Below are 72,089 nucleotides of genomic sequence, written 5' to 3' on the forward strand. Positions count from 1 at the left end.
AAGTCATTTCTGGTCGCACATCAGCGTTTTTTTTAGAAAAATTTACATTTCTAAAAAAAATTTTCAATTATAATGGGGGTTTTTTCTTTGTATTTTGAATCTTGAGATCGTATTAAGGATCAAAAACTCAATTTGATAAATTTGGCCTGTTTTGACAAAATCAATCTCTAGGGAGCAAATGAAGAGATTTTTTAAAATTTCTTGCATTTTTGGAAATCTCTCTGATTTTTAACAGAGGTCTTTTCTTTTCATTTTCATTTTTGGATACGAAATCATAGCAAAAAAGTCCAATCTTGTTGACTAGGTCAAAACCAAAGAGTAAAAATGAAAGCATTTGTGATTAACTTGCACTTTCTTTGCATGTACTTGGTTGGAAGATAAATTAGATTTTTGAAGCAGCTCACCACTTTTTATTGCAGATTTTTATGTTATTTCACACTAACTTTTGTTGCTAACAAGTTGTGATTTCAGGTTGTCATCCTTGTGAAAAAAATTGAAACATTGCATAAAAAGAATGCATGTCAAAGCTTCAAATGCACAAGGGCTACTAATGATTGTTTGCAGGGCTGCCCAAAGCATAAAAACTCAAAATTTCTTTCTTTTTTGTTTTCATGTGTGGCATTGAATAATTGTTCATTTTTCATAGGCACATATAACTTGTGATTGGAGTCTTTTGGTAATAGGAGAGTATGCTCTTCACCCTTGTGGTGAATCAAAAATCTTGACTTGCCATTTGGTTTCAAAAGCAAGGGGTAACTGAATCTTCTTGGCGTGTTTGGGAGAAAATGATTGGAATAGGAGAGTATGCTCTTCACCCTTGTGGTGAACCAGAAATCTTGACTTCCAAAATTTGATCCACTTTGTGTAGTTAGAATCCTTTAGAGGGCCTGCTCTCGGACAACCTGAGAGGAACGACCCAAGTGGGAACAAGTCGATTACCTAGCTCTTCCAACCCACTATAAACTCAAGGCTATCAAGGACACAAAACCTTGGTAGATATAGTGTTTATCTTCACTTAGTGTGATCGCTTATGGGATTTCGACCATAGGGAGATCACTAGGTAAGAATGCTTAAGGTACTCTTGTGATCGCGAGATCGGTTACTCATCGCAAGGTGAGGTGTCCCATAATTGGGAGCAAGAGGAACACTATGAACGGAAGCCCTATCTAAACACCCTAAGTTAGTAACTACCCTTTTTAGCTGCTCAACTTCTTGGTGCAAGGATTGATCCTAGTGGACTACTCGGATCACCCCAAGATTTACACTCACCATATGTGTTCCCTTAGTTATGCTTATGGCATTTTCATGACAAAGCCAATATCTCTTGTGGGAAACCACTTGGTGTGAGGCGAAGGAGCATCAAGTGTGGGCCAAGTTGTTCAGTAATGAACCATGCCCTTTAGGTAGATATCGCTTTATGTGTTCTCGAATGTGCTATACCTGTGAAAATCTTTTGAACATAAACATAACGATAATTCTAGAGAATTCTTTTGAGACATCACATATGCTTGTATCATGCAAGGTTGCTTTGTCCCTTGCTTGATTGTTTGAAGAATACTCCATGTGTCACTATCTTGCTTGGAAAGAAATTGCTTTTGAACATCAAACTTGCTATGCTATCAACTATTGTCAAACTTTATCAACCAAGTCAAAACATCAAATGCAAACATTTTCTTGTGTTTCTTGCTAAGGGGAGTCTCATCATTTGATTTTTATTTTCTATGTGTCTAGTTCTTGAACATGCTTAAAGTGACTCTTTGGTCTTGGTGCTCTTGGTCTTTTTGTCTTCATGGTCTATGCATGCTTGCTAGTTATCCTTTTTCTAAAATGGTTGCTTTGATTTCTTGACTACACTCTTGGGTTAGAGAGTTGTTCACTTGTCACCCTGCTTGCTCTATCTATTTGGCTATTTGGGCATCTTGCCTAGCTATTGACTTGAGTCATTCATGTCGTAAGTTTCTTGGACATATTGTTTGACAAGTCATTTTAATCTCTCTCTACTATCTTGGCAAGTGAACACTCTACCTCCTATAGTTTCAACATCAAGTTATCTTCTAGGCTCTTTTATGCTTGGCTTTGCATCTAAAACTATGGGATCTAAACCTTGTGCTACCAAAATTCAACCAAATCTAGATGATCATGTTATCCTCCATGTCACTAAAGAGTTTCAAGATCTATATGCACAATACAAAGAACTAGAAGAGACAAATGATCTTTCTTACCTTCATCTCTCTAAGCGCATGATAGAAATGAAGTCTAAACTTGAGAAAAGGTTAGAGGATAAGATTGCATCATTACATGAATATTCCTTAAGGTCTTTACATGCATGTGAGTCACCTTCTTTAAGGTCATCCTCTTCTTCTAGGTCTACATGCTCTACTTCAAGACATCAAATGTCTTCATCTTCTAGAGCTAAAGACCTTTGTAGAGAACAAGCAAGTGATACCTACTTCGAACCTATTCCAAGATATCATGATGGGCCTATCTTTGACCAAGACAATGACGAAGACATGGATGCATTCTATTCACTTGAGAAACAACCAAAGGACTCTAGACATACTTTTGAGCAAAATTTTACTCCCTTGGAGAATTCTTATGATGACACTTTCCAAAAACTTCTTGGCAATAAGATCATCATGTTACCTAAGTTTAGCTCATATGAAAACCCATTCTTGGATATCTATTGTGCTTATCATCAACATAATGAGCATAGTACTTCAGATTTCATTGAGCTAAAACATAAAATCCAAGATCTTATTGATAATGGAATTATTGGAACGTCTAGTGACTCATATTTTGAGGATACTTCTCTTGAGCAAGATTACATTAATGAACCTATGTCTAGTAGTGGCTCCATTACATCTTCCACTTCTTCCAACACTCATGCGTCTCCCAACACTTCAAATCTTTCCAACATGCCTCTATCAAATAAAGAACCTAATGCTTTCCACATTGACTACATGTTTCCTCAAGGGCTACCTCTAAAAGAAACTCAAACTAACCTTCACTTGGCTGCAAACCTTTTCCATGCTACTAATCCTAAACATTCTCAACCTTCATACACTACTATGCCTAATCCAAGCACTACTTCATTCACTCTTCATTCTCCCTTGTCCTTAGAAGTGGCTCCATGTCAAGAGGACTCCCAAAAAGAAAAATCTATAAATGTCAAGAAAGATCAAGATCAAGCACCCTTTCATCTCTTTCAAGATTTTTCCCCTCCATATTCTATATCTTTTCCACCTCCTAAGTATGATGAAGATACCACTTCCATTATCTCCCTTGAGCTTACTAAAAATTATGAGAAAAGTTCTCTTCATATGCTATCCAAAGCTGCTTGTCAAGATCAAGGCATCCCCTCATGTTCTACTTCTCCATATCCAGTTCAAAATTTTGTTCAAGCTTCAAGTGCTCCTATTAAAAATGTTGCTCCTGTCAAAGCTACTCATGAGTCTATTGATGGATTTGACCACGTTGCTCACTCTAAAGATGTTGATGTCCCTTTTAACCATCCATTTGCATCTCCTAAGTCTATCCTTGGTCCTTATCCATCAAAGCTAAAGCCTTCAAACCTTCCATCCATATTGGGGCCCTATGTTCCTCCATCTCCTACATTTACTCATAGCTCATTCCCTAGCTCTTCTATATTACCTCAAGATCAACAAAGACAATCATCCTTGATGACTTTTCACCCATCTATACATCTAAACCAGTCATATCATCCTTATTCATCCACAAATCCCAAGTCCTTTGGAAGTGAGATTAAACATAAGAATCCATTGAAAAAGAAAGATCACTATGTCCCATCTAATCGACATGTGAATGCTAAGAAGGAGAATGCACAAAAGAGACCGCAAAGGTCCCCTATTAAGAGAGGTAAATCAAAGAAAATGTGGGTTCCTAAACCCATTATTGAAGAAATGTGTTTTGAATTATCTAAAAGAAAATCTAAAGCTATATGGATTCCCAAGTCTCTTTTAAAAGAATTGAATATTGAAAATACTTCAAAGTTGACATTCAAGCTTCCAAAGGCTTCTATTCCATCTTCTTCCAAAAATATTCCTAAAAATATTCCAAAGCCTTCCACTACACTTTTTTCCAAATATTTTCTACCACCTCATACATCTAAATCTCAAGCTATTTCATCCATGATTCCTCCATTATTCCAATACCCTTCAAGGTATGTGTCAATGTTGATCTTGTCCAATATTTTAGCTACCCACGTGAAATCCTCTAAAGCTTACACTTACTTTCTATACATGAACTCTTATCCTCCATATATTCTTCCTACTACCATTTCTCTTTGATCACCCTATCAACATCTTTGAGCATACAAGTCTATGGTCTCAGCTTATAATGACTTATCTTTTCTATAGGAGCACTATCTACAAACAGCTTGAGCTCTTTCTAAAAATCCAAAAAAAAATTCAAAAAAAAATAAAAAGAAAAAAGAAAAAGAAAAAATGAAAATGTGCCTTAGTGAAAACCACATCTTGTGGCACCTTGGTAGCAAAAGTAAAGAGAAATAAATTTATCCTATGGTGAAAACTACTTCTTGTGGCACCTTAGATAAGTACCATGATGAAAACCTGGCAAATAGGCATCATGTGTAATTCTTTCATCATCCATCTATCCCCTCTTCTCTCTTTGATCTTGACAATGTTGAGCTATCTTTGCATATTGGCTATCTTATCCATGAGATTCTATATTTGTGCTTTCTCATTCCCTCATAGCCTCCATCTTGAGCTTTATTTTTATTGCTCTATCCCATTACTATCCTATCTAGTTGACCCCTTGGTCTTGATCATAATAAATGAAAATGGTTCTCATAGGTCTCTTGACATGTCTACTCTTTTGGACTACATGCTTCATGCTATCTCACTTGTTGGCTTCACTTCTTATCCTACATTCTATCTTGCTCATTTCTTCCATTGCTTATCCAAAACATGCTTCATATGAATATTTCACCTCTTTCCCTAGCTTGGGTACTCTTGACGAGTCAGTCCTTGAGGATCACTTTCACTTGCTTCATACTCCTTTCTTATCCATCTTTGTCTATCCACCAACTTTCTGCTCCATCATGTCCTACACCTTGCTAGACATTGGGAGAAAATGATGCGATCTTGCTTGAGAACTAGTAATCTCTAAATTATTCAAAAAAATCAAAAAAATCATATATGATCCTAAAAAAAATCCTAAAAATTAGAAAATGTCCTAAAAAAATGATCATCTTAGTGAAAACCTAGCAATAGGCACTTTGATGTATCACCAAAAAAATTCAAAATTCAAAAAATACAAAAAAATTGAAAAAAGTCCTGAAAAAATCTGTCAAGTGGTGAAAACCTAGAAACAGGCACTACTTGAAACCCTCGCACCTATGTCTATCAGTCTCAATCACCTACTTTGCTACACATTTCCTGGCTTGGAATTGTTTCTTGTCCTCATCTTGGGGGCATAGCTACTTAGCCTATTGAGGTATTCTTGTGCGTTAGGTTTTCTTTGACAACTCACAAAATAGTGTTTCTCAACACTTCCCCCACCTTGACATCAAGTGTTTTTCAACACTTTTCAGATAGTTTACCTACAGTCTCCGATGTTGCAATATTTCTCACTATCAGAATCAAGTCTTGAAGAAATGGCCAAGTAACTTGCACACATGCACTTTAACACTTAAACAACTGAGCTATGCTGATATTTATCTACTTTGTGTGTTGTCTATGATTATTTCTTTGCCATGTGTTCCCTCCCTAATAGTCTTTCGAGGATGTCATTGACTAGAAGACTGGGGGCATGGGACATATTTTTTAGATTTCTTCTTGTGGGTATACTTTTGTTTGTCTATAGTTTTGTAAGCATTCATGCTTGTCCTATTCAACACTTTGACTTATAAATGTATCATCCTTGATTATTTTGCAAGATCGAACTTAGGGTTTATCCTAGCACTTATGCCTTGATACAGGTGTAATCTTGCTAAATTAAACTTACAGAAACTAATCGCGTAGTTATCTTGACTTACATGTCTCTGATGCTTAGATTGGATTTCCACATACCTATCTAATATCGATCATATTCATATCCTCATAGTTATACTAGTGATGGTTGTATGATCTCATGATGTCCCTAATAAATGCTCAATGATGAAATTAAGAGTCTAAATGTTATGCGCTTCTTGCTGGTAAACCACTTTGCATATTAGCTTGCATTTTAGGTTCATTTTCTAGCTTAGTCTTGCATTCTTGCATATGGGGAGAGCTCTCTTTCTTCATCTTTTTGTGGACATATCGGCTAACTCCTTTCATATATTTCTTTACTTTCTTCTTGTTCATGTCTTTTCACCTTCTTAATCTTTCGCTTCATCTCTTTTCCATCTTGTCATCACATTATATAAAGTTTTGACCTCTTAAATAATTTTGACGTCCTAGATTCATTTTCGAGATCGAAATCCAAATTCGAGTTCATCTTGATGGTCAAAATTGTCTTTTAAAATTCTACTTTCTTCTGAGCAGTTAGCTGACCTTTTGAGGTCTAATCTCTAAATCATCACTGGGGCATCTTCATTTCTTCATGTCTTCATCATTTCCATACTTCATATCTACTTAAATTCACTATTTCATGTCTAAAATCACCTTTCTGCTCATTTTGACCTAATTTTTTATGATATATCCTTCAAGGTCAACTCTAGTCAAACTGAGGGATTTTATCAATTTCTTATAGTCATTCTTGGGTTCTAATCATTTATCTGTCATTTTGGACATTGCTATATTCTAATTTTTTCATGTCTAGCCAGTTTCTGCATTCCCTTACCTCATTTCAATTTCGATCCCGAGGGGGCGAAAATACTCTATCACTTGTTTGGAGCATTTGTTTGATCTTCTCACTTGCTCTCACTCTATCTGCTTTTCTAAGTGTTAGTATTCTTCTTGAATTCTGACATCATCTCTTCCTAGTGTTTAGTACTACTGCTATCAGGCTGTGCATTCAGGACTTGCTATCTTTTTCTACATTTCGTTCTTCAAAATTAGATATCTATATCTATCACCACCTACTTGGCTTTCTATTTTCTTTGACATAATGTGTTCCCAGATCAATCACACATTAGTCAAAGAGGGGCAAATGTAATCACCTAAAAATGGTCATCTAGACTATTAGCCCCCTTTTCAACATTTTGGCTAAATTAATTTAATCACTTACCTAAGCCAAATTGCTAATAATCAATTTATTTGATTATAACCTATAGTTTGACTATGCTATCCTAAGTTCATTATTTGATTAAAAGAACATGTCCCCTTTTAATTAAATAAAAGACCCCATTCTTCTAACCCACTTAAAGTGCACACATAAAGTCTTTTTTCTATTTTGAAATTAAAAGAAAAGGCTTTGTGACTTTTGTCTTATATGACAAGTCAACTTATATTCTATTGGTTGATTTGTGTGTGCACATGGATCACTGCTCTTTTCAAATTCCACCGTTGATCATCCACCATCTTCATCTTGATCTCTACCGTCCATACATCTTTAAAAGGGAGAGAGCTTTCCCCCTCAATCCATCCTCATATTTTGAATATTGTTATGCTACAGTTTTTCTAACAGATTTCTTTGGAGCTTTGTGGAGAACTTCTATTTCTTGTCTACATTCTCTCATACCATAGCATCTTAGCTTAGCTTTCATTTTTACATGTAGCTTAATCTCACATATCTTAATAATGGTATTGTAACACTCTCATACATGTTTTAGCATAGCTACATTTTGCATTATCATCCTAGTTTAATTTTCATTTGCATTGCATTCTTGAGGAACTCCTTGGGACATTTGCATTCTTGCATCTTGTCTTTGGAATCTCCCATTGCATGGTTTACTAGCAAGAAGAGTATCTCTAAGGCTCATCTAAGAGTCCTTGAACTTGAAATACACTCTCTTGCACTCCGTGGATAGGGAGCTCTAAGCTGGCATTCAAACATTCCAACTCATGGAATCGTTTGGATAGAATGGTTTAGAGTGGGACACTTTTGAGTGTACACTCAGTATCAAGCTTAAATGGATTAGGGTTAGACAGGCTAATTAGTGCTCAACACTTCCACTTGAATTCAAATAGACTATGTAGTTTCATTCCTGTAGATATTTTCCACTCAGATATGCAACCGATCCATGTACTATTTAATAGTAATACTTGTGTGGGAGAGATTCCATCAAATTTTTGGCATCTACAAACTTTAGAAGTTATGTGGGTTTTCAATCCCCTCTAATTTTGGTCAATACGGTGTAGATTTTGGCTTTCTTGAAGAGCAAATAATACTATCCTTCTAAAAGATTTGAAAATAATACTTTTTCTTAGATTTGTTCAATAATTGTTGCTCTCCCTATTGTGGAATAAAGAGTTTGATGGGAACTTTTTAGAAGGTCCTATACCATCGAACATTTTCCAAATGAAAAATGTTAATGAAATGCATCTATCGAATAATAACCTGAGTGGTACAATAGTTGATTTGTCAAGAATGAATAGACTATAGTACATAGACTTGAGTAATAATTCATTTGAGGCTTTTGAAGCTTTAAAATGGTTTGGATGCTTGGAACAATTGATAACTCTAGTATTAGAAAATGAATGCTTGTTCAAGGAAGAAAAGAGGTTGCATCTCTTATAGGTATCGATGAGAAAGAGGTCACGAAGAAGCTTGTACCCTCTTCCTCCTTCTCAATAATGGAGAGGCAACAACATAGGTTTTCTAAGTGAAAACCAAGCCTTGAGCTTATTTTTGAAGACCTTAGCTCTGTTTAGCATAAATCTGAATCATATAAATTTGTGAAAAGGACATTGGTTTGGATTCCTTCCATGGTGTGTATAAAGCAATATCTATGCCAAGCTTTCTATGATGAAAAAGGGAGATGTTGTTAGAAGGAAGGTAGCAGTAGGAGGGACTATGCTTTTTTTAGGAAATGAATTCAAGTGAGGAGATGCCATCAGATATGGGTAGAGTAGCTAGAATGTGGAGAGTCTTGAACAAGCCTACAAGAGTTGCTAATTGAAATAATGCAAGGAAGTTGTAGTTGTGAATTATTTAGTTGAGAAGATGATAGGGATTAGTTAATGTAATTTCAATTGAGTGAGAGAGGACCTCCATGATGGATATAATGATGGCATACTATCCCCATGAAAACTATAAGAGCATCATCATGACTTCCCCAACTCCAATGCTCAAAGCAATCCAATGCAGTGCAAAGCAAAGGGAACACAATGAAAAATCTTTATCCCATATGCATGCCACAGAGAGAAATTTAGTTGTTTGAATATTATTCAACTCAATAGACTAGATGTCTAAAAAGACACCACCTTTTGAAGGCAGCTCACATGGTGGGGCCCATCATGGCCAGTGGAAACAAAGTCAAATGATTTTGACTCACTGGAAAAGGATGATGAATTCTGGTGGTCACTATGTCACCACTAGAAAATGGGAGGATTTTTCCAATGGCAACATGGCGACTGCCCAAAAAGTTGAAAAATAGTAAAAATTATGGGACCCGCCAGTGGTCAAGACGACCAATCATGTTTCAACTCGTGGCTTCACTTGAATGGTCAAGGGAGGTATAAGGAGATACATTTAAATAATGAATATTTTAATTCTAGCTTTTTGAGCGTTCAATCTCCATTTTTTTAAAAAAAAATTAATGATGAATTTCCTATAGTTTGGACTATCAAGATATAATAAATTTTTCAAATTCATTCATTTAAACTATCCAATTTATAGCCCTAGGCTAGTTTTTCAAATGGCTGCCAGAGGGGTGAGACTCAACCAAAATATGGACTCCAATATACCATTGCAATCAACAAGAGATGAGCTATCCATTTTTTGATATAGTTTTTACATAGGTATTAAAGGATAGCTTTGTAGGGGCTTTTTAATTTTCAATGGGATGCTCAGTTGTAGACAATGATTTTATCAATGAAGTTATAGAATTTAATTACGATACACTTGATATGTTTGGATGGCTCAGTATCTTTGAAATTTGACATATAATGATGTATTTTGCCTCTAGTATTTCACAATTTGCATGCTTTTTGATGGAACCTTTTAGAGATTTTTATCTTTTGCAATCAGTTATGTTTTCCATCAAGTGTTGAAGATATTTTCAACTTTGGAGGCAAAATGAGTGGGGATTTGATTTACAAATTATTGGGAGAGATTAGAGAGATGTTTACACTTCTTGGGAAAGTTTTTCAAGTGTATACATGGTGGTTGCAGATTAGATTCAAGAATCCTTTCCTTGTCTATATCTTCTTTTTTCTCTTCCATTGTAGTTTTTGGCAATTTTCTCTATGAGACCAGTAGGGTTCTAGTTTTTACTATGAGTCAAGGGTGTTTTTGGTTTTATTTTCTATCTATTGAGTAGATCCCTAGCTATGAAGACCACACATCCACTCTTGTGTAGGTTTCTAGGTCCATTTCATGTCTTGTTTTCTTTGAGATAATGAAAATTGATGATAGATCATGTGAAATATCTTGAGTTTCATTTAGTGTTACCAGTTAATGTATTTAGTATTTCTAAGGATAAATAAAAAAGGGGATTTACAATGAATTATTTTCTGTCTCTTATTTTGTCTCCTATTTCTTCATATTTTGTTAACTTTGTGATTGAATGAATAAGGTTCATTTAATTTAAGATAGCTTGGATGATTTGTGTGCCAAATCTATTGTTGCTTTTAATTCAAAGAGTTAAGTAAATGCTTCAACAATTTGATAGGGTTTCTAGGTGTATGGAGGGGGTGCTAGTAAGAATGGAGTTTGGAGATTTCAGTTGATAAACTTAATTGTAAGGCAATCAAGTTAGGTCATTATGTTGTTAATGACTCTATGTTGCAATGGATAAGGCACTAATCACTAAATTAGATGCAATATGAGATGAAGGTCATTTGCACAAATCAATTTAATTAAATGAATTCAGTTTTTCATTTTTTGTAGTGGGCTTAAAGAAATTAACCCTCACTTAGCTTATGGGTTCATAGGTTATGATTTGTAGCTATCTCATTCCTATGTTATTGCATGAGCATCACAAGATATAAGGGCTTCATCTGTTGTTAATACGTTTAGATTATATGTTTATATGCACTGGTACCATATACTAGAACCTCAAGGTTCACCTGTGTAGGTTTTGTAGAGCCTGAAGTGAAGGAGTTATGCCTTATAGTTGGCCCAAGATTAGAAGTCAAGTGCATCCATCATAGGAATTTGCTAGCCTTAGATGTATTGGTCTGGATTCTTGCTTATTTTTAAATCTATTAAATTAGGAGCCAACATAAGGAAGCCTCCTCCTCTCATTTTATTTAACCTATGAAGGAAATAACAAGGCATAATGACATGAGATGAAGTTATACTCTTTCATGATCAAGAATTCAAGAATTATCAAATTCAATCAAGCATTCATCTTCAAGCATTAATTCATCAAGGAGATCCATTAGTAAGCCATTAAAGATTCGAGCTCTATGGAGCCCTCTTGTTGAAGATTCATCTATTTCCATTCAAGTCTCTTCCTAATTCAAGATCCATTCAAGATTGGTGTTGAAGATATAAGACAATTAATTTGAGACATCTTATATCCTATTCTACACTCATTTGGAGCATCCATACTTGTGGATTCATGGATTTGAATCCTCCCTAAGGATTTCAACATAAGCAAGATGAATAGTTCCATTTACTTTGTTTATACAAATTTCAATTTTAATTACATTTCAAGGTTGATTCCAAATTGGGGTTTGACCAAGGCAAACCCCCCATCCAAATAACAAACCCCTTTTCTTGTAGATACAGGTGTAGAACAATGAATGTCAATGCAAATTTGAGTACCCTTTTTGGCAAACTTTTAGGATCCGAACAAAAATTTTGTCAAAGCAGTGTAGGTCAAGGTCAACTTTTTGGGGTCAAGATCAACCTTCTTCTCCAATTTCATAACCATATGTGCACATTTAGAAGGAAGATGTCCCAATAGGCTAGAAAGGTCTAAAGATATAAGTGAGTCAATGATCCTTCACAAAATATGTTAAATTGAAATTGGAAATAGTAATGAGACAAAAAAGGTAGATTAGGGAATATTTCTATGCATCTAGAAACAAAATAGAAATATGTTGCTTCATATCTTAAATATAGATAGTTAGAATTCCAAAAATACATCCAACAATTGTTCTAAGATCCAAAGTTGTTACCTATCAGCTTGTCAAATTTCAATTGGATCTAGAGGGTATACAGTGACTAGTCCATTTTGTACCCAAACATACAATAGTTGAGTCATTGTGTACCCTATGCTTCTACACAAAACTTATAGGGATGGTCCAACAATTATTGATCTATCAAGAAAATTTCTAGTAGCTTTGTAACATGTTATTGCACTAATAAAGATGGATAAGAACATTGTATAAAAGACATTTTCCTTAAGAAAACTCCTATTTAGGAATCAAACTCAAAATGAAACAGAATAAAGGAAAGCATATTGTCACATAGTAGAGGCTAGATCTAGGAGATAAAGTATATTAATATACCTTAGAAATGCAAATGCTTCTTTGAATGTGATCAACTATGTTGCTGAAATAGCTTTGATTTAACACAAAAACCCAAAAGAAAATCATGAAATACAAAACCTCATGGAATTTATGTTGTTATTCTCCACAATGTTTTATTTAGTAAGAGAGAAGAAAATGTGAAATATGGGTATACCTCCTTCCTTGATGCAAAACTCCTTTAGCTTGGCCTCCAATGGGAAAATAAGATAGCTATATAGGGAGAAACAACTTGAATTATTGATAGGAATTCTTGATTTTTTAATGGATTTTAAAACTTTATTGCTTCCTTGTGCTTGATATTTTGATCGTGAGGAGAGATATGGTGTTTATTTACCTCTCACAATACTTTGCCAGGTTAGTACTTAGCCAGGTCAAGCATAAATCATAATCCTTTATTAAGTTATTGAGATGAGGACCCAAATCAAATTTAGACTTAATATTTGAAGTATATGGTAGATAAAATTCCCTATAGAAAGGTATATAATGATGACACCATTTTATACACATGAATCAGGGGCCAACTTGAGATCATGAGTCTTAAGCAATGTAAAGATGTGGGAAAACATGTTGTAGCCAATTTTGAGGTGAGGGGAGGATGAAAATATCACAAATGGTGATATAGAGATTAAATTATAAAAATAATTATGCATTTGGATAAAAAATGGAGGATTACTCTTATAAATTAGGGTTTACATCAATTTTGAACAATATTGAAATGAAAGAAGATATATATTTGAATTTAGGTATAGATTAAGTATCATTTGAGATACTTATATAGAAAACTTGCTAAGGTGGTTTTTAAATAGTCCTTAAATTTTAAATTAACTAGGTAGTTACAATTTAGGATGGTAAATTTATCCCCCACATTAGTGAGAGTATGAGGCAACATCATACTTACAGTAAAGGAAGATGCATATGGAACCCCTATGTGAAATTTTTATGCATACATGCCTGAGTTGTGTTTTGATCCTACCATGAGTTTCAAGTGCTCCACACCTTTCACTTTATATTTACATATGTCTTAGGTTTTTAGGTTACAATTTTGAGTCAGTTGTCAGATTCTATTTTGTGCACTAGTGGAATTTGCACATTTGTCTGTGTCAATTTGTTGTAATAGGTCTAGTTTGCATTTGACTATCTTTTCTCTTGTTATGTGTCATGGCTTTCTAATTTGGAGATGTTTGGTATGAATATTATACAACCTACATTTCAGATTTCAAGTCATTACATTGATTTTTGATAAGTTCTTAAGTCCCCCAAAGTTAGGTCTTCATATTTGTCTTGTTGTCCTACTTTGTCCATGACTCCAAGCAACCCTATTTGACTTTGAATATTTTTTTACCTGTTGCTCAGAATGAGAAAATTCTTTCACCATTTCCTTCTAGGGGTATGATACATTCTATGTTGAAAGTTTCATCTAATGAAAAATATATTTGATTAGTTTTCCAACAAGATTCCAAATGTAGTTTCTTATATTTTGACACTGATTAAATTTGCACAATTGTTGGAAGCCTTGTTTGTGAAGTCATATCTTGTGACCAGTGATTCATGGGATTGAAAATTTTATTTTCCTACATTCTAAACATAAAATACTTACCTCACACTAGTTTTAAAATCCTAATGAGTTCATTTGTGTGCTTTTCCAGCCCCATTTGATTTCAAGACTATGTGTTTTGCAAGAGTATGACGTTCTGCGAATTTAAGTTACCAAATTCCATAACTTTCTAAATTCATCTAGTAATCTTGAAAGAGCCCAGATCATACCCACATAATCTTTATATCTAAGTGAGTAAATCCCCTAGGTTTCATGTCATTATGAGCTTATTTGATAATTTTGCAATGCCTATTCAAGGTGGAGTTTATTGTTTTACAACATGTTCAGTTGCAAGGTAAGTTCAAAAAGAGAGATGCAAAGATTAAGATATCTAAGCATGATGACTTTCATGAGATGAAATTTTTTAGGGTGAGAGTATGTGAACCATAAATTTTCTATGCCAAATGATGAAGCCTTGTTACTTGATTGTGTTAATTTATGAGGCTTCCAAAGAGGACAATTTTCATTATTATGTAAAATTGGAAAATTGGTCAAATCGGGGATTTGATTGAACAAATGATCACTGAATATTTGAAAATTGACAAGGGTAAATTTCCTAGTGGTTTTTAGAGGGTTAGTTGTTTGATTTTAAATTTTTTTTTTAGCTAAGTCCACCTAGGACTCGACTCACCTCAGTGATTCTTTATCCTTCCAATCTAAGCATGGGTGTTTAAGTGTTTTAAATAATTATTGAACTAACATTGAATTGATGAGTAAAGTGGACTTTTAACTTATATTTTGAAATGTAAGTAAAGTAGAAGGAAAATATTTTATATATTTTAAATATAACGAAGTCTTTTTTCTCAAAGTATGAAAGCGACGAGGTATGTGTTCTAATTTGCAGATGGGCATGGTGTTGAGGTAGTTTAAAAAATTGGCACACACTGGGTGACCACAAAGACTCTAGATTGCATAAAATGATAGTAATTACTATTTAATGTGGATCAAGGTTGAATATTAAGGACCTTATTCAATTAAAATTATGATGAATCTTAGAGGATCTAATGGGTGCTTATTTGTGAAGGTAAGAGGAGCTCAATTTGGATGACTCCCTCTTTGGATTTGAAGTCAACACTAGTTAAGTGAGTGTCACTCAAATGTGAGTGTGCATTTTAAAATAATCTTGTTATGAGAGTCTATGCACATAGAGGGGAGCTATGTTTTTACAATCATTGAAGTGTTTTCATATACATCTTGATAAAGCATATCCATGTTTACAATTGATGAACAAGTGTATAGAAAGGGGCATCTAAAGCAAGTATGCAATGGATTAAAATGCCAAGGTAGAAAAGTTAAATAAAATTAAGTGGTCTCACTGACAATGTTTATAATGGATGTCATCAACTTGAAAAGGGGCTTCATCACCATTTGAACTTGCCAACAATGTGAGGCATGACAATCAAAGCTACATGAGATCACTAGTTGTAGATTGAGTGGATGGTATTTGAAATTGAGATAAAGTATAGGATATTGATTAAGGAATAGATTTGAGCCTTATATTCACAAAATCGTAGATAGACCTACTTGAATGATGGTGGACCAAGTTTAATGTTGAGAGGGCAATGTCAAGTTGTTGGGAGGATCACCAAGGCACTGATGTTTGTGCATATAGGTATGCACAAATTTGGAGACAATCAGATCAAATGTAGGAGGGTTTATTTTGAATTGTAGGGATCAATTTATCCCAAGAAATTTACCACAAAATTGTACTAAAAATAAATTGGGAGCCTAAATCATTACTAGAGGCGTCACTCTAAAATTAAAATTATTGTCTATTGTAAATAGTGGAGGACAAAGTAGGTTGAGAAATTTTCATCTCCTTCTTCAATGATATGGGTCACCATGTTAAGGTGAGACAAATTAAAATCATGGCCATGATTGAATGCTAAACTAGCTAGCATGACAAAGGACAATTTGGGTACATAAATGACAATGCTTATTGGGTAGTTTAGTGACCCATTTTCTCCAAGTGAAGGGCATCCAAGATTCAAGAAAGATCTATGCTTTCTGAGGGTGTTGGTCATGCAAAGCAGTATATGTGGTAGAAAACCCAAATTTTTATAATGATACATGAAACCCATACCTTGGCATAAATATGGGGAGGCATTGTGAGGAAAGGGTAAAAGGATTATCCCACATGCATAGTGGAAGTGTATTTCTCGCTATTTTTTTTAACAAGCACATAATGATGAGTCATCTAAGCACTTAAGCCTTATGACAAAACTTTAATCTCACATAGGGCCTATGTTTATGACATGTGAAAATGAGTTTGACCTCACATAGATAATATTTTGACAAAAGTGTTAGACAACTCAGTAAGTGACTCAGATTGGTGGGCAACTGGGGATGCAATATGTGGCACATAGAACAAAGTAGTTAGGGAAAAGAAGTTTCCACATAGTGGACAAGTGTATCTTCACAATGAGAAGGTGGATTCACTAAATAAATGCCAAAATGCATGAGTGTGCCATGTGGCAAAAGTAGGGCCAAGTTGAGCAAGTGACAAGGTGGCTTGGGTGGCAAGTCCAACCAAAAAAATGATCCCCACATGGATTAAACAACAAACATGTTGTAGTACTTTTATTAAATATCTAGAAAAAATGGACAATTGTTGCATGTTCACATGCAAAGTTGCTCAAAGCATAAGGTATGTAACAATGCATGATCTTGACAAGTGGAAAACTAGCCAAAAAAGAGATGGTGATGGGGTGCATGATGTCACAACTAGATGAATCACCATGCACCATGTGTCACTGCTAAAGATGTTGACTAGTTGACCAAGACATGGGAGAAAATGTAACCAAGGGAAATAAAAAGTAATAAATCCACCACATGAATTGACTGTGCAATAGAAAATAGGCCAAAATCAATATGCACCAACTAAATAAAGGGGAAGTGAATAAGTAACAAATAAAAAAGAAAAATGGGGCCGTCGTGGAGAAGGTGACTCATGGATTAAATGGGTACATATTTTAATATGTCTTCCCATAGAGTGATATGCACCTTAGAGGAAATCAATTGATAGAACATAATAGTGTGGGGTAGGATAAAATAAAACTAAAGAGATTGATATTAATATGTGGGGTCCACTTATAAGAAAGATAGACCAATCAAAGTTGTGGATTTATTAGTAGTCATAAGCCAATAAAATAAGACATGCACATGATTGGTAGTCATAGGCCAATGAAATAGTACCTATACATGAAAAATTAAGTGGAAGCCTATATATAAAATGTTAATAGACATGTGTATAAGTATTTTAGAGGCATGCACATTTTGGTAATGCTACATATTGTAAAGTAAGGACTTTATAATATAATGTAGAAATACTTTAAAGGAAGGGTCTTGGTCAATAAAGCAAAAATTTAAAATAGAAGGGTCTATATTATTTTAACTATGTAGTATTTTGTGAGAAATATATTTTAAAGAAAAGGAATATTGTTGCAATAAGAAATATTTTTATCATATTTTTAATGGAACTTGAGGGTGGTTTGTGACAAAATGATAACCTAGTTTGTCAAGGAGTTTATCAATAGTATGAGTTTTGTTTTTCAACACTTTGGAGGGATTTTTACCAAAGGTTTTTGCAATTGTTAGATATTATTCTGGAGTTAATTTCTTCATCGTGTGGAGAATATTTTTTCAAATGTATTGAGGAAAATGATGGGAATTTGGTTTTCAATTGAAGAGGGATGACAAATGGAATTTTTAAATTGCTACAAGTGGAGGAGGATTCAAGTGGACAAATGGCATACACCAATTAGATCTAGGATTTCCCTTCTATTGTTTCTTCTATTCTTTTCTCATTCTTATGGTTCATTTGAGATCTTGGAAGTTTTCCACTTCTATGATTCAATTCTAGCAAGTTTCTTCTTGTATAAGTTGCAATTCACATAGTTTTCTAAGAGTATTTTTAATGGATTGTTGTTGAGTCCATGTTTGTCATTGAATAGTTTTGAGTCATATACATTGTATAACAAAGATACAATGAGCATTGATGAAAAGGGAGTTATATTTCAAATATCTCCTATGTATAATTGTTCAAGTCTCAAGTAAATAAATCAAGTGTTTATGTTACTTATTATCCTATTGTGAGATATGGAGTTGTATATTTAGCTTTGATTCAATGAGTTATATAAATACTTAGTGGAGATTGCAGATTGATCAAGTTAATGAGAAGATTTTATAAGAAGGTTGATTTAAATTCATTGATATGGGAAAAATGAAAAGAATTGTTTCTTAAATATAAGACATTTGATGAAATCTATGATGCCATGTGATATGTTTCATGAATCAAGTTCCCAAATATTGATAAGGCACTTATCTCAGTTGTGAAAACTTTACATATTATTTTTTTTTCATCCATGGTACTTATTGCAACTTAAATCAAATATCGTATCCATTTCCCTTTCCTATTTGTAGTGTTAGGAGGTTCTACATATCATGCTTCTTGAAGATGTGAGTTTAATGGGTGATTAGCCATCATATATAGAAAGTATCTTCATAGTTGATGCCATTGATATGAGATTATCTATTTATGAATTGAAGAATACTTTAATGTACTAGGTGTATTTAGTGACCAAGTTCCACCTACCTACATCTTGGACAACCTAAAGTGTAGAAGGATTTATCCTTGTTAGTTGGTTCAACACTTCCTAGAATTCGAGCATTGGAGGTTGCCTGATCCTTTGAATTTAGTTTGATAAGTTTTGGTAATAAACCTTCCATTTTGGAAACCAACAAAATTATGACTCTACTATGGAATAAATGAGAAAATACATGTTTAGAGATACTAAAAGTTGTATTGAAAACCAGTACAACATCCATATGTGTTTCAGCTTTGTTGCAGTCCAATAAGTTATCCATTGAAGTACATAGAGTGTTATTTGAGTCTTCCATTTTGAGTGAAATCATTTTCACTCATTGAGAAAAATATTTATGCCTTTTTCTTTTGTGCTAAATGAGTAAATTGAGTCTTGTAATATCATTCCAAGTTCTTGTTTAAATTCAATCTCAATTTCATGTTGGGTGGTGTCTCTAGTCTCTAACGAGTGCTAAGAAGTTACTACAACAATACTCGTTGTAAGGATTAAAAGATATCTGGCGTATAACACATACTAGATTTGAATCCTTGTTTGGTTCTTTGGGTGATCTTCAATCTTCTTGAGAAAGAAGTGGCTGTAATTTTTTGAAGGTAAACAAGTTCTCTCATCTTTGAAACTACAAGAAGAATACAACACATCTAGTAAGTTTGGCATACTTCTGATTTTTAGCTTGTTGAAATCATTGTATAAAGTATGAGAAGTGTTTGGTGGATTAGATAGTACTATTGTAAATTTATTTCAAAATTCTTTGAGATGTGAGAAAATCTTATGAGTGTTATATCTTTGTATTAATTGAACATGGATTCACAAAGTTTGTAGCATATTGAGAGTTCTTTGTGTTTCTTCTCTATGGATTTGTATGAACCATTAATATTGTTTCATATTGATGGATTCTCAAATGAAGTAATAAAATTATGTCATTGAATATTTTCCATATTTTAGCATACTCAAGATTTTTAAGATTGGTTACAAGAGTTTGAGATTTATGATGAGGATGTTACCATGAATTTTTTTCGTGCAATCTTTGGTAGGTGATATAAGGGATTGGTTTCTTTTTTTCCTTCATATTCTATTTATTACATGGATGAGTTATGTGATGTTTTTATGAAGAAAATTGAAGTAAGAAGTGATCCTGGACTTGCAATAAAGAATTTGAGTTACATTAAGATGGGTGAAGGTAAATGTTTTCTTGCTTTTAATGTCGAATTTGTTATGACTTTGTACACAATGTTCCAAATAAGTATAGGCCCAATGCTAGAAGTACATATGTATAGTATATGAATACATTGGATCAATGAGTAAACCTCTTGATTTATTGGAGGAGACCCAAAACATAGTTAAAGACTTTTATGGTGGCTATGGATGTAGAAACAAAGACCAAGTGTCCAAGGATGCAAAGAATCCCCTATGAAAGTGTTGACTTTCATGAATTAGTAAGTGCTTCAATTAAGGATGTTTAAAGTTTATTTAAATGTATTTCATGTGATCTTGAGAGTGTTGATAACTTTAGCATAAAGATGATTTTTTAATTGACAAAATGATAAGAATGTAGTTGAAAATTGTTCCAAAGGCAATATATATGTGAAAGATGATGAGTATAACAAGACTAGATATAATACTTCATATGTTGATCATGAATGTGATGAGGTTTCAAGCATTGAAATCTCATGTAGTGAAGTAGTATGTTGAAAAGGAGTTTCTGGTTTTTCAAATTATACTACTAATGAATTTGTTGTTGTAAATGTTTCACTCCAACCAAATCTTTCTCACAACCAAGAAGATATAATTAATGATGAAGTCCTACCTAATAGTGAATGGATCTCAACATGGGTGGATCTTTATTTCAAGAGGTATGCATATATAAATAATTCAAGTCTTTCATTACCAACATATGCAAGTTTTTAGGATTGGGATTGTGTTACTGCAACAAGATATGATATACCTAGGTTTCTCTTCCTTTTCATTTCAGCATAGTTATTGCAACAAAGTTTCTCTACATGGACATGAGATTTTATGTCATAATGATGGATTCAATATAGATGTACATATTTTTGTAACTACTAATGTAAAATCAAATTTAATTTCTTTAAGTGTATTTGAAAATGTTTCTACATCTGGTGGTTTTAATTCTACCTATGTTGAAATTGATTCTATAGAGTTTGATGTTGAAAGTAAAGAAAAAATTGAATACTATTTTTTAGAATTGGAAGAGCAGCGTGAAAATACTATTTCATGTTCAGTTATAATTGATTTTTATGGCTTCTATAATGAAGAGATAAATGCTAAAACTGCACATAATTTAGAATCTAATTTTGAGTTTTCTTCTCATGCTAATGGATTTTATGACAATAAATTTAATGCATTCACACATTTTTCCAATGGCCTATTTTATGATGACATTGAACTTGCATAAAGGTTCTTTTCACCTGGTAACTAATCCTTTATTTATGGTTGTGAAGAAAATTTAGTGATGTTCAAATCTGATTTGATGACTAAGGGTGTTGCAAGTAAGGTTAAATCAAATTTTAAAATCTATTCACAATCGATTGTACAAGAGGTAATACAAGCTCATAATATGTGTCACTGCTTTTGCCAAGTTGACTATGAATCCTTTTTTCTTTCATCTTGATGGTATGCATATGTCACATATTGAGGAGATTTATCATATTCAATTTCATATATTGAGCATGATAATCCCAACTTTCATGATGAGGGTCCACTTAAGAGAAATATAGACCAATTAGAGTTGTGAATTATTGGTAGTCATTGGCAAATAAAATAGGACATGCACATGATTGGTATTCATAGGTCAATAAAATGGGACCTATACATGAAGAATTAAATAGAAGCATGTATATGATATGTTAATAGACCTATGCACATGTATTTTAGAGGTGTATATATTTTTGTAATGCTAAATATTATAAAGTAAGGACTTTATAATATAATATAAAAATATTATAAAGGAAAGGCCCTAGTCAATAAATTAAAAAATTAAAATAGTAGGTTCTATCTTATTTTACCTATATAATATTTTACCAAAAAGATATTCTTACAACAGAGGCATATTGTTGCAATAAGAAGGTTTTTTGTCATATTTTTTGTTCAAATTATGTGTGTTGCACACATTTCATAATATTGTTTATATTGTAATATTTTATTTTATTATGTAATTTTGCACCTAGGAGCACCTAGATGCACATGCAACATGTAAAGATTCCCATGGGATATACTTAATGGGTTGTATTGTAACATTATGGAAATATTTGATGTAATTATTTAACATTGAGGAAAAGAATTAAATGCCCAATATTAAATGTGGGTTCAATGGGTTAGGTTGTACATGAATCTAGCACATGGTTTATGTAACACCATGTGGTGGTTTTGTGGGACTTGCTACTATATAACTAGCCACAAGGGTAGTTGTTTTTTATTGAGAACACAAAAAAGATAAAACACAAAAAGGAAAGAGTTGAGTGGGACAAGGCTTGACAAGTTTTCCAAGGGAGAATTTGTAAAGGTTGGAAGCATGGAATGGGATGTGTGGATTCATGCTTGTTCATAGGGATTTTTTGGAAGTGGTTATGGCTTTGAAGGCTTCCATGGTTGTATTGCAATGGTATTTTCTTTCTGAATAATACATGATGATGGATGATTTTGGAGGTTGGGTTTTATCCCTCAATGAGGATTTCCCGAAGTATATCTTGTGTCACATTTTTGTCAGTATGTTGTCTATTCTCTTTTATGTAGATTTTAATTGCTTATTTTATTATGGGTTATGTAAAAAAAGTTATATTTCTCTTGCAAATCTCCTTACATTTTTTACAACACTTGAGGGTAGTTTGTGACAAAATAAGAATCTAGGTTGTCTCCAAACTTGGTGGGTGTAGGACTAGAAAATAGATTAAAACCTAACATAGTATAATCAACCACAAAACTCGATTAGCATATTCTAAACCAATTTAATCTACCATGAAAACAAATGAAAGTAAAGGAATTAAAATAAGTAAAACCCCCTCTTCAGTGTAATTCGTGTGTCCTTCTTTCTTCTCCATTTTTGATGATGTAAATAGGATTTGTAACAAACCCAATTCTACATATCATTGACATTAAACATTCAGCATAGAGGTATTTCAAGAGGTTAAACACAACCAAGTTTAAAAATCTCTCATTCCCATAGCCTAATTTATATTCTGGGTTACATTGTTCATAAATTTTGTTAAATAAATCTCCTTGAATAAATCTCTAAAATTAATTTTTCAAAAATATATCAAAAGATGATCCCAATAAATGTATTCAATTAGGATTTATGGTCTCTACATTGAGACCCATTTATGTTGCCATAAATAAGAAAGAAAACATGAAACCCTAACCAGCGCATCTGATTTCTTTCTCAAAAAAAATCTAAATGAAACCAAACCAATTTTAAATTTACCATTTGTGAGTGTAGTTTCCAAATTTGTAAGCCATTAATTTTTCCAATGTATGAAGCATTCTACAAGAACAAATATTTGACTATAACTTCAGTAAATAATTTTAAAAGACAGTTTTCACCAAACTTATCATAACTTTCACACATTTTCATCCAAATGACTCAAAACAATGGGAAAGGAATGATATTTCATATATATTTCCATTGAGTATAATGAGATTTTCTTATTCATCCAAATGTGTCTGTACCAAACGTTTCAATTTGAATGTAATCGAATATCCTCATATTTGCAAATAACAACTTTTACCAAAATGCTTATAACTAATTCATTTTCTCCATGAAATAAACCCAAACCAAAGTTAGGTTGTACATGTACGTACAAGACTTGGAACCACCACAAATTACTCCAACTTGATTTCAAATGTATCTCTTTCCTTCCAATAATTCTTTGGTTTGACGATACATTACTTGTTATAGTTGTTGTGGTTGGTTATAACTTCTAAACCACCTTTGAAACCATCTCCTTACATTCTTTTAACCATTATGCATTTTTTACAACATTTTATGCACTTTATGCATTTTGCATTACAAATTTTACAATTTTAACTCTAAAATTGAAAAATCTTTCCATGGACACTTTAATCTCCCTAAAATGGACTTAAATGGATGTTTTACATCAATTTTAGCTTTTATAAGGCATTTTTTCATATTTTGACAATTTGTTACAAATGGCTTCTCTACATTTTGCATCTTTGCTCAAAGGACTCAAATATATTATAAATGACATAAAGAAATTTAAATATCTGACATAAGGACTCTTAACCTACTTGCATTCTTGTAATTTAGGTGCTCCTGCACCATAGTCCTAACTTTTTCCATGTCCCATGGAAATGCCTTTATGAATAATCTACAAACAAGCTTTGCCCCATGCTTTTGTTGTGCACTCTATCTTGCAATTGATTCTCATGAATGGAGTTTTAATGGATTCTAAACAAAGGTTCCATAAATCCATCAATCCTCTTGTTGGTATTCAACTACCCACATACTACCATCTTACCCATCCAAGACCCTGGAAGATGCACTACCACTCTCTCTTAGTGGTTTCCTTCTTTGCACCTTCTACCTAGCTTCATCTTGATGGAGACAATATTAAGACCCCTTCTTAGGTATTCCACACACATGCCTTCATCAAATTTGTTATTACAACTTTGATGGATAAGAACCATGTAACCAAAACAATAGCAATCCACAAACAACTTTACCAACCCAATATTTTGCTAGGCTCTGATACCAATTTGATGTAAATAGGATTTGTAACAAACCCAATTCTACATATCACTGACATTAAAAAGTCAACATAGAGGAATTTCATGAGGTTAAATATAACAAAGTTTATTATTCTCTCATTCCCATAGCCTGGCTTCAATTTAGGATTACATTGTTCACAACTTATGTTCTACAAATGTCCTTGAAAAATTATCTATTTGAAATATTTGGTGTAAATAATTATTTACTTATTACACTTACTTAAGTTTACTTAGGTTTATGCATTATTTAATTATTTTGCATTATTTTATTTGTGAGACACTTAGGAGTATGTGCACTCTTGTGAGTTGTCATGATGACATCACAGGGGGTCTGCACCTCTTTTAAGCACATGGTGTCTACAACACAAGAATCTTCTACACACATGTGACACTTTGTCATTCTTATCCATTCATCTAGAATGTTGGATAGGGTGCTTAGTTTTCTTATCTTCTAGTTGTGTCTAGAGACATTCTAGGTGCTTCCTGAGATGTCTTTATGTAAAGGCACTCCTAGTGTACTCTTAATCATGGCATATTGAATACATTATCATTCTGATCATACTCTCTCTCTCTTTGGTCTATTGTGTGCTTGTGTTTGAGTTCTTAGTTCCTGGGTGAATTTTGCCCTTAGAAAAATTCTTACATGTTATTAGAGCATAGAGATTTTATCATCACATAGTCGTTCAAGACCACGCTTGCTTCATCACCTCAGCCCGAATCTGGAGTACTACAAAAATTGGGAGCATCTAGAGCAAGATCTAACCTCACCATTGAGTCCAGAATGCTAAACCGGTGAAAATTGACTATAAATTTGGCTAACTTGGGCCAATGTTGATTGTGAGGGAATTTTATTTTGCAAATCAGAACCCGGAAGCCCCGATTTGCAGATTGGGTATGGCCATTATTTTCAGATATGTAATTTAATTTTTTGGATCTATCAATTTTCTCTGCATTTTCGTCATTTTTTTGTCCAAATTCATGGAGATTTTTTGCCAAGCAGAGAAAAATTTTTAAGAAAACCCGGGTAGTGACACCTCAGATCTGCCATTTGGAAGGTTTAATTATTTGACGCAGGCACCTTCTATTTTAGTGGGCCTAATATTTTTTGGCATACAGGTCATACCTTATTATTCTATTGTGGACACACAATTGAGGCTGTACTATCAAATTAATTGCCAACAGTCATTCACAAAATCTGCCCTTCTCAAAGCTGGCAGCCTCTATCAATATTCTAGTCAAGATACATCCACCAGCCATTCCAATCTCAATGGCCAAGTGCTATTTTATTATTTGGGCACGGTAATGGGTATTTAAACCCATTGACAATAACCTCACCCACAAATGTGGGATAAATCTAAGGAAACTCGACGGAACCTTTAAATTCTTGATGGCAACTGATATGCATTATTTTGACATGCTGACATTTGGGCATTTTTTGGCAATGTTAGCAATTTCATGATAGTCGTTGTTTCCTTCTCGCTCGTAAGGAAGATTCTCTAGCTATGACAAGGCACTTTTCAACGATGTTCATTTTTGCCCACTCCCGCATTCTAGTATTCCAGTGACTAGTAGTTAAACTCTCGCCTAGCGGCAATAAAAACTCCCACCCAGTGACACTCTACAGACTCGGGCCATGTGACACCTCCATCACAATGACATGCATTCGCTATTCCTTCTGTCCTCATGGAACATTTTTCCCCTTCATCACCCAACGTGTCCACACGTCAGCCCTATTGACTCATCTGCAGACTCAGCAGTGCCATTTGGCACCACATCAGCATCTACGCAACAACTAGAATGACCACACCACTTGTGGAATCCAGACTCAATTTCCATGTGTACAATTTTGTATAGTATGGAATTTAACAGTTAGCATCCCGGTCACCATGCCACCTTTTTTTTTTGTTGATGTCAGCCGAACACTAAGTTAAAATTGATGACTATTTGACCATCATTTCTAGGCATTTTACAACTACAGTGATGGCCATTTAATCATCAAACTTAGACTTGAATTTTTTGTTCTGGACCCCTCTCCAAGTTGCTTTTCAGTTTGGCAGCCTAACTTTGTGAGCCCATAACTTGGACATCCGAACTCCAATTCAAGTGCAATTTTTTTTGAAATTGGGTAGAATTTCTTGAATTTTCTAGTGGTGGTTTTTTTTCTAGTTTTGGTGCACAAATTTTATAGAAATTTCATTTTTTGGTGACTATACCTGCATAATCCTATGTTTCGCAACTTCAGAAGCTCCGTACGGGCACATCTGGTCACTTTTTCAGGTTCTATTTTTTTTGAAAGTGTGTAATTTTTCATCTACTTTCTAGATCTAAAGTCAGATTCTAGGGTTGTGTGGACCAGTTTCTCACTTTCAAAATTAGGCATTATTCAACATTATAAAGCTTTGATTCTTTTTCAGAATTGTTGTAAATTTGAGCTATAGTGCTTAAGTGACAGATTTCAGCCTAATAAGGTAGTTGTAAAAGCAAAATCAAAAAGTCCACTTTGTTCATTTTGACAAGTGGCCCATTATAAACACACTATTTATAAAGTGCCAAAGCATCCTTTTTGGGGGGGTCTTTTGATTGAGTGAAAAGGGGAGGTGTGTCCTATGTTTTTTCTGTCTCCATATTGTGCTCTTTTCATTTCTACATCATGGATTTTAAATGTCCTCCTATAACTTCACGCAACTATTTTACATGGAAAGATATTGCATGGAGTAGATTAATGGAAAAGGATATAGTTTGTATGTTGATGGTACAATTACCAAACCTACTGATGCCAAAGAACTCATTGATTGGAAAAATCAAGATTGACAAGCCTTAGGTGTTATCAAGAGTTCTGTACAAGGGGATCTTCTCTTCCATATTAAAAATTGTTTAGAATCCAAAGAAGCTTGGGATAAACTTGAACAGTTGTATGGTAAGGTGGATGAAGAAAATGGATTTCAGATTGAGGATGATCTACTTCTCTTGGATCCTAAGAATTATGACACAATTCAGGATTACATCATCAAAGTCAATGAGTATAGGGCACTTCTTAAAGATTGTGGAAATCTCATGAAGGGTGATAGGTTGATTTATCACATCCTGAAGAGGCTACCTTCTGAGTACGCCAACTTTGTTTCAATTTTTAATACTCATAGGTTGACCATGGAATCTGCTTACCAAAAGCCTTCCTTTGATGGATTTTTTGACATGTTGATTGTTGAATAATCTCACTTGGTGGATTTTGGACTTCTCAAGTCATCAAAGATGAAAGCCTTGGTGGCTAGTGATGATCACAAATCAATTCAAGGGGGGGAAAGCAACAACAACAACAAGAAGTAGTGGAAGCAAAAATCACAATCTGAGACACAACAATCCTCCTCTGAACAAGGTGGTTCTTCTTCCAACAAGAAGGGAAGTAATGGAAAGAAGGACAAACTCTTTTGTGCATAGTGCAAAAAGCCAAATCATGATGAGCATCATTGCAAGACAAAAAGAATCGATGAGTTAGAAAACCTACTCAAGAAGAACAAGATTCAAGTGCCAAGTACTTCCAAGGATTCAACTCCAACCTCTTCAAAAGGTAAAGGTCAAACACTTATGGAAAACACAAATTCTTCTTTAGAATGGATACTTGACTCAAGTGCCCCCATTGAAGCAGTCAAAGGTGCCACACATCTTCATGGGAGATGATACTAAGATGGAAGTTGAAGGGAAAGGACATGTGGAAATAGAAAATGGGGAATTCAAAGATGTTCTCTACATTCCAAATCTAAGATCCAATTTCCTATCAGTTTACCAAATCACTCACCTTGGAGATGGTCATAAGGTTGAGTTCCTTCCAAATTTAGTGATGGTGCAAAGTCTCAAAGATGATTCATTGGTAGCAGTAGGGAAAGTCAATGATGACAAAAGGTTATACTCCTTCTCCCACTTTGTGCCTAAGAGTCCTTCCCAAGCCTTGTTAACTCACTCTACTTCAAACATCAACTTATGGCATGAGTGGTTTGGTCACCTTGACTTTCTCTCTCTTCAGCAACTTTTCTCAAAACACATGGTCAAAGGTCTACCTAATATTAGCTTTTTTAAGGGAGAATGTTCATCTTGTTTAGTGGATATGAATCTCAAGGAGAAGTATGATAAAGGGAAGTCTTCTCAAGCTCTAGTTGTTCTTCAGCTAGGTCACATGGTATTAGCAAGACCCTTTGCAATGATTTCAGTCAGCCAAGGTCACTGCATACTCACATTTGTTGATGACTTTTCAAGATTCACTTGGGTCTTCTTACTTCATCATAAGAATGAATTGGTTCATAAGCTTCAAGACTTCAAGACTCATGTTGAACACAAGTCAAGGAAAGCCATCAAGGTACTAAGGGTGGACAATGAGAATAGATATGTTGATAGAAGACTTAAGAACTTTTGCAAAATTGAGGGAATTGATCTTCAGAACTCACCAGCATTCAGTCTGCACAAGATAGATGTTGTAGCTATGAGGATTAGGACTCTTAAGACCATGGAAAGTTTCATGATTAAGGCCAAGTCTCTCAATCCTATAGTTGAAGTTGAAGCCATTAGTAGTGCTACTCACATACTTAATAGGTCTCCTCATCTAGCCTTAGATGGCAAGACTCCTTTTGAGGCATGGTGTGGCAAAAAAGTAGTTGTAAGTCACCTTAGAGTCTTTGGTTGTCCAGCATGGGCTAACCTATCTTCCAAGAGTTGCAAGGCACCGATACCTAGGCCTTGTACCTTTATTGGTTATAAAGACAATGTAAAGTCTTACAAACTAATGGATCCAGAGACACATGAGATCTTTGTGGAGGATGATGTTCACTTTGAGGAAAGTTCTCCCAGCTTGTCCTCTACTCCTCTCCGCACATCATACATAGTAGAAACTGATAGTGACACCAACGATAGTGCTTCAACAGGTTTAGACACATGGAGTTATGTCGATAGTTGCAATGAGAGGTCACATCAGTCTAGTCCACATGCTTACATTGCCACAATGAAAGGTCCATCACAACATGGTACATCACGTCTTCCAGCTCCAACTTCAGATGACTTGGGAGATAGACTTGAGGACTTGCATCTTTTCATTGATGATGATTCTTCTACATTTGTTGCAAGGGCTCACTCTGACCCTCATGTCCATTCTCTACATGATCAATCTTTCAAGGTTGGTGTGATTGTGGATCCTTATCAACAGTAATTAGTGGAGGTCTCTTTGTCAATAGAGGAGACAAATGGTTCAGTGGAATAGGTTCAATACACATCCTTGATAGATCTGCATTCATTCTTTTCAACACAGTTGGAAGGGGTGAACATCAACATTAGTACAGGGATACTTGAGTAGGTTTCAGGGCCAGCATACATCTTTAGGAGTGTACCTTTGGATTTTTTTCTTCCTAAGGGGAGGAACACCATTCTGCATTCTTGGACTAGCTTCTTCATCAGAGTAGCTTTCACTTGCTGGCATTCTTCTTTTTTGGGGGGGGAACCTATTATGTCTCTCTTCCTTCTCTCATTCTCTTATGTATATACTAGATGTATGCCGTAATGGGGGTCTTGATTACTCCATCCATCGATGCATCCTTATTTATCTCTCTTTTTGGGGGAGGGTTTTTCCCATGAGGTTTTCCCTCTTTCTTTGCTTTATGAGAAAATGCATTTTCATTATGTACATGTGTACCTAATATGGCCTAGTAGCTGCTACCCATTATGCATCTTCTCCCTAGTTTCGTCAGCTTAAGGGCATTCCCCTAAGTTGCACTTAAGGGGGGGTGTTGGTGTAAATAAGTATTTACTTATTACACTTACTTAAGTTTACTTAGGTTTATGCATTATTTAATTATTTTGCATTATTTTATTTGTGAGACACTTAGGAGTATGTGCACTCTTGTGATTTGTCATGATGACATCATAGGGGGTCCGCACCTCTTTTAAGCACATGGTGTCTACAACACAAGAATCTTCTACACACATGTGACACTTTGTCATTTTTATCCATTCATCTAGAATGTTGGATAAGGTACTTAGCTGTCTTATCTTCTAGTTGTTTCTAGAGACATTCTAGGTGCTTCCTAAGAGGCCTTTATATACACGCACTCCTAGTGTACTCTTAATCATGGCATATTGAATACATTGTCATTTTGATCATACTCTCTCTCTCTCTCTCTCTCTCTCTTTGTCTACTGTGTGCTTGTGTTTGAGTTATTAGTTCTTGGGTGAATTTTTCCCTTAGGCAAATTCTTATAGAAATCTTTAAAATTATGCTTTCAAAAACATATCAAAATATGATCCCAATAAAGCTATTCAATTAGGATTTATGCTCTCTACACTGAGACCCATTTTTTTTGTCATAAATAAGAAAAAAAATATGAAACCCTACCTAGGGAATTTGATATCTTTCTCAAAAAAAATACAATTGAAATCAAACCAATTTTAAAGTGACCATTTTGAGTCTAGTTTCCAAATCTATAACCCATTAATTTTTCCAATACATAAAGCATTCTACAAGAACAAATCTTTGACTATAACTTCTATGAATATCTAAAAAGATAGTTTTCACCAAACCTCTCATAGCTTTCACACATTTTCATCAAAATGACTCAAACAAATGGGAAAAAAATATAGTTTACATATCTTTCCATTAAGTATAATTATATTATTTGATTCATCCAAATGTGCCTATACCAAATGTTTCAGTCTAACTATAGTTGGATATCCTCAAATATGCAAATAACAACTTTTACCAAAATGATCATAACTTATTCATTTCTCCATGAAATAAACCCAAACCAAATCCAAAACAAATTTTATTCACTAAAATATAAAAATATATAGATTATACATGGTTTTCAGGCTGTAAATGTTTATACAAGACCTGTAATCACCACAAAAACTAAAAAACTAATCAAAATAACAACATAGAATTACTCCAAATTGATTTCAAATTTATGTCGTTCCTTCCATTCATGCTTTGGTTTTGACCATAAATCAATTTTTATAGTGGTTTTGGTTCGTTATAACTTCCAAACCAGCTTTGAAACCATCTCCTTACATTCTTTTAACCATTATGCATTTTTGGCAACATTTAATACACTTTATGCATTTTGCATTACAACTTTTACAAGTTTAACTCTAAAATTGACAAATCTTTGCATGGACAGTTTAAACACCCTAAAATGGACTTAAATGGGCATTTCACATCAATTTTAGCCTTTATAAGACATTTTTTTATATTTTGACATTCTTGACCACTTTAAGACCTCCTTGCACAATATTGACAACTTGTTACAAATGACTTCTCTAGCTTTTACATCTTTACTCAAAGGACTCAAATATATTATAACTGACATAAAGGCATTTTAATATCTAATATAAGGACTCTTAACCTCCTTTTTTTCTTTTAATTTAGTTACTTTTGCACCATACTCCCAACTTTGAAAAGTTTTCATGTCCCGCGGAAATGCCTTTGTGAATAATATGCAAACAAGCTTTGGCCCATGATTTTGTTGTGCACTCTATCTTGCAACTGATGCTAATGAATAGATTTTTAATGGTTTCTAAACAAAGGTTCTAGAAATTCACCAATCTTCTTGCTGATATTCAACTACCCACATACTACCATTTTACCCATCTAAGACCTTGGAAGGTGCACTACCACTCTCTCTTAGTGGTTTCTCTCTTTGCACCTTCTACCCATATTCATCTTGATGGAGACATTATTAAGACTCCTTCTTAGTTCTTCCACACACACACACCTTCATAAAAAATCTTACTACAACTTTGATGGATAGGAACCTTGCAACCAAAACAATAACAATTCACAAACAACTTTACCAACCCAAATCTTTTGCTAGGCTCTGATACAAAGTTGATGTAAATAGGATTTTGAACAAACCAAAACCTACATATCACTGACATTAAACATTCATCATAGAGGCATTTCTTGAGGTTAAATACAACCAAGTTTAATATTCCCCCATTCCCATAGCCTAATCTCTATTCCAGATTACATTGTTCATAACTTCTATTATGTAAATCTCCTTGAAGAAATCTCTAATTGAAATGTTTAAAATTATTTTTTCCAAAACATATCAAATGATGATCCCAATAAAGCTATTCAATTAGGATCTATGGTCTCTACACTAAGACCGATTTTTGTTGTCATAAATAAGAAAAAAAATGTGAAACCTTTCCTAGGGTATTCACAATCTTTCTCAAGACAAATCTAAATGAAACCAAACTAATTTTAAATTTACCATTTGTGAGTCTAGTTTCCAAATTTGTAAGCCACTAATTTTTCCAATTCATAAAGCATTATACAAGAACAAATCTTTAACTATTGTGTGTGAAAAATGTGGACAAATAGAAAACACACTTCTATGAATTCTTACACTCAAAATCCTTCAAAATAATACTATGAAAACACAAGATCTCAAGAATCAACTCATAGCTTCCTACCATCAATGTGCAAAGACCTTCAAAGGTTTGAAGTGGTAGCTCTCATATGAACATTGGTCTTGGTCTTCGTAAGTACATCCAATGAATGGAAGATTCAAAATGATCATGAACATGCAAGATATCTCCAAGTCTCCAAGAAAGCTTCAAAAAAGTGTATAATAACCATAGCATAAGAAATCATGATGTCAAAATGAAGGAGGAGGTCTCCTTTATATATCAATCCAAAGAGGCATTCCCAAATTGGAGGGAAATTGAAAATTAAATGAAAGGGCATGACCCACATAAGAGAATGTGCAATTAACATTTAATTAAGAGATGTGGATTGTAACACTCCTTAAAAATTATAAGATGAGGGGTGTTTTTATTTAATTTTAAAAATAAAATAATCCCTTTTCTTATAAAATTAAGTGTCTGAAAGTTATTTAATTATTTCTTTTAAAATAATAATTGTTGCACATAAAATTAAGTGAGAAGGGGTTTTATTAAAAGGGAGAAAACTCCTTTAATTAAATAATAAAAAAATCAAGACGATCAAGCCATTTATTTAAAATAATTAAATAAATAAATTCCAATTTAATCAAGGAAATTGATGTAAAATAATAATGATTAATTAAATAATTCAAATAATTTAATTTGATAAAAGAAAATGATGATGCAAATTCTAATTCAAGCTTGACATTAATTATGAAACTGAGGCACATAGTCAAGGTGACCATTTTTGTGTGCTTACATTTACCCCTCTTTGACTAATGTGTGTCCACATACATGAAAAGTGCATTAATTCAAAAAACCATAAGATAAATTATGTATAAATATTTATTTATGAAAAAATATAAAGATTATGCCGCCAACTCTTATTCCCTCAACATGCCATTAGGGTCTTACTGTGCCTAGAACACAATATGCCCCTATGGGTCTTATAATTGTAGGTCTACCCAAAGTGTTTTTAGTAAATATAAAATTAATTAAATATATATAAAGGTAAAAGACATATATCAACACCCAAAAAATGATAACTCACACATTGACTTGCCCCAAGTACAATAATCATCTACCCCAAGCTAGGCAGAAAAAGATGGGTAGATTTTGAATTAGGTTTGCAAACAATGAAGCTCAATAGAGTGTTCCTCCCCCTTAAGGTCAAAATTGAAATGACAAAGAGGCTAAGATTGAACAAGATAGATATGATCAAATCAAGAAAAGGTTCATGATGAAAGATAAGCAAGATACAGATCAAGAAACCAAGGTTAAATCAACAATCATGAAAAGCATGCCCCAAATTAGAAGAAAGAAGGAGGGTGAATGAAAGACAACTAGAAGATGGAAAGAAGAAGAAGGAAAAATGCCTCAAAAACCATCAACTATGAATATGAAATTTTGATTGAGATCACAAACAAGTGATGCATACTAAAAATGCATAATCATGATCATAGTTCATAATAAAGAAAAGATCAAGGAGGCCTCCAAAAGGTAAAAAAACAAATCAAAACCTCCAAAAAGAAAAGGGGATAAGATTCATTTTCATGTTCATATGACACTTCTATCCATTCTATGTCCTTACTCATTTTTTCCAAGATTAAGATCCTAGTTTTAATCATCGAGTCGAGCTACACAACCTTCACTAGTCAGAAACATGAAGATATGAATGTAACTCTATTGAAAAGATCACAAAATCATCACTAATAACCAAAGTAATCTAAAGATATAAATGTGATCGAAAACCTCCCATAATCATCACTAGTCACCAAGGCAACTATGATGATTTAATGGGATCTAGTAGTGTTGAAAAACACTGCAAGCCTTGAGATTGAAACCACATAAGAAATAAATCAACCAAAAACATGTCTCATGGTCCATAGTTCTCTCAATATGCATCTAAAGAGAACCATAGAGACACTCATCAAAAATAAATACTAATAAAAGCACTTATAAAAAAATAAACTAGATGCCCCTAGTGCAAAAATGTATAGGGAGGGAATAAAAAAATGCAAATATAGTGCAATAAACATGTATATATAGAAATGAACATACAACATATAAAGAGAGATCAAAGCATAGCTCAACATTAATTGTAACCTAAAGTGTGCTAATCAACATTTAGTTCCAAGGAAAAGGTCAAGATCTCACAAGACTCCCGGGGTAGTGTTGAGAAACATTATTTTGGTGTTTAAGATATTTAAGGAACACTGTTGTTGATATTGAGAAATATTATTTTCTTTTCTTCTTTCTTTTATAATTTTTTTTTATTTTTGGAATATATCACTCTTTGAAATTTTTTCAAGGCTCATAAATATGTACAGATGCCCTTGGCAAGAACGGACATCAAGGATATAACTTTTTCAAATGAAGCACATTGATAGGATCAAGGAGCTGATCTCCCTTAGGTGTAGAGAGCAAATAGGCACCTGATCCAAAAGTAGTTGTAATAATAAGGACCCAACAAATTAGGCTCAAATTTTCCTTTTTTAGGTCTGCTTTTTTTATTCTTAGGATTTTCACACAAAACAAGATCTCCCACTGAAAACTCTCTAAGGAAAACTTTCTTGTTATAAGTCTTAGACAATCTTTACTGATAAACTCTCATATGATCAAAAGCATCTTTTATCTTCTCATCAATTAACTCAAGTTCTTGTAATCTCATAACTTTTTAGTCTTCATTTGTCACTAAACCATTAAGAGTAACCCTCAAGGATGGAATCTCAACCTCTAAAGACACAAGATTGTAAATATGAATAACATCCTTATTGGCAACTAAAGAATCAAAGTCTATCAAGTTCCTCTCAATTTCTCTTGAATCATAAAGTTGTCCAATAGCTAGAGAATTTGGCTCATGAGGAATATGCGAGTTCAAAATCTCATTAACTATACTAGGTTGAGAATAATAAGCATGAATCAAATCAATACCCAAATCAACTATAGAAGGCTCTAAAAATAAATGCAATTCATACTTATTTGAATATGTTCTTTCATCATTTTTCTCTATATCTAAATCATTTTGAAGTAGAAGCTTCATTAACCAAATCATGTTTGTCTCCCAAAATAATATTAGTAAAAGGGATCAAAAAATCACATATATCGTGTTGATCAAGTATCAAGTGTATACACTTCCTCATCATCATCATCATAAACATCAAAGATGGGTCCATTGTCATTTTTTTCTTTGTAAATCCACTTTCTAACAACAATTTCTTCTTCCTCTTCTTCCATAGGAAGTAAATTTTCAACCAAAGTATCACACTCATTCTTAGTAGAAGAAGGCTTCATCTCATGTGTAAGGTAACTCATAGGAATGAGGTGAAAATGGAAGAGTATTAATTGAATCCATCATATATTCTCCCTTTCCTATGTCAAGATATTTACTTTCATCTTCACAAAGTTTGAAATTGGTATATATCTCATCTAAAATTTTTGAATAAATAACCTCACATCACTCCATTCTAATGTTAAGTGTCTTGGATTCTATCACACATTCTATAGATTCTTCAACTGTCTTATCTAAAACTCTATCCAAAGGTATATGTGATTCTACTGAAATATTATTGATAGCCAAAGTATTAACTCCTGAAATACACATCTCAATCCCATTATATGGAAATGTAACACATTGATGATATGTGGAAGGAACGGATTTCATTTCATGTATCCAAGGTCTACCCAATAAAAATTTATAAGCAAAGGTACAAGTATCAACCACTTGAAATAAAATATCTCTCTCAACTAACTCAATCTGAATCGGCAAAACAACCAAACCTTTAGATTGTCTTTCATTGCCATCATAAGCTCTGATAGTAACCTTCTGTCTAGTATCAATATCTTGATTTCAGTATCCCAAATTTTCAAGTATGTTGAAAAAACAAATATTCAACTTGACACTCCCCTCTATCAACATACATCTAAAAAGAGTTCTATGAATAATGACTTCAATATGTAAGGCAAGATTATGTGGATGATTCAAATCCTTATGATTTTGTTAGAAATACTTTAGAATAACTAAGAGGGGGGGTGAATTAGTTATTCAAGGTCCAAGTGTCCTAATAAAACTTTTTCACTAAGTATAGTGAGCCCTTTAAATTATCCATTCATCCAAGCTGAACATATTTCTTAGCAAGTTACTGATAAGTCAACACGCAGGAATAAGATATGAAAAATCAACACATAACATAGTGATTTACATGGAAACCCAATTTGGGAAAAACCACCAGTAACATGCTACTCCTTTCTCACTCTTTTGAGGTGATGCCCTATGAAATGCCTACCCTACTAAAGGCTACAAAACACATTGTTAAATGTGACTCGGTTAAGGGATTTTAACCACCCTATTAGAAGTGGGCCTAGTTAAAGGATTTTAGAAAATTTGCTTGGAATGTCACCCTGTTAAAGGATTTACAAAATGGTTGTTAAACCAACCTAAGTCCATAGGATTTTTTCCTAATAAATACAATTTCTAGAGAGTAATAATAAGGGCATTTGATTTGATATAACTCACAACATAACTTGCAGATTTCAAATCTTAATTCAGTTCACAAATTTGCTTGGCTTTCAATCTTTGTAGCTCTAACAGCTTATCCTCCTTTCAAGCTTTGTCTACTTGAGTCTTCACACTCATTGTGCCAATGTAATTACCTATATGGTCACCTATCGAAGTAAAGTCTCTATACTTTGTTCTTCCCTCTTGATGCCTTCTCTTTGACACCACACACTCTCTCTATTCCCCTTTGCTTCTTGACCTATAACTCCTTAAATAGGAGTTTGGAATACTTTTATGCTCTAATTTTCCCACTCTTATTTAGGGTTTCAATGGATTAGGTAAGATACAATGTATCTTTCCCTTATCTAGTGTCTTCTAGAAACATCATGTAGAATCCACCTGTATTTGCCCAAAAATGGTTTACCTAGAATTTTGTACCACCAGCTCATCATCCTTATCTTCGATCTAGTTCAAAAAATTTGAGATAATAAACTTGTCAACTCAGATAAGGTGAATCTTTGGCTTTTCAAATAATTCAGTAGCTCGGCACTATTGACTTTCTGATGCTCAGCACATACTGTGTTAATCAGCACCTACTGTAGATTCACTCATCAACTAAATTTTACTGATGCTTAGAACCTATTACATTTTTCTAGCTTCGCAGCTTCTTTTTCACTTGGCATACACTAGTTTTTTTATTTTTTGGACACTTACTAATAATCTTCTCAGCATAAACTAACTTGCTTAGCACCTACTAATGAATTTAGTCAAGCTTTGTAGATAGCTTTGTTACAACTTATTCTTCTAGAGTTTCTAAGTGTAGCCAACCTTTGTATCTTCAAGTGTATTATCAATACATGATTTTACCATTATCTTAACTGATCCTTGTACTTCATTACAAAACCATAACTCAACCTTTCCCTTAGGTACTTTTATTACATCTTACTAATTAAATCCTATTCATCAATCAACTAAGTGATAGTACTTGCATCTTATGAGCAATTGTTATTCCAACAAATAGCAGGTTTGACATCAGTAACAAAATAATGATTGAAAAATTCTCTTTATCAACAATCTGCCTCCTTCAATAATGATCTTTTCAATCAAATCTTCAACATATTTTTCTCAATTGCAACCATGTTGACAACATTTTTTGCATTAGAATATCCATAATTTTAATTGGAATAAGTATAATTCACTTGAGATTTCCCATTCTTAGATGATTCAGCCTTTTCATACTTAGGAAATGGATCCTTATAAGCTTGATGATCATTATTAGTAGCATAACTAAAACCATTAATTGTTAACTTTCCATTATCAATCAAATTTGGAATATCATATTTTAACCTTTGACAATTTTCCATAGAATGACCAATTTTTCTCTAATGATATTTACAATAAGCATTATCTATTGAAGTTGATGAAAGATCAACCCCATAGCTCCCAAGAATCACCTTCATGCAAACACCTATAATAGAAGGGAGAAAAAAAATCTGAGGCTAGAATTCCCAAATCCATAAATGAGACGTTCTTGATTAGCAAAAAGAGAGATTACTATTATCAAAAGTGAATGAATAAAATTACAAAGAGATCAAAACCCTAAAAAGGTCTAACCTAGTTTGCATGATAATAATTAATAAAATAAATAATTATTATATGTTTAATAATTAAATCACAATGATTTAATTAATAAGGAAATATCTTATTACTCTAACACCCCCTAAAAGATAAACTTAGGGAGTAGCTAAAAACCTAGAAAGTATTGCTAAAAGCAAATTTGGGTCTTAGTAACAAGGCCTGATGAGGTGCCCAAGCACAAACAAATCTCTAAAAAGAGGAGAAATAGATAAAATCACATGGGAAAAAACCTACTCCAAAAAGAGATGGAAAGAATGTTCCACAAGATAGGAACAAAAGGATGATCATGAAGAACATCATTGAAGCATGAAGTTGCAAACACTATCAAACTATTAATCTGAAGAACCTCCACTATATAGAATATGACCACATAGAGAAGACTAAGTTTGAACAGATGATAAGTCAAAGATGAAAGGTATCTTCATGGCCTCCAAAAGTAGGAATGAAAAAATGTCTATATGGTAAATGATACATCTAACTGAAATGCATAGATATTTAGCCAATTCAATAGCCTAGTACATAGCCAAATCAAATATTGAATACATAGCTCACTCCATTCAACCAAGAAAGAAATAGAATCAACATAACAGCCCCCCCCCCCCCCCCCCCCCTCGGGCCAATAATTCTAAGAGGTAAGACATGAACATTGAAACTAAATGCAATATCTCCTATAGAAAGAAGAACCAAGAACATCAAGAGTGCAAAAGAAGTACAAACACCTATAATGGCACATCTCATATCAAATCATGAGGTTTTTCATGGAAGGAACACTCACTTGAAAAAAAAATATGGTGAATATGGCCAACATGAAACCCCCCAAGGCACTTCATAATGTAGTGCTAGTGTAATAAAATACAAAGATGTCCAAGATCTTGAAAAGCAATAGAGTGGCACTTTATCTCAATGTGTTTGTAAAAATACTACAAAAGAATGTTAAAAAATATCAAAAGAGACATAAGGATAATATAATAGATAGTATAACTCATGAAAAATCATCTAAAACAACAAAATTGATCCCTAGAGCTAAAACAACCAAGATATCCACCTGAATGCAGAAAAGCAAAAAATTGAATGGGATGTGCCTAGAGTAGAATTCGGAAAATAGAATGTCTCAAAATATGTCTCTCAGACTACAAAATAGAACTTCTAATTTTGACATCCAAAATAGGCCACCAAAATTGCATCAAAAATCCAAACAAACTACATCATCATGACAGGCCCAGAATTGGCTTTCTGATGCTTCTTTTGAATCAAAAAATGGAGTCTAGATGAGCAAGTAATGGCCAAAAAATACATGTAGGTCAAAAAAATGATAGAAAAGAAAAAAAATTATTTCCTCAAGATTCGTGCCAAAATGTTTTATAAAGTGTACACACTAACACCAAAAATTGCATTACGAAGCGTGTTACTTCTGTACTAAACTATCTTGATTTATGTGCCCAAAAATCTCGATTTTCATACCAAAAAATCTTGATTTTTTGCCAAAAACTAAAAAAAAATCCACCTCAGGAAATGTGTCAAAAATCTTGACTTTTAAAACAAAAATCTTGATTTGTATTTAAAAATTCAAAAAATATCGCCTTGGAATCGTGCAAAAAATTAGAAAATTGCCACCTCAAGAAACATGCCAAAAAAATCAAAAAATTGTCACCTCAAAAAATGTGCTTAATTTGGGAGCATTATTTTTTAGCCTCAAATTCCAACTATGTCCAAATTGGACAAAGTTATATGAAAATAGGGTTTTTTGGGCACTCTGAGCTCAATGGTGACGTTCATTTGGGCTCAAAGTGCACCTAAAATCAGTGACTCCCCAAATTCAATACAAGAAAAAGACTCTAAAAATCAAATCCTCTAAAAAAACACAAATTTGAAAGCCAAGCCAAGCTTCTCATAAATAGAAAAGTTGCATGAAGATTTGGAACTCTGATATCGTGTTGAAGTTGATGAAAGATCAACTCCACATCTTGCAAGAATCACCTATGTGCAAACACCTATCACAAAAAGAGAGAGAAGAGAAATTTATGGAGGCTAGAATTCTCAGATCCACAGACTTGATGAGCAAAAGAGAGATTTCTATTATCAAAAATGAATGAATAAAATTACAAAGAGATCAATCCTTTTTAAAGGAGATCAAAACCTAAAAAGGTTTAACCTAGGTTTCATGATAATAATTAATAAAATAATTAATTATTATATGCCTAAAGTTTAGCTTAAGTAAACTAGAGATAATAAGTGACTTAATAATTATTTCAAAATAATCTAATTAATAAGGAAATATCTTATTCTCTAGCATTATCATCCCAATGTGGACCCTTTATAGGAGGTGGTTGTCAATTCTCAATCAAAGTTAATATCTTGCTATCAACCAACTCTTTCAAAATATCCTCTTAAGGTCTACTAATCTTTGTAAAATTTCTTCTCTTGAGGATTTCTACAATTGTATCTAGATTTTTCTCTATTATTTTTCTGAGAAGGTGCTTGAAGTTTCATAACATGAACACTTTCTGATAACTTGTAAACTGCTTGATCATTAGACTTAGGTGCATCAACTACACCATCATAAACCACATTTTGATTCCCTTTATAAGAAGTAATTTTATTCTTATTTCTATTATTATGGTTACTCGTGTTGCTATTATGCTTGATAATTCCTTGATTCTTCAAAATATCCTCAATACAAAAAGTTGTTCCTACCATATTATGAAAAGTCTCAAACAACCATCTGCCAATTTCATTTCTCAATTCAAGAACCAAATTACTCACAAGTATATCAATTTTTTCTTTTTTTGGAATTTCTCTAGAGTAACAAGAACATAACTTTCTCCATCTTTGTAAAAAGGTAACAAAAGGTTCTCCTTGATCTTGTTTGAGGTTGCATAAATCCAACATAGAAACTAGTTTTTGAACATTGTAAGATAAGTGTTGGATAAATTTTTGAATAAGTTCCTCAAAATTATTAAGTGGGAGAGAAATCTTAGTGAACCATTCCACAGCTTGGCCCTCTAAACTCCTAGGGAACAATCTCATAAGATAAGCATCTTTATGTGCGAATTCCAAGCTTAAAACATTAAAGTGTCTCACATGATCACTAGGGTCTCCATTCCCATCATACTTATCGTAATGTGGAAATTCTATTTTCTTAGGGAATTCAACCTCTAGAATACTCCTCTCAAAAGGTAGAGGACACACAATTTTTAGAGAAAATGGATTCTTAGGTGTAAGTTAAGCCATTAACATCTTCATATTTTTCTTAGTTTTTTCTTGAAATGAAGGATCTTGCCTATTGATATTCTTATCCACATCAAAATTATAAGGTACTTAAATACCTTTATTGATTAAATCCATGAAGTATTTATCCTTATTAATTTGAATATATTAATCCATGTACTTGTAAAATTTGTGGGTCTTTCTCTTATAAATCATAATCCACACCAAAACCATGTGTAGTGAATTGAGGATGTTGTTGTGAATTCCTTAGAGGAGACATTTTCCTTTTCTAATAACTAGGAGTTGGATATGGTTGTCTCCTATTTTTCTTAGGAGATTTTGAGGGTGACATATGTCTAGTAACTCTTGAAGGAGGGGAAGGAGGTGGAGAACCACTACCACCGCCAAGCAAAAGTATATCATTAAGTTTCTGATGAGCTATTTCATGAGCTTTCTTTTCTACCTCATGCTATATGAATGCATCCATGTAAGTTTTTTTTTTTTTTTTTTTACAAAAGGCATATCTCTTCATCCTCTAGGAGATCTAGGAGTTAGAGAAACATTGCCCCTCTGAGAAAGGATATCATTAACCATTTGTTGAGCCATATCTTTAGCTATATCTTTAGTTGTTTCTCTAGCTTGTGCTTCCATATACATCTTACTCACTTTACTAAACTAACCATTAGGGGTTCTTGGAGATTTGTTCATAAATTCTTGAGATTTAACCAAAATTTCATTGATTTTTTGTGCTACTTGTTTGTCTTGTTTCATGTATGCTATCTTTTTCCAATTCATTTTGTTTGATTTTATCATTCATTGGGTGAAAAGATTTAGGTGACAATCTAGGGGGAGTAAGAAATGGAGAGTGGTATTGATTTCTTCCATGTAAATCTCTATCAAAATGATTTGTTCAAATAGTTCCATAGATATCTTCATGATTTATATGAGGTCACAAAGGTTCAACTCCATGTTGCCTCAATAATCTATCATTCATCATTCCATCCATGCTTTTATCTTTGTTTCTAGTGAATATCATGTCTTGATCAAAAAGTGAAGAGGCCCTAGGTATGTTCAACTCACTAAGATGAATAGGAGGAGTAAACTCAGTTTATGTTTCTCCTTTAGGTGATTGACCAAAGATAGGTTCTTTTCCTTTACATTTTTGACAAGTTGGAACTAAGGTTAATTTATCAAAGTTAACTTGAGGTTTCTTACCATGACTCACTTGAAACCTAGTTGTAACTAGCATGAGAGGGAAAACACTAGTAAATAGGAAGACCCAAAGAAGAATTGGTATCACTCTTGGGTAGTAAAGTAATCACTTGTCCAATTAATAAGGTGTAGTAATGTAATTGTTTGTCACTCTCGTTAACTCAATTAACCAATAGAGGTCTCATTATTGATTAACACAATTTTCCACTATTGGTCTTACAAATGTGAAATTATCCAAGAGTTGTAATGTTCTATAATAAAAATGTAATAATATGAGACAAATTGATATGTTTAGAGAAGTTAATACTCACAATCCAAGGATGAGATCAAAGAATCCCAAAGAAAACATTTTCCACTAGGGCAATATCTAACTTTGCAAGTTTTAATGTTGGCAACAAGTTAAGACAAGATTTACTAACTGAAAGATAGTTATAATGCAAGGATAAAAAGTGACAACAAGTTTAGATGCTCAATATTAGGTCCACAATGGTCAAATCAACTCAAGAAGGACAAAAACAAGGTTACCTTAGAATCATATAATGAATTGAACTCTCCAAATGATAAATGTTGACTAGGAAATAGGTTCATAATAAGCAAGGTGGCACCTAGATAGTAAATAGGAAAGTTGGATTTGGGGAACTCAGTTTTGATTATTCTTTTTAACCAACTAAGATAAATTTCAGATTTATAAATAATAATCAAGCATATAGAACAAAAATCAGTAATTTCAAAAAAATGTCTACAAATAATGGGAAAGGGACAAAGCAACCTTGCACATGAACAAGAATAGTCTCTTAGCATGAATCTAATCCCTAGAAATACTACAATGTATGTTCTCAAAATATTTTCCAATAACAAACATATTATAGAAAAGAAAATTTAGTAGCATTATGGCTCTTAGTAATGATCAACTCTGCAACTCTTATAATCTCAAGTGGGAGAAATACAATCCTAGCACACTAGGGTTTTGACACATTCTGACAATTTAATCAATTGGAGATGCAGAAAATCTAACAACCCAACAAGAGACCACACCCATGGAGATTTCTTCCATAAGGAAATTTATATAGCAGTTGTTTCTCCATGATAGAAGTGGCTAATACGCTTGAGGTTCCATCCACATAGTTTACCCAATAAAGGGAATGTTTACTATGGTTAACCCTCTCTAACAAGAAAGACTCACAATATGAACCACATGGGGACTTGGCTCGAATTCAAGGGTTCCAAGTTTTTGATATGTCCAAAATGGAATAGAGCATACTCCTCTAGCCTCTTCACCTCACCCAAACATAACAAGCAAATTAATTGACACGCTAATTTGAAATCACCTCACTAAACCAAACAAGATAATGAGATGATATCAAATCATTCCCTACCTACAAGGGGATCTATAATCAAGAAGAGCTTGAAGCCCACTCTCTCAAGATCCAAAAATAGTGTTCATAGGGCCTAATTACTATGTGTAACAAATATATGAGAAAATAAACCTATGCTTTTCTTTCCTCTACAGAAAAAATTGAAATGTGAGCTTGAAAGCAATGATTCACTCAAGTAAGACATGCGAGAGGTTCATTTTAATAACAAGAAACCAAATGTTATGGAGATTTAAACAAAATACCTAGTAATCCATGCAATGTACTTAGTATATTTTACCTAATTTGTATTTTTGTTGAGCTTTTTGAACAAGCAAGCCACCAACTCTCCAACAAGCAAGTCAAGAAAACAAGATATGCAATGTATATTCAACTTATGCAAACCCTAGGGTTAGATCTGAAAATAAATTGTTGGGAGAAATAATAAATAGAAAATAATACAAATGAAAACTCATATCATGCATTGAACTATGTGAAGAATAAGTGCAAGCTAATCATTAAATGCCATTTTTTTAATTTTGATTTTTGACCTAGTCAATAAGATTGGACCTATATGACATGAATTTGGATCCAAAACCCTAAATGTAGAAAAGAGACCTCATTTAAAAAAATAGAGAGCTTTCCAAAAATGTTAAAATTTTAAAAACATTTTTCATTTGTGCCATACGGATCCATTTTCCCATAATAGACTAATTTTCATAAATCAACAAAATGAGCTATGATATTGCATCCAAATTTAAAACACAAAGAATGTACCCCCTATATAATTTCAAGACCTTTCTGGAAATGTAAAAATTTCCAAAAATATGCTGGTTTGCACTAAAAAAAAATTGAAAAATTTTGAAAAATTTATAAAAACTTCAAAATACCTCCGAAAATTCTTTTTTTTTTATTGAATCTTCTCTAATATGTCACCAACCTAAAAAAAAAAATTAAGACCAAAACCTTAAGACATTCAGAATATATGATAAATCTTTTAAGATTTAGAGTTTTCTTCTCCAAGCAAATATGCACAAGCGATTAGCTCCAAAAATATCCAAAACCAACATGTAAAGGTGGGTTTCCCCATGGTGGAAGCCAAAAATATGTGTGTGAAAATTTTGGACAAATAGAAAACACACTTCTATGAATCCTTACACTCAAAATCCTTCAAAATAACACCATGAAAATGCAAGATCTCAAGAATTGACTCATAGCTTCCTATCATCAATGTGAAAAGACCTTCAAATGTTTGAAGTGGTGGCTCTCATATGAACATTGGTCTTGGTCTTCCCAAGTACATCCAATGAATGAAAGATTAAAAATGATCATGAACCTGCAAGATATATCCAAGTCTTCAAGAAAGCTTCAAAAATATCTATAATAACTATAGCATAATAGATCATGATGTCAAAATGAAGGAGGAGGTCTCCTTTATATATCAATCCAAAGAGGCATTCCCAAATTGGAGGGAAAATGAAAATTAAATGAAAGTGTGTGACCCACATAAGAGAATGTGCAATTAGTATTTAATTAAGAGATGTGAAGTGTAAAACTCTATAAAAATTATAAAACAAGGGGTGTTTTTATTTAATTTAAATGTAAAATAATCCCTTTTCTTATCAAATAAAGTGTGTGATAGTTATTTAATTATTTATTTTAAAATAATAATTATTTCACATAATAATAAGTGAGGAGGGGTTTTATTAAAAGGGAGAACTTCTTTAATTAAATAATACAAAAATCAAGATGATCAAATCATTTATTTAAAATAATTAAATATATGAATTCAAATTAATCAAGGAAATTGATGTAAAATAATAATGACTAATTAAATAATTCAAATAATTTAATTTGATAAAAAACAATGAAGATGCAAATATTTCTTCGAGCTTGACATAAATTATGAAACCCGGGCACATAGTTAAGGTGACCATTTTTGTGTGCTTACAACTGCAACTTCAATGAATATCTTTAAAATATAGTTTTCACCATACTTATCATAACTTTCACACATTTTCATTCAAATGACTCAAACTAATGGGAAATGAAATATAGTTCGCATATATTTCCATTGAGTATAATTAGATGTTTTGATTCATCCAAATGCATACACACCAAATGTTTCAATCTGACTGTAGTTGGATATCCTTAGATATGCAAATAATAACTTTTACCAAAATGCTCATAATTTATTCATTTCTCCATGAAATAAACCCAAACCAAAGTCAAACAAAGGTTATTCACTATAATATCAAAATATATAGATTATACATGGTTTCTAGGATGTAAATGTCTATACAAGACTTGGAACCACCACAAAAATTGAAAAACTAATCAAAATAACAACTTAGAATTACTCCAAATTGATTTCAAATGTATCTCTTTCCTTCCATTAATTCGTTGGTTCAACCATACATAAAATTTTATGGTTTTTTTGGTAAGTTATAACTTCCAAACCACCTTTGAAACCATTTCCTTATTTTCTTTTTAACCATTATGGATTTTTGACAACGTTTTATGCACTTTATACATTTTGCATTACAACTTTTACAAGTTTAATTCTAAAATTGAAAAATCTTTGCATGGACACTTTAATCACCCTAAAATGGACTTATATGGAAATTTTACATCAATGTTAGCCTTTATAATCCATTTTTACATAATTTTACATTCTTGACCACTTTAAGACCTCCTTGCACAATTTTGACAACTTGGTACAAATGGCTTCTCTAGCTTTTGCATCTTTGCTCAAAGGACTCAAATATACTATAAATGACATAAAGAAATTTTTATATTTGATAAAAGGACTCTTAACCTCCTTATGTTATTGTAATTTAGGTGCTCCTACACTAGTTGATGTAGCTTCAATTGCTTATAGTGTGCACACAATTGAAAGAAAATGACAAAATGATATGATGATGGGATAAAGGCTATTGAGAATACTGCAAGAGTGGTTTGGGCATAATGAGTTCATAAGATATTTTAAGGATTGAAAATGAGTGAAATATGACTCAATTTATAGTCAAAACACAAAAGGTGAGACTTGAATGAGGAGATGGATATTTGTCAACTTGAGTGTGCAACTTGGCATGATATTCTCTAGTATATCTATGACAAATATGATGCAATATGCTAAATGTAAGATTCTACGACACATACAAGTCAACATGGCTAAAAGTGAAAGAGAATATATGACATGCATATGACACATCAAAGCCACTTATAGACAAGAATATATGATAAATGTGGCTTATTATAGTCATGTGTAAGGAATAATATATGTCAAATATGTCACATATTAGCCAAGTGTAGAGAGAGGATATATGATGCATTATGTCCATGTGTCAAGACTAGGTGGAATATTTGAATTAAAAATTTCTAATTCCACACAAATGGAAATTTGTAAATTAGAAATTAGAAATGGGGAAAATAGGACTTAGGAAATTGAGAATTCCCATAGTTCACAAAGATGAACCAATTAATTAATTAATAGTAATTAATTGAGAATGTTGGTTAATAGGAATAATTAGTAAAGTGAGATGAAAATGATTTAAATGACATAGTAATGGATTATGGGTTATCTAATCCTATAGGACAAATTAGTAAATGATTGACCAATTTGATGAAATAAATGTGGGATTAACCTTTTGATGAAATGTGATGATTATGCAAATCAACTAGGATGATGGTGGGTAGATCCAATCCATGATAAAATTGATCCATTTTTTAGGATTAATTGCATGTCAAGGACATCTAACATGGATTAAGGACATGTGACATTTAACAGACATTGTAAAGGCCACATGACTGAAATTGATTGATAAGATTGATCATAATAACATTGATAGACATTGTCAATCTTATTAAACTGATTGGATAATATCATGATTTGACATTGAGGGACTCAACAATGTTGATGATCAAATGATAAAAATGAAATATTTGACCTAGCACTAAGGGACATGGTAGTGCTAAGGTTAGATTTGATAGTTTTGATAGATTGACAAGACATTGAAGGACATGGAAATGCCTATGGTTGAATAATTGATGATTGATTAGGGATGTTTGACATGTTTTAGATAATTTAGGGTTGATTTATAATGGTTTTAAGTTGATTTGGGATCATTTGGGCTTGATTAGAAAGGATGATGATGATGATGTTGAAAAGGTTTAGGGTTGATTGGATGAGATTTTGATGATGTTGAAATGATTTAGAGTCAAGTTTAGATAATATGGGAACCAATTTCAAAATGATTTGTAGTTGATTTGAAAGGGGGTTTGAATGATGAAGGATATTGTCAAAATATACTCAAATAATAATCAAATTGGCCAAAAGATCAAATTAGTGAAATGAGAAGATGGGATGTGTTAGTATGAAAATGTGATTAAACTGTAGATGTGAACCATTTTTTAGTGTCTACATTTTGCCCCTCTTTGATACAATTTGATTTAGAATGTTGTATCAAAGAATAATTGATGAGAAAGCCATAAAAACACCTAGTAGGGGTGCTAGATATGGTTGTCCCCATGATAAATTGACAAAAAAAAGCAACTAATAGGTCAATTTTTCTACAATGAAAAGACAAATCCATAGCAACTAATAGATTGAGAATTGAATGTATTATTTTGGGCTTTTGTGACTTTTGACATATGCAAGAATGCAAGATGATGATATTTTTGGTGAGATAGAGTGCTAGCCCATGGTGGTGGTAGACAAGATGGATGTTAAAGGACATAGGAGATGAGATGATGACCAATTAGTATGAGGTGAGGAATTTTTTCTTTCATAAAGTACACTATATTTTGAAGGAGCTTTATTTTGATATGGCAAATTGGATGCAACAAATTGTATCATAAAGGGCCAGAGCACAAATGCAATCCTTATCTGTAAAGAAACATGATGTTGATAGAGAATGACCTTATCCCTCCTAACACATATATACATGCCCCAGACTCTCAAACGTACATTCAACAGAAAAAAAAAGCAAAAGATGACAATGGACCATCCTAACCATAGTCATAGATTAGTTTATATCATCGAGTGGCATAGGAACATGATCAAAGAAAAATAAATCAAAAAATAAATCACTCACTAAATAGTGTAAGCCAATAGCTATTCCCATCCATTATTACTTAATTTGTAATGTCTTTGGTCTTTTTTGGAGAGTGTTGTCAAATTGATTATGTAGTAGGTTTGGTTGTTGGTTAGGTTCATAGGATCATAGTGATAGGTTGGATTGATTATTGGTTCACGTTGCTCAAATGATGGTTCAAGGTGTGATTGTCATTAATGTGTAGTGCTTTGAATTTTAGTTTGTAAATGTGCAAGTGTTTAAGAAAAAGGGTGATTATCCACAGTGATTATTTACAAGGTTTATTACAAATTTTTGGTGGATTTTTTTTTTTTTTTAAATTAGGGTTTTGGGGATATTTGATATTTTAGTGTTGTAAATTTTTTAGGACATTTTATGATGTTTAGGGTTTTTTCTAGGATGTTTTATGATTTTTATTGATTTTTTTAAGGACATTTTATTATTTTTAGAAATTTGTTTAAGACATGATATGATTATTATGGATTTTTCCAGGACATTGTATGATTTTTATGGATTTATTCGGGATATTTTATGATTTTTCTAGATTTTTTTAGGAAGTTTTATGATTTTTATAGATTTTTTCAAGATGTTTTATGATTTTATAGATTTGTTGAAGATGTTTTATGATTTTTACGTCTTTTTTCAAGATCATATTTGAATTTTTAGGATTTTTTTAGGATCATATCTGAATTTTTAGGATTTTTTCAGGATCATAAAGAATTCACAAATATTAGCCCCAATCTACTATGTAATAAGTCCAATGGATAACATGTGCTAAGGGACATGCCCCTAGTTCAATTTCAAACTCATGCATTGTGTAGGTAATATGCCCCTAGACAAGACATAAACTATGTACAAAGGCCAAAGATAGTGTATGTATAGACTGGTGACATTTGGGTAAGATAACAATGGATATTAACCAGTTCACAAGCCATGATCAATGACTATGAATGTTTTCTAGGATGAAGGATTTGATCAAAGAATGATAAGGGGGGTAGGATTGGATGGAATCCTAATAGATGGAGGAGCAACAACTGATTACACATGGTACCTGTTTGCCAAGTTTTCACTTTTGGATGGAAATTTTCTCTTGACTCAATTCTTCATGCCAATGCACCTATTTTTTGGGTTTTCATCAAGGCATCCACTTTTTCATAACTTTTTTTTCATTTTTTTGATATTTTCTTAAGACTTTTGTCCATATTTTTTAATATTTTCTTAAGACTTTTAGCCATTTTTAAATATTTTTTCAAGACTTTTAAACAAAATTAGGGATGTTGTTGATGAATGCTAGAAATGAATCTATTGTCATTGTTACTATCTAATAACCTCTAGACCCACAAGTGACTGTAACTATGCATGATTTGTTCCAATTTTGTAACTAAACTCAAACCACATGAATGGCCTTGAGATATACCATTACATATTGTATGCAAGATAGTGTTTGCCTCTTGCGAATCAAGCCATCTAAGAATAGTTGGGTCAAAGGATTCTTTGTATGGGATGTCGCTAATGATGATGTACTAAAAGTTTTCTTGGATAGAGGTTTCAATTTTTGTGTTGGATAAGCTAGGTGGTAGGAATTGGGCATAAATAGTTGGATACAAGGAAGGATTGGGAGGATTGAGACCAACAACTTCCCACATGAACATCAATTGAGAGAGCTCAAGTACAAAGAGAAAAATATTTTGTGGCATGTTAAAAATTGGAACACTTATATTCATGACATTATCTTGTTCCTTTTGTATCCTTTGGAGCTACCTAGCATTTTCTCTTTTATGGTCTAATGATACCTTTCAATTTTCACCAAGAGACCTATTCTTGTCATTGTTTCCATTTTTTCCTCTGTTTCTAGTTTGCAATTGGAAGATGGAGTTGACTCCTCAAGATATGCCAATGTGTTCACTTCAAGAGAAATTTCTTCTTTATGATCATCAATTATAATGCCTTCATAGAGATCAAAGTCTGTTACAAGAGCATTATCATTGTTGAATTGATCAAAGATCAATGGTCCATGTTGGTCCCAATCCAATAGTTTAGGATAAGTTGAGGTGATGTTATCATCATTGTTAAATGGGCTATAGTCAAAGGTATATATATGGGTAGTAGATGAAATAGTATTATTGGGGTCATGTTCAGAAGTTGGAGGACTTGGATCCCAAAAAAAATTGATCCAAGGTGCAGAGCTGATTTGAGTGAAAGGTGGAGTTATAATGATGTGTTTATCCTCCATAGGTAGGCTATTAGGGTCAAAAAAGATGCAGTCAAGTGAATAAGGACTATCAAGATCGTTAGTTTTAGGTTGGGTATCCTCATATGCCTTTTTCTTAATTCAAAATATTCACAATCTCATGCAACAATACCTTAGTACTATGAGGACCTATTTGAAATAGCTTAAATATGGGCCCCAAACTAGGAGTTCATCATTTGGTAGTGATAGGTTAAATCATTCCTTATTTCTTAGATCCAAGACCAGTGCATCCATCATAGCCTTTTTTTTACATGATATTAAACCCAAGTCCATACTTGTTAGGAGATATCGAAGTGGGTTCTTATTCTTCTTTTTCCTTCTCAATATAGGCACATGTATTCTCATAAACATGACCTTCATTTAGGCCACCTCCTCTAATGAAATTGAGAGAAGTAGAATTTTGTGAACTGATCTTGGATTGTTGTACTTGTAATAGTTGTGGTTTACCATAAGATTGGGGAGAAAGTGGTGATACATGAAGTATTATCCACACCCTTTGTCTTTAATCTTCATCTTTTCCTTGGTCCTACTGAGGAGTGTATCTGGGTCCCCATATTTGGAGGAAGTTGTGGGTTGTACTTCATTATTTGTTGGGACTTGGCATGCAATAGCATCTCTCAGATTAGCACAAAACTAAAAAGGATGTGGATCACCAGGGATGGTAACCTCTACATTGTTATAGGCAAACATCAGACACTAGTAATATGTAGAAGGCATTTATTTCATGGCATGTATCCAAGGACATCCCAGTATCATGTTGTAGTTTATTCCAATAGTTAAGAATTGAAATAGTGTATTCTTAATGGTAGGACCCACTTGGACAGGTAATATAATGACACCCTTAGACAAACATTCACCATCACCATAGGCTTTGATTGTGATTCTATTGGAGGGATCCACATCTTTTTTAGAGTAACCAAGACCCTTGACAACTTTTAAGGTACATATGCTCAGTCTTTCTCCACTATCTATCGACACATCTGACCTTGGTGTTATGGATAAAGACCTCTAGATGAAGGGGATCATTTTAATTAGGTCTATCTTTAGAGACATACTAAGGTGAAAAGGTGATATGTTGTGATGCAAAAAAGTTCCCAACCATGGCCTAGAATTGGGCAACATCAATGTTATCAAGTACTACTGACTCTTTTAGGGCTTGGTCAAGGATCTTCTAATGTTGGGGGGATGCATGCCACAAATCTAGGATGGATATTTATGTAGGGAGTTTTCCAAGTTGGTCAAAAAGGTTGTAATCAGAAGAAGTAGGATTAGTAGGTCTATGAGGGGTCATAGGTCTAGCAAGGATTATAGGTCTAGAAGGGGCTCTAGGTAAGGTTATCTTGGTACGACGCATGGTGACAACACAACGAGGATCGTCAGCCTTAAAGGTGAATGTGGACATGTGTGAGTCAAACTAATTAAAGTAATTGGTGGTGTAGTCATATCCAATGCACGTGTAATTGGCATTATCCTATGAGTTTGAATTTGAAATAGACACTTTCCCTTTGTCATGGTTTCCTAAAGGATCCTTGAAAATGGTATGATCAAAATTTGAGGATAATAGTGAAGGTTCTTTAGTAATCACTCCTTCATCAATAAGGTCATGGATTTCGTGTTTAAGTTGGAAACATGAAGTGGTCTTGTGTCCTTTGGCACGATTGTAGTCAAAGAACTTGTTGTCATTCCACCAAGAGGGTTTAGTTGTTGGTTCATTTTTTACTAGGGATAATTGTAAGAAGTTATTGTTGAGAAAGTGTTGAAGTGTAATCTCAAGTGGTATCCCTTGGGGTGTAAATGTTATATCTTTATTATTAGGACATCTTTGAGGTCTATCCTATGTTGAGGTGGCACTCGGTTAGGAGTTTTTGAATTTGTGGGATTTGTATCTCTAAGTTTCATCTAAGGTTGTGTCATGCTAATTGTTTGAGCATTGACAATACCATCATTTGTGACATTCTTATTCTTGGAGAAGAACTTTTCCTTGTCATTAGACAAGTTTGTATTGGTATTGTCTTTTCTTTTCTTAAGGGTACCTTTATGAATGAGGGTATCTTCAATGCTAGCTCCCTTTTTCATTAATTTTTCAATGGTCAGAGGACTCTTCATTTTAAGTTCATACATTAGATTAGGGACTAGGTTCTCAATGCATATATTGACTTTTTTTTCTTTTAGAATGTCTAATGAGCATTAACTGATGAGATTTCTCCAATGTAACAAGAATGTTATGAATGGTTCTCCTGTCATTTTCTTTTTTGAGCATAAATCAGATAGTGTCACTTCATTTGTTATGTTAAAGGAAAAATAGGATATGAATTTGTCTACTATTTCTAACCAAGAATTTATATTACCCATTAATTTAGAGTACCATTCAAGTATTATCCTGTTGAGATAATGAGGGAATAGTCTCATAAGATATGTGGGCTCATCATTGAGCTTAGTACAAGAGGCACAAAATTCTCTAATATGGTCAAGTGGATTTCCTTTTCCTCGATATTTCTCAAATCTTGGCACCAAAAATGTCTTGGAAATGGAGGCATATACAAAATTTTACTAAAGGGATTAGGACATAAATCCCTTTATTTATATATAACTTGTTTCTTTTGGACTACTAATGCCTAAACTTCTTTAGTGAATTATTTGAACTAGTGTATAAAACCCTCATTAGGGTGTTGAGCATCAGTTATTTATTTGAGCCTTTTATGTCTTCGAGTAGATGTTTTGCTATGGTGAGAACTTTGTCTACTCAGTTCTAACATATATATATGTGATGACTAATGAAATGTATCACTAGGATATGGAGGTATGTTGGCACCTCAAAGATAAAAAGACCCCTGTGGTAATTTGTGTGCCATCAATTGTGATTGTTGTGCTATTGGGTTCGATTGTTGTTGAGGTACCTCTATTTTTTTAGGGTATTTCCATGTATGAGTTTGTTGTTGCAAAGGTATTTGTTGAGTTTGTTGCTTCACATGTTGTTATAACATTTTTTGTTGATAGAAATTTTTTTGTTCCAATAATTATTGATATTCCAACAGTTGTTTTAATTTCTCTTATTTCTTTGCAAACATTTTTTGTTGTTGTTGGAGTTGTTGTTGATATATTTTGTATAAGTCAAGTGGATTCAAACTAGGTTATGTGTTAGGAATTTTGGGTCCTTGTACCACTTGATGCCATTATTGTTGTTGTTTTGGTTGTTGATTGTGTCCTTTAGATGTGAGCATTGATCTAGGATCCTTGATTTGATACATTTAAGGCTTTGATGCTTCACCTTGGGACATCACATTCCTTTTGTAGGATTGGTGAAATGTCAATAAGACTCTTCATTTGTGGTTAAATAGGTGTTTTTGCAATAATTTTTGATGCTTCATATAGCATACTCATAGGGGGCTCCATAGTATTTGATGTCATAGTAGTTAGTAGAGTTAGGAGCAAGGGTGCACGTTGTTGATTTTCTTCTAAAGGAGGTATGTTTGGCATCCCTATGGTGCAAGTACCCTTAGGAATTTCTTTTTGTTGCATCATTTGATTAAGATCAATCCTTAATGTCCTTTTGGGGTACTTCTGAAAAGTCTTGTTGCCATTGATTTATGGAGGTTCATCAAATAAGAGGTTGATAGTGATGTGTTCAAAAGTACCTTGGAGAATCTCAATGGTTGATTCTCGGTGAGGTCTCCTAGGTGTTATCTTTGTAGTTGAAAATTCAAAAGAGTTTTTCCCCTTATCCAAGTCTCAGTTAATCATAGGTTATATTTTTTCAAATGTGGGGTTGTCTTAATATTTAGACTTAGGTTCTTCCAAGTTAGAGTTAAACTTTACTATTTCTTGGGTTGCCAAGAGTTTGGAGTTTTTTTTAGAGGTTTTGCCTTGACATGCTCTAGCCATTTCTTCATCAGGGATGTCATAGCTTGTGTCAAAATCATCACTTAGGTGCAAGGTACCTTATTTTATGCTTGAAGGATTAAATTTACTTGTGTTAGGTTTGTTGAATTCAAATGAATGGGTTTGTTCATCCTCGGGTGTTGTAGGTACACTTCCACACCTGGGTGGTATTGGTATGAATATAGGTTCAAAATCAGGACTCCATTGAACCATCCCATGTCCAGGGGATGTGTTAAGAGAGAATTTCATGGTGCACACATTTTTTAGGGCTATTTGTCTTGTGTCTTGAGGGTTAGTGTTCAATAGATACATGCTTAGCCGGTCCATGAGTAATGGTTCTGAAAATCCAGTTTGATCTAGATCAAAATTTTATTGACATTTCTTGGTTTTCTTTTGTCTTGGATGTGCTTTAAGTTGTGTTTGCACTTCAAAAACTAAGGGTTGATATAGGTCTTTTGGTCTTTGAGTTGATTGTGTCCTTGTGAGAGCTGGCATGATACCTAAGTATGCAAATGCAATAGGGAATTTTGAAATGGACTTTTTGCCTCCCAAGTGCATACCTAAACTACCAATTATGCCCAAACAGTACCAAGTTTGCCCCTTAGGTGTGCATTTGGTATCCAGAAGGGTGCATTTGGAAAATGAGGTGTTTGGGTGATAAAAATGCAGAGTATGAACACTCTAAGTGTATTTAGGAGGTTTTTAGGGTTCAGGTATGCAATGTAAGTTGTGAGAATGTAGTTTGGGACTCTAGAACATAAGGTGGACTTCCTAGTTACCAGATATGCCTTGAAACTACCCAATGTGCCTTGAAACTACCAAGTGCACCCCTGAGGTGTGCACTTGGTAAAAATAGGAGTGCAGTTGGTAAAATAGGTTGAAACTTGATAATTTGAAATGGGTTATGAAAGATATGATTTTTTTTTGGATTTTTAGGGGTTTAGGTATATGATGTAGGTTGTGAAAGTGAAAAGTAACTTAGGATTATGATATACAAGCTATAAATGACTTTAGGGGATTATTTACTAGTACAAATATAAGTGATATTTTGGACTTTTGACTAAGGGACATGAAGATGATTCTAAGGTATGCAAACTTTAGATTCCATTAGACTTCAAACTTTGGATTTGTGAAAATGAAAGTAAGGGTTGATGTATGCAAGTTAGGATTGGATTATGAAATGTGTTATGCTAAAGTTGATAATGACACTTAGGACATGCAAGATATGGATGTGGGATCATGTAAAGTGTTGGGTTTGATGAATGATTTGGACAAGATGATTATTGGAGACATTTGCGGGATTTTCATACTTGGAGGAAATGTTAGGTTTTTGGACTATGCAAGGTGAAATGATTATGCAAGTGGGGTTAAGAAAAATGACATTTAGGGAGACTAAGGATCTGATAATGCTATGACAAGTATATGTAAGTTTTAAAATTATGAGAATATCTTTTGAAAGTATCAATCTAAAAGTTTAACCTTATGAAGATGGACTTTGGATCTTGACCAAAAGAGACCAGAATTGGAAAAGATCAAGTTGATAAAAAGGACAAGGTCAAATCCATCAAGACATAGATATAATTTGACCCAATAAAAATAATTAAAAAGATAACAAAGAGACTAAGGTCAAGATCCTTCATCCATCAACATAAGGAGATACTCTAAGATTCATACTTTATTTTGATTTTTAACAAAGTTCAAAGGGGGTCTAGTATCAAAATGAGGTTTAGAGGGGGGTCAAAATGAGGGTTATGTAAAGTGGGTATTCAAGATGTAAGGATCATAGGGTACAAAGTGGTGTTGAGAACATAATCAGAATGAGGACCTATGCAGGCATCTAGGGGCAATTCTAGGGTTTCAAAATGCAATCTGGAGGTCAAAATTGACTATTCTAGCAACCAAGTGTGCCCAAAAAAAACCAAGTGCACTCTAACATAGCCAACTCACCTATGGTGTAGTTGGCACCCAAAAGGGTACAGTTGGTAGTTTAGGGGCACAGTTAGTAAAGAGGGATGAAATTTTAGTGATTTTGGTCTTGGTGAATTTCATATTCTTACGCCAAAGAGTGGGTTGACTAGGGATGATGTTATGATCAAAATATGGATGAAAAATGAGGGCTAGGACATGTTAAATGAGGACTAGGATTTACAAAATGAGAGTTAGGACATGCAATAATGCAAGTTGGGGGATTTAAGATGGAGACTATCGGCTAAAAGGTGAAGACAAGGAGATGAAAAATGAAGACTATGGGACACAATATAAAGGCTAAGGGATGTTATATGAGGACTAAAAGATACAAAATGAGGACTAAAATATGTGAGTATGAGGATCAAAAGATGGAAAATATAAAGGGTATGCTATGCAAACATGAAGTCTAAATCATGTCAAGGACTCCTAGGGCTACAAGTCTTCATGTTTACAAAGTTCTCAAGGGTTTGACAAATTTTTTGTAATGTTTTGACAAGAGGTTTGTAATGTTTTGAGAATTTGATTGTTTGGAAGTATCAAAGGTTCAAACATGTTTGGTGTGAGTTTATAAATTGGCAATTATCTTGATTAATGTTATGCACACACATAAGACACAATAAATAAGAATAGTTGTTGTTAAACTTAAAGGACACATCATAACCTAAGCTTTAAGATTATATCCACTAAATTCCCACTTGAACTAAAGTTAAATTATGCTTATCCAGAGTGAACAACCTAGGATCTTGGCACCATAGGCTCTCCCTTAAAATGCACTCACTTTTTAGGGCTACCAAGATCCACTCCCCAATAACTTCCCAAGGGATTGTTACCTCTACTAAGGACTGCAATACTGTGGGATGTCTTCATGGGCATGGGTGACCCCCTGATCTAGTGGATAGAAAGGATTATGGCCACTAAGATATTTTGTTTAGTTCAAGCACTCCATTCAAAAAGTGAATGATAAACTTCCTCAAAAGGTCTCCTAGCACTAAGAACTAGGTTTTGACACACCACAAGGATACTAGAGGAGAGTTATAACTCAACAATATTGTTAATAGAGCATTAAGCATATCAAGTCTATTATAGCAACTGGAGTGTAGACTTGGTGTTGGCCTATTAGCACTTTGAGTTCAACCCCTAAGACTCACCAAGTGGCGAGTCTTGGTTCCAAGGTAGGCCTCTCTAAAAGAAATTGCAAAAATTTCTCTTACACTCAAGATCCACAAATGTCGAGGGGAGAGGATACATCCATGAAACTCTTTGGGTTCTAATCAATGAAGAGACAATAATTATAAAAAATAAAATTTATTTTAAATCACCAAATCAAGTTTTATTTAATCTTTAAAAAGTCACACACATAATTTTGACAAACACACAAGTCTTCATGAACATCCTACACCAAACACATTAGTAGTTTTTAAGTGATTAGTCTTCTCCCAATGAATGTTACATGCAGCAAAAAAATCATCAGTAACACAAAAACCTCTATTCTAGGTTCTAGAATTAAAATGAAACCTTATATGAAGATTAAGACTCAAACTTGACCTTTATGTGAACCAACTGTGCAGTGACAATACCAATTACGCTAGGGAGGGCCAGAAACACTTAAAAATCTCCCAAGTGTGACCAAAGAGTCTCAAGTGTAATAAGTTGTAGTTGGGGCCTAGAAGGGCATAATTAGTAGTTTAGGAGAATATTTGGCTACCTAGGAGCTAGAAAATTGAAAGTTCAACAACTAGATTGTGCTCTAAACAAGCATCCAAGAACCTAGACATGCAAAGATAGGGGGGTCACTTCCCAACTACATCACTTGTGCAATTGGGGCCCAGAAGCGTGTGGTTGGTAGTTTAGGGGTGTGATTGGTAGTTTAGGGGTGTAGTTGGTAGTTTAGTGTAGTTGGTAGTTTAGGGGTGCAACTGGGGACCCAAGAAATAGACAAGGTGACAAAGAGTCACAATGCCACCTACAATAGGCAGGATTCAAACTAGGGTTGCCAAGTGCACTCTAATAGAACCAATTGTTCCCATGCTAAATTTTAGGCCCAAAAGGGTGCACTTGATATTTTAGGGCCATAACTGGTAAGATTAGAATAGTGGAAAGAGATGGTTATGGGTCCTAAGCACCTATAACAACTTCCTAGGGTATAGAAGTGTACCCTAACAGTACCAAGTGAAGACCTGGGATGGAGAGCTATAAAAATGCATAAACAATCAATAACATCTTATTACTAGACCCTCTAATTAGGATGGGTATGATCATAATGAACAAACAAGTGTTAGACTACTTCAAATGAGCTCCCTCCTTGCATGTACAAGCACAAAAAAAGAAAACCCAAGTTAGTAAGCATGATTCACATCGGTTTCACCAATTGTAGGACTAGAAAATAGGTTAAAACCTAACATAGTATGAGAAACCACAAAACTTAATCAACATATGCTAAAACAATATAATCTACCATGAAAACTAATGAAAGTAAAGGAATTAAAGCAAGTAAGACCCTCTCTTTAATTTTAATTCACATGTCCTTCTTTCTTCTCCATTGTTGATGTAGCTCCAATTGCCTATAGTGCACACACAATTGAAAGCAAATGACAAAATGATATCATGATGGGATTAATGATATTGAGAATACTAGAAGCATGGTTTGGGCATAATGAGTTCATAACATGTTCTAATGATTTAATCTTAGTGGAAGATGGATCAATTTATAGCCAAATCATAAGATGTGAGACATGAATGAGGAAGTGAACATTTTTCAATTTGAGTGTGCAACTTGGCACAATACTCCTTAGGATATTTATGAAAAATATGACCCAATATGATCAATGTAGGATTCTACACACATACAAGTCAACATGGCTAAAAGTGGAAGAGAATATATGACATGCATATGACACATCAAAGTCACTTGTTGACAAGAATCTATGATGAATGTGGCTTATTATAGTCATGCATAAGGAATAATATATATATCAAATATGACACATATTAGCCAAGTGTGGAGAGAGGATCTAGACTAATTATGTCCATGTGTCAAGACTAGGTGGAATATTTGAATTTAAAATTCATAATTCACACAAATAGAAATTAGTAAATTAGAAATTAGAAATCAGGAAAATAAGACTTAGGAAATTGAGAATTCTCATAGTTCACAAAGATGAACCAATTAATTAATAAATTTTAATTAATTGACAATGTTGGTTAATATGAATAATTAGTAAAGAGGGATGAAAATGATTGAAATGGCATAGGAATAGATTATGGGTTATTTAATCCTAAAGGAAAAATTAGTGAATGATTGGCCAATTTGATGAAATAATGTGGGATTAACCTTTTGATGAAATGTGATGATTATGTAGATCAACTAGAATGATGGTGGGTAGGTCAAAGCCATGATCAAATTGATTGAGTGATTTGGATTGATAGCATATCAAGGACATATGGCATGGATTAAGGACATATGACATTTAACAGACACTGTAAAGGCCATGGGATTGAAATTGATTGATAAGATTGATCATAATAACATTAACAAACATTGTCAATGTTATTAAATTGATTGGAAAATGCCATGATTTGACAATGAGGAACTAAACAATGTTGATGATCAAATGATAAAAATGACATATTTGACCTAGTACTAAGGGACATGGTAGTGCTAAGGTTAGATTTGATAGGTTTGATAGATTGAAAGGCACTAAGGGACACGAAAAAGCCCATGGTTGAATAATTGATGATTAATTAGGGATGTTTAGCATGTTTTAGATCATTTAGGATTGATTCAAAATAGTTTCATATATATTTGAGATAATTTTGGGTTGACCAAAAATGATTTTGATGATATTGAAAAGGTTTACGGTTGATTGGATGAGATTATAATGATGTTGAAATGATTTAAAGTCGACTCTAAAATGTTTAGATAAAACAGGAATAATTTTGAAATTATTTGTAGTTGATTTGAAAGGAGGGTGTGAATGATAAAGGATGTTGTTGAAATATGCTTGAATGATATTTAAATTGGCCAAAACATCAGAATTAGTAAAATGAGAAAATGGAACATGTTAGTATGAAAATGTGATTAAACCATGAGACAAACCATCTTTGAGCATCTACAGTTGAGAGTTTACCAATAGCACGAGTTTTCTTTTGAAACACTTTGGAGGGCTTTTTAGTAGAAGTTTTTGCAATTGTCTGGTATTCTTTAGAGTTTAATTATTCATCATGTGGAGAATACTTTATCAATTTTATTGAGGTAAATGATAGGGATTTAAATTTTTGTTGAAGAGGAATTAGAGATGGATTTTTTTTGCTTCAAGTGGACAAATGGAAAGCATTGATCAGATTTAGGATTTCCCTTCTATTATTTTTTCTCTTTATTTCTCATTCTTCTAGTTCATTCTAGATATTGGAAGTTCTCCACTTCTAAGATAGTATTCCAACAATTTTCTTCTTGTACGAGAAGCACTTTGTATAGTTTTCTAAAATCATATTTAATGAGTTTTTGTTGAGTCCATGTTTGTCTATTAAATAATTTTGAGTCATTTTATATTGTATAGAAGAGATAGCATGATTATTAATAAAAGGGAGTTTTATTTTAGATCTCTCCTATATTATTGGTCAAGTTTCAAGTAAATAAATCAAAGGTTTGTGCTACTTGTTATCTTGTTGTGAGATATGGAGTTTTCTATTTGGCTTTGATTCAATGAGTTAATTAAATGCTTGATGGAGATTGTAGATACATCAAGTTAACTTGAGGATTTTATAAGAAGACTAATTTAAAATCATTGATATGGGAATATTATTACAAAATATTTTTTCTTAGATCTAATATATTTGATGAAATCTATGGTGTCATTTTCTATGTTTCATGAATTAGTTACCCAAATGTGGATAAGCTATTGATCTCAGTTGTGAAATCTTCACATATTGTTTTGTTGTTTCATCCATGGTTCTTGCTGCAACACAAATAAAATATCATAATCATTTCCTTTCCTATTTGTAATGTTAGGAGGTTTACATCTTATGCTCCTTGAAGATGTGAGTTTAATGGATAATTAGCCATCATATGGAAACTCTCTTCATAGTTGATACACTTGATATGAGATAATATATTTACAGATTCAAGAATGTGTTATAGCATTGGTTTTATTTAGTGAATCCATGGTCCACCCACCTACATCTTTCATAGCCTAAAGTGTAGAAGGATTTATCCTTTTTAGTTGGTCCAACCTTTCCTAGATTGTGAGCATTGGATTTGGCTTGATCCTTTGAATTTAATTTGAAGAGTTCTAGTAATAAACCTTCCATTCTAGGAACCAGCAAAATGACAACCCTACTGTGGAATTGTAGGGTAGTAAAATGGAAGCAATCCAACCATACCTTAATGATAGGGGAAGACTAAGATCCACCCCTTGAATTAGGTTTTATTAATACAAAAGGAAGTATCAATGCAAACCCTAATCCAAAAGGGATGATTAACTCAAATTTATTTCCCTCTCACCTCCACCTCAAGAGGATTTAAGAAATAAGATATGCAATATGGAATTAAGATATAAAGATGTGATGAAATGATAAAGTGTATAGAAATGAAAGAGAAGAAAATGAAATACCTTGTAAGATAAAAACCTGAAAGATGGGTTGTCAAATGGCCTTTAAAAGGGATAATTCCTATTATCTACACTAAGAATTATGTTATGGACATGTTGGTACCCATAAAGACCCTAGTAATAAATTTTCAATTTATGGTCTTGAACCTCTTTGAAAAATTGTTCGAAGTAGTTTGAAATGGTTTGTCTTGCAGTTTTAGTATAGACGTTTAGGGGTTCAACAAGTTTGAAAGTTCAATTTGAATTTCAAATTGATTTATTGGTTTGATGTGGTACATGTATTTAGATGATTGTTTCTAGAATGTGTGAAAATAATGTTAGATCCTCATGAGCAATAATTCAAAAGTTCATAAGTGTTGTTAAAAGTCAAAATGCATGTCCAAGTTAGGTTTTGATATGCAGATTTAGGTAATTAAGTTTGAAGTTTAGTTCAAATTATTGAGTTTAGTTTCATTTAATTTGAAGATCTAAAGGTAAATGCAGATTTGACTACTTTTGGCTTCATAGCACACACTTGAGCACAAAGGTAATATGGTCAATGGAATAAATAATGATTATGAGTCATATACATTGATGGAATTAATCCCTATGAATGAATGGGATAGGCACAAATTATGTTGGTTTCTTAGGATGCCAAGAGAATGGGACCCACATCAAGGTGAGTTGACTATCATGAAGGTATTAACACTCAGCCTTAGTGATTTGTGTCTTGCAACCACACTATTTTGGTGCCACATGTTTGCATATGAAGTGAATACCATGAGGATGTTTTTCTCACAATGTGGTCAACTACACTTGTGATATGGTAAAATAGAAACAACATATGCCCACACATCCACATTCAAGCCACGACATATAACACTGACTCAAGAATAGAATATCTAAGTTTGATTTGCTCAAGAAAGAAATCCTCATGGGTAATAATGGTTCTAAAAAGGGACTCCATCCAATGTGCAAGCAATCGACATTTCTCACTTAGAAACCAATGCAACAAAAGGCATCATAAAAAAATGAAACTTGTCTTTGTATTGGGAAGAGACTTGCTAGAAAGTTGAATTCTTTCTTGATCTTTTAAAACCCAAAATGTGGTTTTGGCTAAAGGCCCCATATGTAATGGATGGCTAAGACATGATAAGAATATGAAATCCATGAAACATGTCAGTAAGAACACCAGTTACTTGAACACGCAACATTGAACCTATAGCCTACAACATGAATGTGCTCGATGGTAGTTGGAGGAGAATGTCATATGTTTTCTATGTATCCACATAGTGATATTATTCATGATATATGTGCCAACCATTTTAAAATCTAGATTATGCAAGTGGAAATAAGTTGACATATCTTCAAAATCTCAACAAGCACAAGCAATACAACCATGACAATCGCAGGAACTATGATGTTCTTACCAGTCACCAAAATGGGTTTTGGGACACAAATTCTTGAAATCTTAGGGGTCATTGAGGCAAATTATTCTCCAAAATATAGCAAAAGGTAAGCGTCCCTTGATAAGGAAAAGTGCTAATGGAAGAATGCTCCTATTGGGTTTCCTAATATTTGAGAACTCTAATGCATAGTAGAATGATAATCAAGGATGCCAAGATTTAGATCGAGGAGATAATGAACATGATGCTAGACTTAAAATTCATATCATGTGAATAAGTGATGGGTGCACAATTTATAACTCAATTGGTGATTTGAGCTCTCACATCCTTTTATAGAGATGATATTAGAATGAAAAAGTGTGGCCTATGTAGTCATAGCCCATTTCTTTATCGAGGTCAAGAGTTGAAGAGTGTTGATTGAAATATCTAATCTCCTCTACCTATCCTACAGTTATCAGGTTTATAAAAGGGTGCCCAAGGTACATCAAATCCTCCCCAATGAATCTCAGGCATGGGATATCTAAAGTGATTAATGATAATAGAGGATCAGTTTAAAAAATAATTTGCTATAATGTCAATGAGATGAAAGGCATGGATAACATGCTCAGTCATGGTCATGGGCATCAAAATTGAGATTCAATTTGCAAGCATAGAGAGTGCATATAATATGTTTCACAAAAAGATCACCTACTTTGTATGATTTGTGGAACATGTAGGAGAACTCAAGGACTTTATGGGAACCAAAAAATTGGAGGTTTGTTGAGTAAAGTATGAAGAATAATTTGATAGGTGTCATGTATAGAGAAATGTCTACTTCCAAATAAATACAACGGTTATGCGAAGAATAATTTGATAGGTGTCATATATAGAGCAATATCTACTTCCAAATAAACTCTATGAAGAGTGACATCAAAAGTCAGTTATTAATAATTGATAAAGATCATGTAAGGGTAGAATTAGAAGCTTTCCAAGAATATAAGGAAATGGGGACATTCAAGAAACACATTTAAGAAACAGTTACAAAAACTAAAAGGAAGCTATTCAAAATTCTATTTAAGGAAGAACATAGAATCTGAGTGGGGTTGGGGTTTTTGGTGGTGAGAAGTAGACTTTGTGTTGCAATAAAAGAGAGTCAGGAATAGTAGAAAGATGGGAGGGGGAATGTATTTTCCTATAGAATTTGTGCTACAGGGGAGTAGATATTTCTAAATAAGTGATTTGTGTGTACTAAGGAACATATTTTTCTTTGTTGTATTGTATTTAGAGGGTGAAAGTTTTAGTATATCAGAACTTTGAGTTTGTGTGTTATCTTTCTGATCAATGTCAATCTTTGAATTATCTTGATTGCCTCTAAATGTAGTTTTAACGCATATGATTATTGCCACGATTTTTATTAAGACTTTGAGCTTTTCTTATTCATGTGTTTGGATAGAACAGTTTGTCTTCCTTTCTATATTTCTCATATAATGTAATGATTGAGTAGATGAGCTTTGTATCATTTACATATTATTTCCTTTGAGTTAATTAGTTTCTTTGCATCTATGTCACGTTTATGAGTGGATGTTTGTCTACCTTTTGTGCTTTCTAGTTAAAAGTATATGTGTTCATAGTTTTGTAAATTCATTGTAAATCATTTAGTAGGAGTTGTACCCAAATAAATTCAGAGGGTGCTTGTGCTCTTCAATAACAAAGTGACCCAACTATTAGTGGTCATTTAATCTTCCTATCTAGGCATTTTGAAGTTAATTTGTAAGTATTTCTTGGAAGACAGTCTGTTTACTAATACGAAAAAATCCAAAAATCATTTGGCAATATGTAAGGGAAAAAATAGACTTTTCAAGGGTGCAGTGTGCTCCTGATGAAAGGTGTGTGATGTTGAAAGGTTTGTTGTTTATGGGGGGAGGGGGTGGGGGGTTACCTCAATCAAACCCTAGTTTAGGAATTAACCTTGGATTAAAATAAATATAGAATGATTGATAATAGTACCGATAGATCTAACATGAACCAATATAAATCTATGAATATGCTCTTGAATCTAGAATATAATCAGTTATATGTAATCACTCAAAAATGGTCATCTAGACCAAGCCCCCTTTCTAGAATTTTTGCATGATTTATCTAATGTTTATCCTTTATCAAATCTCCAAAAATCTATTTATTCAATTATAACCTATGGTGTGACCACTTTATCCCAAGTCTCTTATTTAATTAAAATAACATGCTCCATTTAAATTAAATAAAATTTCCCACTCATCTCGTATCCTAAATGTGCACACATAAAGCATTTTTCCTCTTTTAAAAATAAAAAGAAAAGGCATTTTTGTCTACACATGAATGCACAATTTTATAGATGGGAGGGATCTTCTATTTTAAAAATAACTTTAATTCTCCTCCACACATTCCAAACTCTCTCAAAATTCAACCATTAGTTTTGATTGGTTGAGATGCTTGTCCACATGGATCACTCAAGATGCATTCTCCTCCCTTGATTATGCCTCTTTTTTCTTTTAATCTCTATCATCCATTTTTCTTTAAAAGGGAGGGCTCTCTCCTTATTAAAAATCTAATTCTCTCATGGTATTGTTATGTTGCAGGTTTTCTTGGTGATTTTGGAGACTTGGAGCATTCTTGTATTTTTTCATTTTAGCTTAGCTCTCATTCTACTTATATTATGACATACTTTTTAGCTTATGTTCCTTTATGCTTTAGTTTAGTTCTCTTTGTTAGCTTTTATTTCATTTAGAATAGCTTACATTTGCATTGCATTTTATTCTAGATTCTTGGATATTGGTACTCTTGCCTCTACTCTTTGAATCTCTCGTTCTATGGTGCACCTTGCAAGGGTTGCATAGTTTGGTTCATTTGAGAGCCACCATCTCATGGCCTTTGCATGCCATAGATAGAAAGCTATAAGATGCCTCCTAAGACTTCCCCTTCCAAGGGTTCTCTTTAGAATAATGGTTTATAAAAGTGTGACACTTTTTGTATACACATTTTTGGCAACCACCATTCTAGCCCCATTTTCTTTCTTTCATTTTTGTTACATTATTATTTTTGGTTTTTTATAGCAATTTCTTGGGTCTAATCAAGTGGTTTTGCAGGTTTCTCACTTTGGCTTTAAGGCTAACCCTTGTGCATATTTATTTGAAGGCAAAAACCCTAGTTTTAAAAGATTTGAGCATATCTTCCAAACCACATCGAGTTAAAATATGAATTTATTTTTTGCAGGTTAGGGATGCATCCAAAATGTCTTGGTCCAATTTGCAAATTGTTTTTAGGTTATTTGCATTTGTTATGAATTTTTCTTTATTTTTCATAAAAAAACCATGTTTGGTTGCAAATCAACAATTTTTTCAAAAAAATCTACATTTTTGAAAAGGTGATTAAATTCTACAGGGGTTAAATTCTTTGTGTTTTTAATTTAGAGGTCATATTAGGGCTCAAAAATTCATTTTGATAAATCTAGTCTATTTTGACAAAATGGATCCCTAAGGCACAAATGAAGAGATATTGTTGAGTTTCTTGCATTTTTTGGAAAGCTTTAGTTTTTAGTAGGGGTCTCTTCTTTAAATTTATATTATTGGAGTCAAAATAATAGCAGACAAGTCCAATCTTGTTGACTAAGTCAAAGGAAAAGAGTAAAATTGAGAGCATATGTGATTAGCTTGCACTTTTTTGCATAATTGGTTAGAAGATAACTTGGATTTTTGAGGAAACTAACCACTTTATGTTGCAGGTATTACTTGGTTATTATGCCCTAACCTTGGTTTTTTGTAGGGAGTTTCTCATTTCATTGCTAAAAAGAATGTGTGTCAAAACTTCAAATGCACAAAAGCTACTAACACTTGTTTACAAGGCTACCTAACACATAAAAACCAAACACTTGCTTGCATTTATTTCATTTTATTTGTGTTAACTTACTATTTGTTTCATTTTATAGGCACATAAAACTTATAATTGGGATCCTTGGGTGATAGGAAAGTATGCTTTTCACCCTTGTGGTGAATTAGAAATCTTGACTTAGGTGAATTAGAAATCTTGACTTACCTTTGGATTTTGAGAACAAGAGGATTAATTGAATCTTTTTGGCATGTTTTGGAGAAACAATCAAGATACTATGAATCAAAAATCTTGACTCTTGAAAGTGAATCCAATCTATTTTAGTTAGAATCCTTTAGAGGGCCTGCTCTTGGGCAACCAAGAGGAACGACCCAAGTGGGGACAAGTGAACCCAGTTATTCCAACCCACTATAATCTCAAGGCTATCAAGAACACAAAACCTTGGTAGATGTATTTTTTTTCTTCACTTAGTATGAGTACTTGTGGGATTGGGGACCATGAGGAAAATGCTAAGCAAGAACGCTTAAGGTGCTCTTGTGACTGCGAGGTTTGTTACCTACCGCAAGATGGGGTGTCTTGTAATTGGGTGCAAGAGGAACATTATAAATGGAAGCCCTTTCTAAACACTCTAAGTTAGTAACTACCTTATTTTTTCTCTCAACTTCTTGGTGCAAGGACTAATCCTAGTGGATTACCCAAATCACCCCAAGATTTTATACTCATCATTTTTGTCCCCTTGGTTATGCCAATGGCAATGCCATGACAAATCCAATATCTCTCGTGGGTAACCACTTGGTTTGAGGTGAAGGGGCATCAAGCATGGTCCAAGTTGTTAACTAATGAACCATGTCCCTTAGGTGGAATATGCTTGATGTGTCTTTGAATGTGCTAGACATGTGAAAATCTTTTGAACATACACATGATGATAGATCTAGGGATTTGTTTTGAGACCTTACATGTGCTTGTATCATTCAAGGTTCCTTTGTCCCTTTCTTGATTTCTTGAAGACTACTCCATGTGTCACTATCTTGCTTGGAAAAAAAATTCTTTTGAACATCAAACTTTCTATGCTATCAACTATTGTCAAACTTTGTCAATGAAGTCAAAACATCAAGTGCCAACATTTTCCTATGTTTCTTGCTAAGGGGAGTCTCATAATTTGACTTTTCTTTCCTATGTCTCTAGTGCATGGACAAGCTTGAAGTGACTCTTTGGTCTCATTTCTCTTGGTCTTTTCCATCTTCATGGTCTATGCTAGCATACTAAGAATTTATTTTTCTAAAATGGTTACCTTGATTTCTTGACTACACTCTTGGGTTGGGAAAGTTGTTCACTTATCACCCTGCTTGCTTTATCTATTTGGCTATTTGGCTATTTGGCTTCTTTCCTAGCTCTTGACTTGAGTCACTAGTGTCATAATTTACTTGGACACCTTTATTGACAAGTCACTTTACTCTATCTTTACTATATTGGCAAGTGAATACTCTACCTCTCTAGTTTGGACATCAAGTTATCTTGTGTCACCTCCTTAGCTTCCTCTAGTCTCCTTCATGCTTGATTATCTATCTACCACTATGGCATTCAAACCTTGTGCTACCAAACCTCAACCAATTCTAGATAATAATGATATCCTCCATGCCACTAAAGAGTTTCAAGATCTATACGCTCAATACAAAGAACTAGAAGAGACTAATAATCTTCTTACCTTCATCTCTCTAAGAGCGTGATAGAAATGAAATCTAAACTTGAGAAAAGGTTAGAGGAGAAGATTGCATTCTTAAATGAATCTCCCTTAAGACCTATACATACACATGGGTCATCTTATTTTTTAAGATCTACATATTCTACTCCAAGACATCAAATGTCTTCATCTTCTAGATCTAAGGACCTCTTTAGAGAACAATTGATACCTCCTTTAAGCCTATGTCAAAATTTCATGATAAACCTATCTTTGACCAATATGATGAAGACATGGATGCATGCTATTTACTTGAGAAACAACAAAAGAAGCCTAGACATAATTTGAGATGAATTTTACTCTCTTGGAGATTCTTATGACATCATCTTGCAAATTCTCTTTGCTAATGAGTGTGATGCCTACCCCTAGTTTGCTTTTCAGTTATTATTGCCAAACTCTTTTAGGCCAGCTTTATGTTTTTGTTTGATTATTAGCTACCTTTATTTTCCAAATTGTTTGATATTGTTTTATAATTAGTTGATTATATGATGAGTTACCTTGGTACTAGTTATTTCATGTATGCATGATTATTCTTTCGATGATGATGTCAATATACAGTGTTTTCAATTATTTCATGATGATAGTTAGATGGATTATTTATATGTGTTTTCTATGGATACTTACCTCATACTTGCATGTGTATGGTGTACCTATATGTTTTATTTTATGTATGATATTTCTGATATAGTTGAGGGAGGGAGTCATAGGTCGGGATCTACACAATGTGTTATTTCTCACCATTGTTTGTTTAGTTTAGAATAGATGTGTATGTACATGCATGGATTTTATGAAAATTACAGGTATTGGGTATCGACTTCCCTAAATTGTCAGGATGACCATATCCTATCACAATATCTCAATAGTAAGAGAGGGGAGATAACTATTGAGTATGAATCCTATCCTTAAGCCAATTGTCCTAGAAAGTAGGACAAGTACTTGAGTTTTCTACTCTTCTGAATTAGTCAAGTGACATAAATTCATGATTATAACCCTTGAGTTTGATCTAGCTTTTTGTATTTGACTATGGGTTTTCATTTCAGTCTTGTGGGTCTGTGATTATTTTTTGTTATAATTAATTAAAATTAAAAGAATAATTAATTATCTAATTTAATGGAAAATTTATAAGGAAATTTTTATATTTAATTATATTTAATTAATTGAGAAATTAATTAAATAAAAGAATTAAATTTAAAGATTTAGTTAAAGTCTAATTTTGGGCGTAATAATATTTATTTAATTTAATAATAATAATATTTAGAAGTTAATTTGTAAATAAGTACTATTATTACTTAAGTTAATAAATATTTTTATCAAAAATGTCTCAAGAATTAATTAAAGAGAGAAATAAAATTATTTAATAAAGATATTTCAATTAAATAATCAAAGCCCTAAATTGGGGAAAATTTCTTTATCAGCAATTTGGAGTTCATTTCTCCATAACTAGGTTTTGGAGGAGCAATTTTCTGAGAAGAAGGGTTTTTTAGAAGAAAAAAAGGGGGATTATTTGCGTGCTTGG

Source organism: Cupressus sempervirens, chromosome 6 (assembly GCF_028749045.1).
Source record: "Cupressus sempervirens isolate cs-2001-9-10 chromosome 6, ASM2874904v1, whole genome shotgun sequence".
In the NCBI taxonomy this organism is placed as follows: Eukaryota; Viridiplantae; Streptophyta; class Pinopsida; order Cupressales; family Cupressaceae; genus Cupressus; species Cupressus sempervirens.